The sequence below is a fragment of the Loxodonta africana genome, chromosome 24 (genome assembly GCF_030014295.1).
Source record: "Loxodonta africana isolate mLoxAfr1 chromosome 24, mLoxAfr1.hap2, whole genome shotgun sequence".
Lineage (NCBI taxonomy): Eukaryota > Metazoa > Chordata > Mammalia > Proboscidea > Elephantidae > Loxodonta > Loxodonta africana.
This window is the reverse complement of record NC_087365.1, coordinates 19,641,662-19,713,750: the sequence shown is the minus strand read 5'-3', so window position 1 is coordinate 19,713,750 and position 72,089 is coordinate 19,641,662. Positions and strand designations below refer to the sequence as shown.

Below are 72,089 nucleotides of genomic sequence, written 5' to 3'. Positions count from 1 at the left end.
CACCCAACAACAGCAACCAACAAGGAGGGCCACTCATGAAGTAACCACTGCACTGGGATGACACAGAAGGAACCAACAGACTAAGGAATAATGAAAAGACGGAAGCAGGTGCCATCAAGTTGATTCTGACTCATGGCAACCCCATGCTTCAGAGTGGAAGTGTGCTCCATGGGGTTTTCAATGGCTGTGACCTTTTGGAAATAGATCACCAGGTCTGTCTTCTGAGGCACCTCTGGGTGGATTCCAACAGCCAGCCTTTACTGTTAACCAGGTGCTTAACCATTCGCCCAACTGAGAGCTAAGGAGTAGGACCACCTTAACTCAGCTGCCCTCTGTGACAGTCACAGCTTTACTTAAACTGGCTTTACCATTTGGCTTAGTAGCTCTTTAGAATGTTGATCAGTGCTTCCTAAACTTGTCTGCACCTCGGGATCCCCTGGGATCTTATAAAAACCTCTAAGCCTAGGCCATATCCTAGAAACCCTGGCGGTGTGGTGGTTAAGAGCTATGGCTGCTAACCAAAAGGCTGGCAGTTTGAATCCACCAGATACTCCTTGGGGCAGTTCTACTCTGTCCTATAGGGTTGCCATGAGTCGGAATCGACTCAATGGCAATGGGTTTTTTTTTTTTAGGCCATATCCTAAACCAATCAAATCACAATCTCTGGGGGCATTTTTTTAAAAAAATAAACCTTCTATTTTTGATTAAGTTTAGATTTACAGAAAAGTTGCAAAGATAGTACAGTGAATTCCCATATACGTCTCACCTAATCTCCTCCACTGCTAACACCTTACAGTGCTGTGGCATATTTGTCATAATTAAGTCACCAACCCCTGGTGGCGTAATGGTTAAGCACTCAACTGTTAACTGAAAGGTCGATGGTTCCAACCCACCAGCTGCCGCTAGGGAGAAAAGGCCTGGCAATCTGCCCCCGTAAAGAGTTACAGCCTAGGAAACCCTATGGGGCAGTTCTACTCTGTCCTGGAGGGTGGCTATGTGTCAGGATCGACTGGACAGCACACAACAACAACACAACAAGAAACTGGTATTGCTAAATTGCTGTTAACTAAACTCCAGACTTCACTGGGATTCCACCAGCTTTTTCACTAATGTCCTCTTCCTGTTCCGGGATCCGATGCAGGGCGCCAGGTCTCCCCTGTCTTCTTTGGCCAGTGAGTGTCTCAGTCTGGCTTTGTTTCTCAGAACCTTGACGTCTTGAGGAGCACTGATCAGATGTCCTGTAGAATGCCCCCCAAACTGAGATTGTCTATTGTTTTCCCAGTGGTTAGACTACAGTCGTGGATTTTTGGAAAGAATACAACACAGGTGAAGCACCTTCTCATCACATCATATCAAGGGTGCAGCAAATCTGTATGACGTCACTGGTGATGTGAGCCTTCATCACCTGGTTAAATGATGTTTGCCAGATTTCTCCACCGTAAAGTTGTTAATTTCCCTTTCTTTCCTCTAATATTTGGAAGTGTGTCACTGAGTCCAGCCTACCCTTGTGGTGGCAGCGGGGAGCTGGGGGATAGGGCTGGGGGGCGCAGGGTGGAATTAAGTTCCACATCCTGGAAAAAGAGTGTCTACACACATTATCTGGAATTCCTCTGTAAGGAAGATTTGTCTCTTCTCCCCATTTATTTATTTATTCAAATGTATATATATAAAACCCTTGGCTGTCCAGTCGGTTCTGACTCACAGTGACCCTATAGGACAGAGTCGAACAGCTCACATCATGTTTCCAAGGCTGTAACATTTTATGGGAGCAGACTGCCACATCTTTCTCCCATGGAGTGGCTGATGGGTTCAAACCACCAACCTTTTAATTAGCAGCCGAACACTTCCAACTACTGCACCACCAGGGCTCCTATATATGTGTATGTGTGTGTATGTGTATGTGTGTGCGTGTGTGTGTATGTGTGTGTGTATGTATGTGTGTATGTGTGTGTATGTGTATGAGTGTGTATGTGTGTGTATGTGTGAGTGTGTATGTGTGTATGTGTATGTGTGTGTTGAGTGTATGTGTATGTGTGTGTATGAGTGCGTGTGTGTGTATGTGTGTGTGTATGTATGTGTGTGTGTGCGTGTGTGTGTATGTGTATGAGTGTGTATGTGTGTGTGTGTGTGTATGTGTATGAGTGTGTATGTGTGTGTGTATGTGTGTGTGTATGTGTGTGTATGAGTGTGTATGTGTATTGTGTGTATGTATGTGTGTGTATGTATGTGTATGTGTGTATGTGTATGTGTGTGTATGTGTGTGTATGTGTGTGTATGTATGTGTATGTGTGTGCATGTGTGTGTGTGTATGTGTGTGTGTGAATGGCAGTTGACCATACAATCCGGTTGCCATCAAGCTGATTCTGACTCCTGGTGACCTTATGTGTGTCAGAGTAGAACTGTGCTCCATAGAGCTGATTTTTCAGAAGTAGATTGTCAGGACTTTCTTTCTAGGCACCTCTGGGTGGATTTGAACCTCCAACCTTCCAATTAGCAGCCAAATGCTTAATTGTTTGCACTACCTAGGTACTATATATGTATTTAGGAGCCCTGGTGGCACAGTGGTTAAAGAACTCAGCTGCTAGCCAAAAGGTCAGCTGTTCAAATCCACCAGCTGCTCCCTGGAAACCGTGTGGGGCAGTTCTGCCCTGTCCTATAGGGTCACTATGAGTAGAAATCAACTCGATGGCAATGGGTTTTTTTACTATATTATTATTTATATCTATAAAGGACTTACGTATTTTTATTTTATACTTTAGGTTGTAATCCAGTATTATATTACTTATTTTGTGGTTCACATTCTTTCAGCTTTAGCCATTGGGAGCTCTCTTGTGTTCCTGTGTCCCTTTGACGTGTCCCTGTCTTTTGTTTTCTGAGCATTTCCTTACTTTCTGGTACTGCAGGATTCTCCAGGCTCATCCTGTAGTCTCCCTGCCTGCTCTAGTCCTAAAATCCTCCATTTCTCCAAGGATCTCTGGTTCCTTCTATTAGAGAATGGCATTAGAAACCAAGATAAAGGCGCTGGATGTGCTTGTCGCTGCTGGGGTATTTGCTAATATAGTGTCGGATTCGTTTTATACATCTTGATTCTATTTCAAGTCTGTAATTTCAGCTCTAATATAAATGTTAAAATTGGTTCCTACATTACACAGTGAGGGATTTTAAAATATGAGAAAAAAAATCTTATACAAGAAGATCAGAATTTCCTACATATAACCCAGAGCTTTGTCTCTGCTGATGGTGCCAAGGACAGTGTGTAAGACAGAGTGATAGCTGTCACTGTAAAGCCAAGGCATTAGCTGCAGTAACACTGCTGAGTGACCACCATAAAGTTAGGAGTTTGGACTGAGTGTTTCCTAACATCCAATGCCCCCTAAATTCTGTGTTTCTGTGACACCATCAAAAGGACCAGCAGTGTCAGGGGCCCACAGACTCTCCAGGTGTTCAATTTAACTAAGCCTGCTGGGTTCAGGTTAACTAGGGCTCCCGTTCAAGAGACAGTATTCAAACAGCCCATCTTAAACTTTAATATCCATTAAGAAACCCCTGCTTAGAGTCAGAGCCCTTCCCCATGCACATATGACCCAGCGATTCCACTCCTAGGTATATACCCAAAAGAATTGAAAGCAAGAGTACAAACAGATAATGTATTCCAGTGTTCAATGTAGCGCTGTTCACAATAGCCGAAAGATGGGAACAGCCTACATGTCCATCAGCAGACGAGCAGGCAAACAAAATGTGGTACATACATACAATGGACATTATTCAGCCGTAAAGAGAAACGAAGTCCTGATCCATGCTACCACATGGAGGACTCTTGAAAGCGTTTTGCTGAGTGAAGTCAGTCAGTCACAAAAGGGCAAATATGACATGATCCACTTACCTGAAATATCTAGAATAGGCAAATGTATAGAGACCAAAGTCTATTAGTGGTTACTGGGGGCAGGAGGGAGGGGGAAAGAGGGTGTCATTGAGAAGGGTGATGGAAATTTTTGGAAATGGATAGTGATGGCTCTGCAACGTGATGAACGTAATTATTGTCACCGAATTGTGCATGTCAAAATATTGCAGTGACAAAGATTTTCTCACCACAATTTAAAAACAATCCCCTGAAGAACTGGTTAAAGGCCAGATTGCCGGCCCCACCTTTACAGGTACTGATTCAGTAGATCTGGGCTGGGGATGCGGAATTTGCATTTCTAACAAGCTCCCACGTAATGCCGATGCTGCTGGTTCGAGGACCACGCTTAGAGTAGCAAAGTATAAAAATATTAATAGTTGTCCATGTTAGTCTAGATTCCCTAAAAAGCAGAGGGAAAAATGGGATTAATTGTTTCAGAAAAGTATTAGGAGAGACGCCTATGAGAGAAATGAGGAGGAGTAGGAAGAGGCTGGGAAGCCAGCAGACAGCAGTGCAGCTCTGACCCTGAGAGAAGGAGAGAAGTGAGGAAGGAACAACAGGACCTTTGACTGCCACGTAGGTCTAAGGAGGTTTCAGCAAGCGCACTGGGGAGTCCTTGAACCCAAAGTGCCCACCAGAGGGCCCCAAGTCTCCCAGGAATGGGCCACCTTAGGACACCTGCCATGCTTAGCATTTAGCTGGGAACCACCCATGAGAAGAGTGGCCTCCAGTGGATTTCAGAGTGTAGCAGCTGGACCCAAGGGTGAATTAACTAGAAAGCAAGGTATGTACAAGCTTAATTGTGTTTACTTACTAATCTGTAGTGATCAGTTTCACCCACCACAGTGAAATTGTTCACTACAGATTAGCGAGTAAGTACAAATAAGCCCGTGTGTACCCTGGTGGCAAAGTGGTTAAGAGCTTAGCTGCTAACCAGAAAGTCAGCAGTTCTAATCCACCAGCTGCTCCTGTGTCCTGTAGGGTTGCCTAGAGTTAGAATCCATCCAATGGCGGGGGTTTGGTTTTGGTTTTTTTGGTACCTTGCTTACTGGGTAATCTGTCCCCGGCTGGGACCTTCAGCCAGTTTGCTCCCTGTAGTCAGAGTTCTGAGAGGTGCATTACCATGCTACACTGTCCCCATCTCTGTGCTTTAGTTGTCAATCTGTATCGTGTAAACTTTCTCAACTGATCTGGCTTGACATACTCTTCAGATTCTCTGAGACTGAACCAACTCTTCCTAGCTGTGTTACCTTGGGCATGTTATGTGACTGCTTCTGAGCATCAGTTTTCTTATCTGAGAAATGGGTATCCATAGAGTATTTCCAAGAGTTATCACAAAGACTAAATAGGATAATGCCTAGAAAGCTCTTATCACAGTGCCAAGTACAGAGCAAACATTCAATAAATGTTAGCTACCAGCAGTATTGATAATGATGCCTTCCTTACTCTGACCTTGTGTATCAGATATCTGTTGCCCAATGATGCACCTCAATGACACTAAACAAGTCAACTGTTCCATTGAGGGCTGGGAGGTAATCATCTGCTGATCTTGGCTGGGCTTGCCCACATGCCTAGGAGTTGGCTGGCTGTTGTGATCTTGGATGGCCTTGGCTGGGTGATTGAGGTGAGTTGGTTCTGCTCCCCCTGTCTCTTATCCTCTAGCAGGGTAGCCCAGGCATGTGCTAATAGAGATGGCAGAAGTCCAAGAGTGAGCAAGCCCAGTTGCATAAACACTTTATGCTTGTAATTGCTTAGGTCATGTTTACTGACATCCCATTGCTCAAAGCAAGCCACACAGCCAAGCCTACAGTCAGAATGGGTAGGCATTACAGCATTACATGGCAAAGGGAGTCACTAGAGGGAGGAAGTAAGAATGAGGGCCATTAAAAAAAAATTTTTTTTTTTTTTTTTTACTCCTGCTGGCCTGTTCTGCTGGATCCAGACTCCATAGCAAGGCATCCACTGACTTCTCAGCCCTACTGTCATTAGATCCACATCTACACAACCATCCGTCTTCACCCCAAGCCTTCTAGCCCAACCTCTCACCCAGTATGATAGGCCAAGGTCCTCATATCCAACCCCCCACTTTGTGGCTAAATTAGTGGAGCCCAAAGAAGTGATGTAACTTGCCCAGAGTCCTGGGTTTGGGGGCAGAATCAGGCTTAATACCTAACTCCTAAATAAGAGTCTTCATCCGACTCTGCCCTCTGATACATTTGACCTTGGGGCTGAAAGTTATTCATGATTAAATAGGATTTCATTTCTGTACCATCATGGTATCCATTTTTCATTTTCTGGAACTTGATTAATTCAGCCATCAGGTATTTATTAAGGGCCTACTAGTGGCAAAGACACCTGGTGGCACGGTGGCTAAGCATTCAGCTGCTAGCTCCTTTGAAGCCCTACGGGGCAGTCCTACTCTGCCCTACAGGGTCGCTGTGAGTTGGAATCAACTCAACAACAACTGGTTTGTTTTTTTTGTTTTAGTGCTAAGGACTGTGCATGTTACAACACTGAATAAGGGACCCGGTCCCTGCATGTGGATCTTCAGAGTGAGAGACAGAGTGAAAGAGAGACAGAGAGACAGATTACAGAAAATGTTCATTATTCCGCAATGTTTATTTATTAAACAAACACTTATTTGGCACTTATTAAGCGTCTTCTATGTTCTAAACATTTTTATAAATATTAACTCATTTAGTCTTCATAAAAATCCTATGGCGGGGGAGAGGGGCAGGATGGATAGGTGGATCACAGGGCATCTTTAGGGCAGTGAAATTATCTTGTATGATTCTGTCAGAACCCATAGAACTGTACAACACAAAGAGGGAACCCAAATGTAATCTATGGTCTTTAGTTAATAATACATGATCAAAATTGGTTCATCAACTGTAATCAATGTATCACACTAATGAGGAAGGTTAATTAACAGTAGGAGAAACTGCACAGGGGGGTCGGGGGCATGGGAACTCTACTTTCTGTGTAATTTTTCTGTAAATCTAAAACTGCTCTAAAAAATAAAGTGTATTACAAAAAGGAAAACAGCCTGTGAGGTAGGAACTGTTGTTATCCCTATTTTATCAATAAAGAAATTAAGGCACACTGAGATCAAGCAGCTAGCCCAATGTCATACAGTCAGTGGGTGGCGGGGCCAGGATTTGAACTGAGGAAGTCCAACTTCAGAGTCTATGCTTGTAACCGCTACACTACGCAGAATGCTGCACACAAGGATAGTGTTGTGAGACTGTCCAAAAGGGAGGCTTGCCCTGGTCAAGGGAGGGGAGCCCAGTCAGGGGAAACACCTGGGAGGATATGGCTTTGAATTGAAGTCTTAGGTGGGCATATTCCAGGCAAGTGTGGTGATGGAGGTGTTTGGAAAGAGCATTAAGGAACCTCCTGGTGAAGTGTGGTATCCTCTCAAGGGCCAACTGATATTGGGAAGTCTCTTTCTCCCTGTTTCACGCTGAATGTCATTAATTTTAGTGATTTAGGAGAGGGTAGGACTCCTTCTTTCAGTAATTGGAACTGATGGCCGGCATAAAAGAACCCGGGCCGTTCAAAACACAACCTTGCATTTCATCCCCTACATTTAGAAAATCAACACCCTCCTTACCTTTATGTCAGGAGTTGGGTAATGCAGAGAAAGTTTCTGATCGTGAGAATTTAGATTAGCTGTCATTTTATGTCTTAGGTGAATGAATGTTCATTTGAATCTGAGAGTGCAAAAAAAGCACTGTTTCCAGGACAGTGTGAATGTCCAAGTTTTGATTGCATTTAGGTCCTCACCCTGGATTTTTTCCCAGTCCATATCCTTGCTCCTGAACTCAACTACAGACTTCTTGGTGATAGGGAGGTTGCTATCTTATTCATCTTTCTCTTTCCTTCTCTCCCTCCCTCTCTCTCTCACACACACACAGACACTGACAATTGCTACACAACATGTGCTCAGTAAGTGTTTTTTAGTGAGCTTAAATTTAAATAGACTGATAAGGTGCTATAACATGCTGCATTCATATTTGAAAAACCACAAGAACACATATAAATGACAAGCTATGTCCTTTCTTTTGCCCCTTCATCCCCATGTTAAATCATCTTTCTGCTTCCAAAATCAAAAAGGAATAAAAGTATGTTAATTCACATCATGACTGAAATTTTAAATACACCTTTACCGAAGCCTGAGACTTCAAAGCTGTGTGCCCTTCAGCCCAGCTAATCAGTGTCCTCCAGAGTTGGCATTATTTAGTGGAGCTCATTGGAATTCATATTATGCTTGAATATGTTGACTCCATTTCTGTCTGAAGCCTGATGGGACAACTCAGAATTCCAGTGCTTTCTCTGGGACATATTGTATCTGAGCTATTAGGTTTCAATTACAGAACTTCACAGCGAATTTTCCTTGTTTGGAGCAAAAGAGAGGATGGTGGGAGTATGTTTTATGAACTCCTGGATGTAGATGTGGGATGTGGGTGGTGTTATGGATTGAGTTATGTCTCCCAAAAATACGTGTGGTAAATTCTAACCTCTATGCCAGTGGTTATAATCCTATTTTAGGAATGGGTTGTCTTTATTATGTTAATAAGGCGGAGTTAGTGTAGGGTGTATCTTGAGTCAATCTCTTTTGAGATATGGAAGAGATTTTAAAAACAAGCAGAGCAGAGATGGGGTAAGAGAGACACCATACCACCTGATGATCACTAAGAAGCCAAGGAATAGAAGCTGAAGAGACAAGGACCTTCCCCCAGAGTCTACAGAGAGATACATGAGTCAGAACCAACTCGATGGCAACTGGTTTGGGTTTTGTTTTTTGTTATGGTGTTTCTAGACACTCGAGGCAGTCTAATTCATCTAATTAAAACCTATATGATCCAAAAGAAAGGAATAGGAAATATATCAGTGGCTAAGGCAGGGATCTCTCCTTATCCCCTAAAGGATTGACGAAGCTGCAGAGAGCACTGTAGATCTGCCCAGAATGCTGCATCTGAGCTCTCACTAATGAGGCCACCAACATAGAGATGCCACAACTATCCACTTGTGCAGATCGCTAGTGACATCTGGGTCCATCCCTACAGAGATGTTTTTCAGGCTCCTGAAATGAAATGAGATGACAAATCTTTATTTTACCAATGACATTCTTCCTGTCCTGGTCCACAATCTCAGCCTTCCCTTTTTAGACCAAGAGAGGCATTCAAGTGAAAATAAATTTCAACATCAGTAACGAAAAGGCTAAGAATAGAATCGCTGGTTGTTCCTGAGATGTCATATGAAAAATTTAGATTAAGTCATGCTTCTTTTTTTCCTCTTGGCCTATTTTCTTTCATTAAAGGATGTGAAGACAGCACCTTCCATTACTTACGTGCCTTCCAAGCACACTTTATTTCTGCTCTACTTGCTGCCTGCTGCTTACTCACACTGATAGTCCAACTGCCTGTAAGTCTCCTTACATAAAAGAATGAAAAGAAATTTGACTGTTAGGTATGAGGTAGAATAGGGAGAGAGGATGTTGACACTAGCAAACTCTTGTGGCATATCTAGTATATCAGTTAGCTTTTGCTGCATAACAAATGACCCCAAAACTTAGTGGCTTCAAACAGCAACCATTTATTTAGCTCATGAGTCTGCTAGCTAGTAAGTTGGGCTGAGTTCAGGTGGGTAGTTTTTCCAGTCTTTGTTGGGATCACTCTGCAATCAGTGGCTGGGTTAACTGAGTTCTGGTTGGTCTAGAATGGCCTCAGTTAAGACTGACTTTACCTCTGTTCCACATGGTCTACCTCATCATCCATCAGACTAGCCTGGGGTTGGTTACCCAGTAGTAGTGTGGATACAAGAAGGGATGAAGAACACTGCCTTTTCTGCAATCTTCCACATCTTAATCCAGCCAATCATCTTGAGTCCATGCTCATGGGCTAATGAGGCCTAGAAGGTTGTTCTTCCTGACTGAATTACATGGGGATGATCAAACTGACATATGGATGCACAGAAAACAGTAACATATGTGCTTGGCTTTAAGGATAAGGGCACAGGGTTCAGGGACACCCATGTTGTTGTTGTTAGTTGCTGTCAAGTCAGCTCCAAACTGTGGCCACCTTACGTGTAACAAAATGGAATGTTGCCTGGTTCTGTGCCAATTCTATGATCTTTGATATATCAGAGCCCACTGTTGCAGCTTTTGGAGCCCTGGTGGCACAGTGGATAAGAGCTCAGCTGCTAACCAAAAGGTCAGTAATTTGAATCTACCAACTGGTCCTTGGAAACCCTATGGGGCAGTTCTACCCTGACCCATGAAGACTCCAAAATCTTCTACATCCAACCCCAACACCTCATCTGATTCAATTGTAAACACTTTCCCTCCTTCAACACAAATAATTTTTATAGTATTTCTTCTTTATAAAAGCAGTTCATATTAATTGCAGAGAAATGTGTAGGCAAAAAGAAGTATAAAAAAGAAAATAATCCATTAGACTGGACTATAAGGCATAAAATAATACTCGTGAAGGGTGTGCTTCTTAGTTCAAGTAGATATATGAGACTAAATGGGCAGCTCTTGTCCGGAGGTGGGATGAGAAGGCAGGAAGGGACAGGAGCTGGTTGAACAGACACAGGAGATCTGGGGTGGAAAGGAAGAGTGTGCAGTCACATTACAGAGAGAGCAACTAGGATCACATAACAATGTGTGTATAAATTTTTGTATGAGAAGCTACCTTGAGCTGTGAACTTTCACTGAAAGCACAATTTAAAAAGAAAATAATCAACCACGATCTCATGGTCCAGAGGCAATAATTGTATGTAATTATTTTATTATACATATGGCATAACACTGCCCTTGTTTCTATCTACGTTTAAATACCTAATAATACTATTTTGTTATGCACTATGTGACAGGCCTTCTGCTAAATGCATTACATGTATTAACTTTACCCTCACAACAACCCCATGTTTGAGATGGAGAAAATGAGGCAGAGAGAGGCTAAGTACCTTGCCTGAGATCACACAGGTAAGGAGTAAAGCCAAAATTTGAAGCAGACCATTCTTGACCATTGTAATCTACTGCACTGTCTTCACACCCAGCACTACTCGAACGTTGTTGTTGGTTGCTGTCGAGTCAGTTCTGAGTCATGGCAACCCCATGTGTGCAGAGTAGAACTGCTCCTTAGGATTTTCAAGGCTGTGACTTTTCTGAAGCAGATCACTAGGCCTGTCTTCGAAGGCACCACTGGGTGGGTTCCACCTGCCCATCTTGCCCATCTTTCAGCTAGTAGTGGAGCATTTAACCATTTGCACCACCCAGGGATCCTACTCAAACGTTAATGTGCATAAAAATCACCTGACAGGCTTGTTAAGGCAACTGCTGAGCCCCACCTCCAAATATCATGGTTCAGTTGGTCTAAGAAGAGGCCCAAGAATTTAAGTTTTAACAGACTCCCAGGTGATACTGATGTTGCTGGTCCATGAACCCACACTCGAAGTAGCTCTGTCCATAACATCATTAAGGTACAAGTGATGAATTCTACTTCATAGATAAAAAACAGAAGTTCAGAGAGGCCCAATAACTTTTCCATGGACATACAACTGGTCAACTTATATCACTTTTACAAGTTTACTCCCATGGAAAACAATGAACACAGGCAACTTTCACATCATTTTGTGATCAACACCTTTCTCCTGGTGAGGACATAGTGCTAAAGGAGAGAATTTAGACCTTAGGTGGAGCCTGTCTGAGAGCCAGACGTGAATGGAAGTTGTGTAGTTTGTTCATTCATTCATTCATCTACTTACTCATTCTTTTCCTTCGTGAGAATTTCAACCTGTAAAATCCTGTGATGCCCTCAGCATCCTCCACGTACTGATCTGTAAGTGACATGTCTCTGAAGGAGGGACAGTTCTCATCAAAAGAGATCTGAACACAAAAAAAATGCACAAAGACGTTGCCTTTTGGAGCTGCAGAAAGAACGTACTCCAAAGGCCATGCTCTTTTAAAATAGTAAAGAGCCTGGAAATATTTTGTCAGGTTTCTTACAAAGAAAAAAAAAATGCCCTCTGTGATCTCCAAGCCTTCATGATGTTCCAGCAAATGAAATGTAGCTTTTGTAGCCACGTAGGACTAGCTCTTAGCTTTCTGGTTGTCTCTCCTTGCTACTCCAAGTGTGGTTCGTGGACCAGCAGCATCAAGGGCATCATGGGAAACTTGATAGAAATACAAATTCATAGGCCCCACCTAAAACATAGGGAACTCCAATCTCCGGGGCCCAGGAATCCATGTTTTAACAAGTGCTCCCGGTGATTTTTATGCAACTACATTTTTAGAAGCCCTGGTCTACAAAGAGGAGCCCTGGTGGCGCAGTGGTTAAGAGCTCAGCTGCTAACCAAAAGGTTGGCAGTTCAAATCCACCAGCTGCTCCATGAAAACCCTATGGGGCAGTTCTACTCTCTCCTATAGGGTCGCTATAAGTCAGAATCGACAGCAGTGGGTTTGGTTTTTTGGGTTGGGTCTACCAAGAACCCTCAGAACTCCTTATTTTGCTTCCCCTAAGGAGGACAGCTGACCCTCTGGAGAGTTTTTTGGCCTGCACTTCTCAAATTTAAGTCAATATCAGGACCACCTGGAGGGTTTCTTAAAGCATTAATTCCAGGGCCATGCCCTCAGAGAGATTCCCATTCAGTAGAGTCTGGGATGGGGCTCATATATTTGCACTTCTAACAAACTCTATCGGATGCTGATGTTGCCCATCCTGGAGGACACTTTGACTAGGAGCCCGCTAGGTAATCGTCCTTAAAGGAAAAGAAGAAAATTACTTGACTCTTCAAGACCTTTTCAAGATCTCTGATTCTATAATTCCTTTTAAAATATATATATTTTTTTCTTTAATTAGAGAATTCACTTTCTTTAGAAAAAAAATTTATTTTTTTAAATGTATTTTTCAGCCAACGTCCATAAACTGGTTTGAACTAGAGCAGGTTCTGGCTGTCCAGGGCATTTCTGAAAGAGCTAGTTGAGTCTAAATTAACTGGGAGAGTACATGGGATGGCATCATGATTTATGTTTAGGGAGATTGGGATCACTGTCCACCAGCTTCAAACCACAAACAAACAAAAGCAAACTTGTTGCCATGGAATCCATGCCTTCTGATTCACGGCAGCCCCACATGTGTCAGATTAGAACTGCACTCCTAGGGTTTTCAGTGGCTGTAATCTTGGCACCACTGGGTGGATTGAAACTGCCAACCTTTCAATTAGTAGCTGAATGCAAACTACTTGTGCCACTTGGGGACCTGAGCCCCCTGATAAACACTGCCTCAGGCCACATTTTCTGAGAGCATTAGGTAGGCCCAGCAAAAGTGACACCCAGTTGGTCAACAGTGGCCTCCAGGGCCTCTGGAGAGGAAACCTTAAACTTTTACCTCAACACTCATCTCTACTCTTAAGCTTCAGTACTTCCGCCTTCTGTGATGCTGAGGCCAGTGCCTAAGGGTATGTGTGTAATTTCTTAAATTACTAATTTATTGCATATTATAAATAATAATTCAGTGAACATCTTTGATCATAAATCTTTGTCAAACCAAGCCAAGCCCACTGCCATCAAGTTGATTCCGACTAACGGCAACCCCGTAGGACAGAGTAGAACTGCGCCATAGAGTTTCCAAGGCTGTAATCTTTATGGGAGCAGACTGCCACATCTATCTCTCACTAAACCTTTGTGCATATGTTATATTACTCAATTTATTCCTTATATTCCAATCTTAGAAGTCTAACTTCTGGGTCAAAATTTATGGGCCTTTTTAAAGATTTTAATCTATATTTCTAAGTGGTTCAACAGGAATATTGTACCAATATAAATTTTCATAAATAATTGTTAAATGTGTTTCTCTCCCCTAACTGCCTCGAACTTATTACTAATTCATTAATCTTAACACAATAATGATTTGTAAATATCATATTAATTTCTATTTTTAAACGAGTGGTGCTGCAATTATTTTTTGTATGCTTAATAGGCATTTGCACTGTTCCTTTTATGACTTATTAGAATTATTAGTATTATTCCATTGGCCAGCCCTCTCTGTGTTTATTTTTAAATTTATACAGCAAAACGTTAACATTCATGAAAAATCCAAACCCTATAAAACATTGAGAATAAAATGTTATATTTTCTTTAAAACAAAATTATTGACTTATTGGACTCTCCAATAAATAATTGAGAATGTATTGCCTTAAATGGTCAAAGAAAGATTGGAGCCAAGAAGTTGCAAGAAACAATTCCAGCTATAGGACAGAGTAGAGCTTCCCCAGGGTTCTCAAGGCTGTAATCTTTACAGAAGCAGACTGCCACATCTTTCTTCCATGGAGCAGGTGGTGGATTTGAACCACAGACCTTTCAGTTAGCAGCCCAGCGCTTAACCACCACACCACCAGGGCTCTTAAAGAAACATACATGTAAGTGCCTACTCAAATTTGAGAGCCCAACATCATGTCAAACAAAGAACGTTATAAAGTGTGAGTGATCCTTGTTCTCAAAAATGTTTACTCAATGCTTTCTCCGTGCTAGGCCCTGGGATTAAAAGGTGCCCTTTGAGGTCCTATCCTAGGGGAGTGGGTACAGGCCAACATAACTTATGGTGGTAAATACTAGGATAGGACCACACAGGAGTCCTGAGAGGGCCTAGGCCCAGGCCACCAGCCTCCTCCAGGTGCTACCACTCTCTCTGAGCTTTGAAGGCTGGGTGGAAGCTGGCCAGGTAAAGAAGGCAGGGCAGAGTTGAGGAGTGATGTTATGGCAAATTAAATAACAGAGACTTGAAGGTTTACAGTAAAAATAAGTAGGTAAGCATTCTTCATCAGGTTTGCTCCAAGGGAGCAGTGATTAATAAGCCTGAGATCTGATCCCTTGGAAAATGTTAAACAACCCTCCTGCTACCTCCAAAAAAGAGCACATAAATCTATTTGAAGGGAGCCATGTTTGCATTGGTGATTAAAGCAGACTAACCTTTCCTGGGTGACTTTTCTCTTTCCATTTTGTTATTCATGAAACCTTTCATTTTCATCGTATCCCCTGGAGATTCTAGCTAAATGAAGTGCAGGCTCAGAAAGGCATGTTTGCTTGAAATGTATCCCTCCTGGGAAATGAATTTATGGAAATTTTAGATATTTGTGCAGCTACAGGAAAGAAAATTCCAAATCTGGGGGGATGAAAAGAATAGGAACCTGGAGAAACTCAGGGTGTAAATCCTCTGCACATTTGTGTTTGCCCTGTCGCTCTTCCAGTAAATGCCAAATAAGAATGCACGATAATCCCAGGCTTGCTTTGTTGCATGGCTGCCATAACCTTCTGGAACCATCCAGAGCTCTGCCATCCTTAACCTGTTGCCATCAAATCTGTTCCAACACATGATGACCCTATAGGACAGAGTAGATAGAACTGCCTATAGGATATCCAAGGAGCAGCTAATGGATTCAAACTATGGACCCTTTGGTTAACAGCCAAGCTCTTAACCACTGTACCACCAGGGCTCCTACCACCTTAGGTGGGCAGAACAATTTGTGCCCTGATTTGCTCTCTGGAAAGCCCTGGGGACATTTTAATATTGACATATACTGAGACACACAACGAACTCATTAGTGGCAAAGTATAATTTCCAAAGAGTTAAAACATGACTCTCATATGACCATACTAAAAAAAAACCAAACCAAACCCGCTGCCGTTGAGTCGATTTTGACTCATAGGATCCTATAGGACAGAGTAGAACTTCCCCACAGGGTTTCCAAGGAGAGGCTGCTGAATTCGAACTGCCTTTCTTTTGGTTTTAAACGCTTAACCACTGTGCCATAAGGGCCCCATTTGACCATATAGTGAGTCTATATCAAAGATTTCATTGGTGAGGGAACCAGCAGCCTGGTAAAGCTCATTCTCAGAACACGGAGGAGCAAAGATTTATATAAAGGAATGTAAAAATAACTTTGTTAAGCTAGGTAGAGAACTGTTTAATGTCCTATAGGGCAATTAAACTATAACCTTTAAAATTATCTTTTCTACCAGACAGAAATATTAGCATTTCTACTGGACAAAAGTCATTTGCTTAATCTTCTTTAAAGTAACGTGTAACTTGATAGCCTGGTCTGTAATCAAGAGTAAATAGTAAAAGCATTCGGGGATGATGAACATGTTTATGACCTTGGTTGTGGTGATAGTTTCATGGGTATAGACATACAGCAGAATTTATCAGATTGTACACTTTAAATAAGTGCAGTTTATTGTATGTCAATTATACCTCAATAAAGCTGTTAAAAGAGAGGAAAAAAAAGGTAAGATAAACACAGATACATTCCCCTAGAAAATTAGATAATACTTGGGCAAGCCTATTAGACGATGCTCCAGAATGATATTAATGACATGCTAACATCCTTTTGGAGCCCTGGTGGCATTTAGTGGTTAAGAGCTCGGCTGCTAAACAAAAAGGTCAGCAGTTCGAATCCACCAGCAGCTCCTTGGAAACGCTATGGGGCACTTCTACTCTGTCCTGTAGGGTTGGTATAAGTCGGAATCGACTCAACAGCAGTGGGTTTGGTTTTGGTTCTGCCATCCTTTGCTTTATTCTCAAGTTTTGTATAATTTTCCTTGCCACTAATTGAGGCAATTGACTCTAGAGTCAGAAGGATTTAGGTTTCGGCCACATTGGCCAGTGAAGCCATGGGCAAAATACTTAAACTTCTCTAAGCCTTAGATTCTCCATGTGAAAAAATGAAGATAATAATATAAAATACACATGTAGAATGCTTAGCACAGCACCTGGTACGTATTAAAGATCTGGTAAATGTTGACTATTCGCAATTATTATTTCTAAGGAAGAAGATAGCTGTAGGGTCTGAATGAGATAATTTGACCAGGTGGAAAGACCTTAGGCCAAGAATGAAGCTCTAAGGATACCAAGAACTGCATGATCTTGACCGAGTCACTTCCCTTCACCTTATCTCTGATTCCTCAACAATAAGCTCTGAGAAGAGCAGGCGACGGCCAAAGCAGCTTCTAACTTTTAAGGTAGGATTCACTCACCAGGCTTTGAACCAAATCCTAATGGAATTCTAGCTTCTTCACGTCCAGAATCTATTCATAAGCACTTACAGCTCTATGTCCACAGTACTGTGGAGTTTAATATGTAGTTCAGTGGTTAGTGGCAAGGACTCTGGGTTCAAGCTCTCTGAGTTCAAATTCCAGTTGAGTCACTAACTTTCAAACCTCTCTGTGCCTTGGTTTCCTGTCTGTAAAATGGGAATAATAAAAGCATTCACCTCTTATAGAATCGTTGGGAGTATATCAATGAGTTATGGTATACGAGGATCTAACCAGTACTTGGCAGACATTAAGTGCTCAGTAACCATCCCCTGTAATCAATTAGTAGGGCCTTTGAATGATTTGTTGAGCAGCCAAGGGTCCTGGAGATTCAGCAAGGCTGAGGAGGGTTTTGGACTTTTCAGAGTGATGAGGGTTTAAAATGAAATTTTTATATATAAGACAATTCCCCTTTGGGGTGTCATTTAGCAATAATCCCAAAGGCCTATTTTGCATACTAATGCAAGTTTTCTGACAGCTGCGTATGCAATTTAATGACACAAAAGCACTTTGTGAGCTACTCGTCATTCCCTGGGACTGGAGAAAACGTGTTGATACCTACAAAGGACTGGCCAGGCAGCTTGTAGGGGGTGAGCTGGCCAGGCCTCCATCCTGCAGACTGGCAGGGCCCCAAGCAGGACGTGTCTTCACACTCCCATGGAGCCCACAGATGGCTGACCACCTGCTTCAGGGAAGACGACTCCTCCCTAGTTCTGGGTACTGCTTGGCCCAGAGCTGCAAGAGCACTTATCCACCAAGGGTTCCTCTAGTGAGCACTGTGGGTGCCCCACTCAGAGCCCCTTGGGTCCCTGTGACCAGCCCATTGCTCATTGTTACTAAAGGCAACCTGGGGCTTGACCCATACAGAGGGTTGCCTGACTTATCCAAAGGGCCATAATGACGGGAGTGCTGTGCCCGACCCTGACCAGTGGGTTTAACCTGTGACGGACTAGTGCAGAAGCAGAGACACCCAGCTCCTTGGCCTTGAGGTGGACATACCCTGAAGTGCAGTTAACACTCCAGAGCTCCCTGTAGGATGACACTGAGGCTGGGACTTCCTCTTTGCTTGGCTTCTTCCCCTTTTTTGACCGTCTTCCTCTACTGTCTTTTTTGGTCTCCCCTGAGAGCCTTCCCTCATAAATCCCTTGCACACATATTCTTGGCTCACTGTTGGCATCTTGAGAAGCCAGCCTAGGACTGTTTCCTTTTCCCCTCAGTCCCAGGGCTTGTGAAGCCCCAAAGGAGAATTGCCCTGCTCTGAAGTTTCTAGAAAGCTATAGCTTTGTTTGAAAAATTTGCCCTTTTTTTTTTTTTTTTTTTTTTTTTACCCTGAGGTACTTGCCATGTAAATACTCTGGGGGCAGGAGGAGAAGCAGGACTGGGAGCCTTAGGCCTCATAGTGGATAGAGAAGGCAGCGATTCAGAATCCTCCAGAAATAAATGACACTCCCAAGGCCAGGTGCAGCAGAGTCAGGTCTCCCTCGGGTCTGGAGGCTGTTCTTAATGCACTGGGCACTCCCAGGGCCTCAGGAACTTCTCCCAAAACAGAGACACAGTCTGCCCTTAGCCACAGTGACCTCAGGGAGAGTCTCTCTACCTTCCTTCTTCAGCTCAGCCATTATTAGAGCCCTGGTGGTACAGTGGCTAAGAGCTCGGCTGCAAATCAAAAGGTCAGCAGTTCAAATCCATCGGCTGCCCCTTGGAAACCTTATGGGGCAGTTCTACTCTGCCTATAGGGTTGCTATGAGTCAGAATCAACTCAAAGCCAACAGTTTGTTGTTTTTTGTTTTTTCTTTTTTACGCAAGGATTATCCCATTCTCTAGGGAAGTCTACCTTTGTTTGACTTACTATTTACTGCTGATTAGGCTCCAGGCTCATGGAGTTACTTATTAACTTGGATATTTTTGCGTGATAAAAATTCAAATAATTTCTGTCTGAAAGAAAAGATAACTACAAAGGTTACCGTTTTGTTTTCCTATAAGATATTAACAAAGGCTGCCCTGTAAGATATTAACCACTTTGTATCTAATTTAGCAATCTTATTCCAACTTTATATATATATATATTTACCCAAATCTCCACTTGCTTAAGCAACTAGTGTGACTATAACTCTTCCAGTGTTTAAGATTCTTCAGTTACTCAATTTGGCATTTGCCATTATTAACATGGAGCAGATTTAAAGACCTCTTTGGACTAGACCTTGTGGTCAGAGGGCCTGGGGATTTTCGCAAGCCAAATATATATATATATACACCAGATTATATTTCAACCAGGTCTACCATCTTGTTGGTTCCCACATGAATGAGTTAAATAAATCTTTGACATATGTTCATTCTATATTGGAAGGAATCGTAGTTTTAACTTTTTGAAATTGTAACCTTGAAACTATAAAACTCAGTGACAGAACTGAACTTAGTAGACTCACACCGAGTAGAGATTTATCCAACATAAACACCTCTGAGTTTAGCCACAGAAAGCTTCCTTCCCTCTGATGTTCATCGTACATGCTCTCTGTGTGCTTTGCAAAAATCCCCAGGCCCTCTGACCACACGGTCTAGTCCAAAGTGCTTTTTAAATCAACTCCACATTAATAATGGCAAACGCCAAACTGAGTAAGTGAAGAAGCCAATCTTATACACTGGGAGAGTTATAGTCACACTACTTGCTTAAGCAACCGGAGATTTGGGTAAATCTAATTTCACAAATCACTCTTCTGTTCCCATTGGCTCACACAATCACTTCAGAGGCACTTTATCATCATTCGGAGTTCTTCTGCCATCAGCTGGGACTCCTGACCCTTTGGCTGGACTTTTTTATTCTCATTCTCTGGGTCAAGTACTTAATGATCTGTAAAATGCTAGAACACAAGTCAGGAGCTTTACTATTTCAGGAAAACCTGCAGCAAATTCCTTTCTAGAGCTGATAATTTTCTGGTGAGTCTCTTAGCTTAACCGCCTAGTAGGTTGCTGTTTAATAGGTTTGTTTGAAGTGGGATTGTGTCTGTGGTCCTGCTTGCTTTAAGGAGAGACATTGCAGAACTGTTACCTGAGGCAAATAATAGTAATAATAATTATCTCCATCAAAGGTGAAAATTATGAAATCTAGATGTAATGCCTGTGTTGTCTGGTGCGTAGTTGTCAGATTCATCTGTGAAATGATAATTAGATTAGCATTTTTGGTTCTCTGACTTCCATGGAAGCAGACTCTGCAAGTGAGTAGACTCTTTTCCTGGGAGTTTTCCCAGTGGGAAATGTGTTCCTCATTTCCAACCACAATGGATCCCTTAACACTGAGGAACAGATGGTGTTGCTTCAGGCATCACAGACCTTTCCCAAAAAGAATGAGAAGGTAGAATTAGGGCTATCACAATTCTAATCTCTATGACTGCCCTGTGGAAGAAGTGGAACCGTGTTAAAGGATTTGCCTCGGAGAGTCCCACTGCTACAAAGAACCCACTCTTAAACACCACAAATGCACCGTGACTTCCTTCGCAGAGGCAGGGACTCCAGGGTTGGAAGGGGATGTGCACATTTCCTGATCCAATATCCCATCTCATAAGTGAATCTTATCCACCAGGAGCCACCAGATAGTCAGCCAGCTTTTCCTTGAATACTGCCAGGAATGCAGAACTCACTTCTTCCAAGGTCTCCAACCCAGACTTTGGACAGATCTCTTAGAATGTCCTTTATTGGGCCAAACTCTGCTCTCCTATAACTTCTCCCCAGGGATGGTGGTTGTAAAGTTTGTTGCAAATTGTCCTCTGCCAACTCAATAATTCCAAGTGATTATTTGAGTAGATGTCTCCAACTTATAATAGTAGGTGAAGTTTGTAGGTCTCCTCCTCCATGACCTCGACACTAAGTATTATGTTATAAGGAAAGCAATCCTCACGTTGAATGCTTCCCTCCCTTCAAATGTTTATTAGAAAAAAAGGCACAGTAATACTGGTTGGACAGTCTGTTCTATGAACACAATGAAGTCCCAACTTTCTATTCTTTTGGGCATTCCAACAAGCACTTTGCATAAAAGGCTTCTGGAGGAAGATACAACCATATTCTGGTGGTAGAACTCAAGGAACCTTGGGGTGAGATCAGGTAAGAGCAGTGGTTCTTGGTCCGTGAGCCAGCAGCATCAGCATCGCCTGAGAATTTCTTACAAGTGAATATATGTTATTGGGCCCCACCCCAGAGTCGCTTACTGCATCAGCAGTATGGGTTTGAACAAGCCCCCAGATGAGAATGGGTAGCCAACAGAATCCCCTAATATGACTCAGTACTCTTTGCAGTTGAGTAAATTCCAACTCATAGCAACCTTGTAGGAGAGACTTTGTAGGACAGAGTAGAACTGCCCCATAGGCTTTCCAAGGAGTGGTTGGTGGATTTGAACTGCCGACCCTTTGGTTAGCAGCCGAGCTCTTAACCACTGCACCACCAGGGCTCCATGGCTCAATAAAGGACCAGATTTAAGCCTTTGGTAGAACAGAGAGAACCGTGGTCCATGTGGTCTTCAATGGCTGATTTTTTGGAAGTCAGATCCCTCCCGATTCGCTCTATGTGTGTACATCCTGTTTATACCGGGGTGTTAGTACAATATTTCTAGCCAATTCACATGTTTTTAACACTCATTCCGCCAGTGAAAAAGCGTCCCTAACATCATTATGCTAATTAGCAAACTCTCCAGTAGATCATAGAGTGGAAGCTGCCTCAGGAATATGGGCTTTTCATTAGAACCATTCAAATGTTAACTCTTCCACCCAAAAGTATATACTCCTGATTTAAAAAAAACGCCAACTGCCGTCAGGATTCCAATTCCTGGCAACACCACGCGTGTCAGAATAGAACTGTGCTCCACGCAGTTTTCAGTGGTTGGTTTTTCAGAACTAGGCCTTGCTTCTGAGGCATCTCTGGGTGGGTTTGAACCGCCAGCCTTTTGGCTAGTAGTCTACCCAGAACGCTTGCTCACTGTGTAAAAAAAAAAAAAAAAAAAAAATGTGAATTGGCTAGAGATATTGTACTAACACCCCGGTATAAACAGGATGTACGCACATATAGCGAATCGGGAGGGATTTGACTTCCCAAAAATCAGCCATTGAAGACCACACGGACCACGGTTCTCTCTGTTCTACCAAAGGCTTAAATCTGGTCCTTTATTGAGCCATGGAGCCCTGGTGGTGCAGTGGTTAAGAGCTTGGCTGCTAACCAAAGGGTCGGCAGTTCAAATCCACCAGCTGCTCCTTGGAAAGCCTATGGGGCAGTTCTACTCTGTCCTACAAAGTCTGTCCTACAAGGTTGCTATGAGTTGGAATTGACTCAACTGCAAAGAGTACTGAGTCATATTAGGGGATTCTGTTGGCTACCGATTCTCATCTGGGGGCTTGTTAAAACCCAGATTGCTGATGCAGTAAGTGACTCTGGGGTGGGGCCTCAAACAAATCACTTCACCTCTCTGTAATTCCCTTTCACCTCAGAGGATTGTGCTAGGATGACCCCAAGTTCTAGCCATTGTGTAATAATTTGGAAGCAGAGCCTTCAAATCCAAGTAAGTTCGGCCAGGACTTCCCAAGTTCTTAGGCCATCACATGGCTGGGAGGACAGAGAATTTTTGCTCTATCTTTTTTCCCTTTTCCTGATGCAGAGATTTGTTGTTTCCTTTAAGTATCTGGTTTATAGTCACACGTAAAGGATAGAATGTAGCTCAATAATAAATGGACATTGTCTTAGGTGGAGTTCCTCAGAAGCAGACCCTGAAACAAAGATTTGTATGCAAGTGATTTATTAGGGATGTGCTCCCAGGAATAACTGGAGAGGGCCTGGGGGAAACAGGACAAGAAAGGGGGGATAGCCGAGCAAGGGGGCAATTTCAGGTGATATCACAGCTTTCGCCCGATCCTGAGAGTTGCTTTCGAGTATGCGTTACACCTCAGGGTTGGCTTCACCTTAAGGTAGAAGGGCTGGGCTTTTTTTATTTCTATTCCACTAGCTATGTTCCTGGGTGGTGCCAACTGTTAATCACTCAACTAGTAACCAAAAAGTTGAGGGTTCAAACCTACCCAGAGACATCTCGAAAAAAAGTCCTGGAGATCTGCTTCTGAAAGTTTACAGTTTTGAAAGCCCTATAGAGTGCAGTTCTACTCTGAACAGGTGGGGTTCCATGAGTCGGAATCAACTCAATGACAACTGGTTGGGTTTTGGTTTTTCCAGTAACTGGACCTACCCTGGGGCAAACATAAACCCCCAGGCTCTTAAACCTTTCAGTGAACTAGGCAATAGCCCAAAGGTGCTCTTACAAAGAAGATGGCAGGTGTGAGTCAGGAGTGGAGTGCAAAAACCAGGTGGTGACCCCACAGAACAGTGAGAAAGACCCCACGGGGCTATGCCGAGCACAGACAACATCCATTACTGAAGGCACCACTATCTGTGAACCTAAACACACAGTGTCTTCCCTCCAACTGCTGGTCTGGTCATGTGAGCATGGAAATAATTTGGGTTTGATAAGAATGGGAGTCTTTCTGCTTGGCCACAGGATTCTGTCTGTTTGTACAGTCCCGAGCAAAACCATTTTACTTAGGAGGTAATGAGACTGGTTTTTCAGTGTGGCCAAATGTCAGTCCAACAAGTTTATCTCTGAGGAACCAAGCCATATTCCTTGGAATACAACATTTTCATCAGTTTTTCTCCTAGGCAAGATGGAGGAGGAGACCCAAAAGCAAAAGGCTTCCTGCTAGAGTTCTAAGAAGCATGGAATCACCCCTCAGAGGCAGCCATTCCACCCCAGCCGCCTCCTGGATGCTTCTGCACCAGCAGCGGCACTCAGTAAACGCTGGTAAAATGGATGAACAAGTTACATGACTTGTTCTGACTTCCACTGGGTAAATGAGATGAGGTTGGATTCTGCCATTCCCTCTCAGTGAGCTCGCCGAGCTTCAGCTCCGCAGTAAACAATCAGGAACTGTTGCATAATACAAACCACACTGCTAAATACCCATTTGGCCTCGTTTGCAAAACAGTCAAAAGAACATTGGCATTTTTGAAAAGGGGAGATTTAGACATAATCAGTGTTGGTGGTGGCTGGCTGCCCTTAAAAAACAAACCCAAGCTGAAGCTGCCTATCAGCAAGACTGTTGATAATCCTGGAATAGCTCAGGAAACGGGTTTGTCAGGAAAAGGGGCTCGTTAGGAAAGCCAGACTTCCTGCCTCTGAAGAAAGCAGATCAGGATTTCACCTGTTTATATACAGGTGTACAGACATAGGATGTTGTTAGCTGCCCTCAAGTCAGCCCTCAATGCATGATGACTCCATGGACAGTAGAACAAAATGCCATCTAGTTCTGCACCATCCCCATGATTGGTTGCAGATTGGACCTTTGTGAACCATAGGGTTTTCACTGGCTGATTTTCGGCGGTACATTGCCAGGCCTTTCTTCCTAGTCCATCTTAGTCTGGAAGCTCCGCTGAAACCTGTTCAGCATCACAGCAATACCCAAGCCTCCGCTAACAGATGGAATGGGGTGGAAGTCTGGAAAACAAATAGGTTTCTAATGGTGCTCAAGACATTTCCCATAGATATTGAGGAAAAGGGTAAAACTCCTGAGAGATGATTGAAATATATTACTGAGAAGGTTTTTAAATCAAATTTACCTGTAAGAAATGCATTCATAGTGTTTTATCCAGCACATTCTATGTCAGCAAATATTGGAAAGAACATGGTAGGGAGAGATAGAGCTCACCATCTCAGATGAAGATGGCCTCCTGTATCATTTAGAGTTCTCCAGAGAAACAGAATATATATGCCAAGAGAGAAGGAGAAAGAGATTTTAAGAAATTGGCTCAAGTAATTGTTTTGGCTGGCAAGTCTGAAATCAGTAGACTGGAAACTCAAGAAGGAATTGAGGTTACAGTCTTGAGTCTGAAATTTGTAGGGCAGGCTGTTAGGCTGGCTCAGGCACCATTTCTATGTTACAGTCTTCAGGCAGAATTTCTTCTTCTCTGGAAACCTCAGTTTTTGTTCCTAAGGCCTTATAACTGATTGGATAAGGCCCACCCACATTATCAAGAGTAATCTCCTTAAAGTTGACTGATTGTACCTGTTAATTACATTTATAAAATACCTTCACAGCAATATCTAGACTAATGTTTGAGCAAACATCTGGGTACCATCGCTTAGCCAAGTTGACGTGTAAAATTAACCATAAAATAACCATAACACCTCCTAAATGCTGGGGGCCCATTGTCTTTCTAAATTTAATCATAGGTCACCAGAGTTTTCCATTAGATACTTCCCAAGCCATTCAGCCCTAAGAGATGTTACACATGGACCCTCTACTTCTGGGGAGCATAAGAAGAATCTAAGGTTTTTGAAAATGCAAATTCCAATCCCACCTCAATAGCTCTCTTCCCCTAGGTGATGTGATATGGAATCTACATTTTGACAAGCAACTAAAGAGGTTTAATGCAGCAGTCAACATGCTTAACTATTCTCTTAAAATTGGCACTTTGGATCTTAACACCAAGGAAAAATTTCATCCAGTGAAAATAATAGCACTAGGCCCATCCTTAATCACATTCTCATGCCGTTACAATTGGGAAAAGAGATAACGAATCCAAGTATTGGCTCCTTTTAGAAGCTGAGGAGGCAAACACAGAGAAAACAAATGACTGCTCCACTGTTAGAGCCTGAGTCATGAGTCAAATGAGAGTTACCCACAACTTAATAAGGGTTTGCTGTTGGTGGTGGTTTGGTTTGTTTATGAAGATGAAAGGCATAGGGCAAAGATATATACTCTGGACACTTGAGTTTGACCAAAGTTGTGCACCATAAATAACATAGTGAAAAGGTGTGTATGTATAGCAATGCTCATCTTTACTATTGATAAAAGATACAATCCACGACAAAGAAGTACCAGGCATGGATCTATATACATATGACAACACAGCTGTAAAAAGTAAAAAGCAAAAATGGACTAAAATATAAGAAGAAACTAGTAAACCTGCAGTCACTGTGGGACACTTAAACATACCATTTTCAGAAATCTATAGATCAAGTTGGCTGAGGATTTCAGGGAGTTTGAATGACATAAGCATTCCTTTTCTACCGGACTTGAGGTAGGTAGGTCTGTAGATAAGAATCAAGGACAGAATAGACTTTCTTTTAAACAGCAAATTAAACATTCTTCAGAATTTAGCCACCTGTTAGGGTACAAAGGAAATCTCAACAAATTCCAAAAAGCCAACATCATCTAGGCCACCTTCACTGACCATAACAAAACTGAAATTAGAAATAAAAAAAAAAAAAATTATATTTAAATTTTAAAATCACACTTTCAAATAACTTGAGTTAGAGGAGAAATTAAAACTGATATTTAAAACTAGAAATGAATAACCAAGGACATACTCTTTCAAAACCTGAAGGAAATGGCCATAGTCGCAGATAAAGAGCAATATAGCAATAAGTACACTGAACCAAATACAAGAAAAATGGAAAATAGATGAGTCTTCTGTCAATTCAAGAAAATAGGAAAAGAACAAGAAAATAACACCTTAGGAAGATAAGAGAAATAGAATAAGAATAAATGCAGGGAATGAAAAGAACTGGAAAAAAGAAGAACAAAGTGGGAAGCCTCACACTACCTGATTTTAGAACCTATTATACCGCCACGGTAGTCAAAAGAACCCAGTACTGGTACAACAGATACATAGGCCAATGGAACAGAATTGGGAATCCAGATGTAAATTCATCCACCTATGAGCAGCTGATATTTGACAAAGGCCCAAAGTCTATTAATCGGGGGAAAGACAGTCTCTTTAACAAAATGAAACAAGACCTATACCTCACACCATGTATAAAAACTAACTCAAAATGGATCAAAGACCTAAATATAAAATCTAAAATGATAAAGATCATGGAAGAAAAAATAGGGACAATGCTAGGAGCCCTAATACATGGCATAAACAGTATACAAAACGTTACTAACAATGCACAAACACCAGAAGAAAAACCAGATAACCGGGGGCTCCTAAAAATCAAAAGAACTGAAAATTAAAAGCATAGGTAGAAATAAGTAATATTAAAAGTAGGATGTACTGAGATGTATATGTCAAACTCCATGATAAGGGGGTTCTATGGGCAAATAGGAAACCCTGGTGGTGTAGTGGTTAAGTGCTACGGCTGCTAACCAAAAGGTCGGCAGTTCAAATCCGCCAGGCGCTCCATGGAAACTCTATGGGGCAGTTCTACTGTGTCCTATGGGGTCACTGTGAGTCGGAATCAACCTGACGGCAGTGGGTTGGGTTTGGTTTTTTTTGATGGGCAAATACAGATGGAAACATCACTCCACACTGTGTCTGCCTATTGGACACGTACAATGCCCTGTGGATATGAAAGGCTCTGAGGAGGACCATTGTAAGGATTTCTGTTTAACTTTATTTAGTGAAGGGGGCAGCAAACTTTTTCTGTGAAAGGCCAGGGAGTAAAACATTTTGTCTTTACAGGCCACACCATCTCCCTTGCAACAACTCAACTCTGTGATTGTAGCATGAAAGAAGCTGTAGAAAATATGTAAACAAATGGGCTTGGGCATGTTTCCATAAATCTTTATTTTGGGACCTTGAAATCTAAATTTGGTATAATTTTCACATGTCACAAAATATTCTTTTTTTTTATTGCAAATACTTTTTTTATTTATTGTGCTTTAAGTCAGCCTCTCACACACACAAAAAAAATTGTATACACCTTGTTAGGTACTCCTAGCTGCCCTCCCTCTAATGAGACAGCACACTCCTGCTCTCCACTCTGTATGCCCTGTGACCATTCAACCAGCTCCTGTCCCTCTCTGCCTTCTCATCTAACCTCCAAACGGGAGCTGCCCACATAATCGCACATCTGCTTGAGCCAAGAAGCTCACTCCTCACCAGTATCATTTTCTGTTTTATAGTCCAGTCCAATCCCTGTTTGAAGAGTTGGTCTTGGGAATGGTTCCAGTCTTGGGCTAACAGAGAGTTCAGGGACCATGACCTCCAGGGTCCTTCTAGTCTCAGTCAGACCACTAAGTCTGGTCTTTTTATGAGAATTTGAGGTCTGTACCACACTGTTCTGCTCCATCAGGGATTCTCTGTTGTATTCCCTGTCAGAACACTTTTCGGTGGTAGCCAGGCACCATCTAGTTATTCTGGTCTCTCTCTCTTTTTTTTTTTTTTTAATTCTTTTTAACCATTTAAAAAGTCTCAGTTCATGGGCAGTGTAAAAGCTGGCAGTGAGCTGGATTTGGCCCACAAGCCATAATTCCCAACTGCTGGTTTAGCCCACAATATGTGTATAAATTTTTGTATGAGAAATTAACCTGAGCTATAAACTTTCACCTAAGGCACAATTAAAAAAAAAAAAAAAGAACAGATAAGGAAATTTCCAGCCAGAGATGCTAGGAAAGGGAGTGACAAGGGTGGAATCTCAGTCTGTGGGTCAAGCTGGCAGAGAAATTTTTGCTCAGAGGATGAGGCTTCAGGTGCGGACCAGGCAGTGTTTCGTTCCATTGTATATAGGGTCACTATGAGTCAGAACTGCCTCAACAGCACCTAAAAACAACATATGACACACCAACAATCATGACTATGGTGCAGGACCAGGCAACATTTCATTCTGTTATACATAAGGTCACTATGAGTTAGAGCTAACTCACCAGCAACTAACGACAACATATGACACTTATTAATATCCCAGGAGAAAGTGTTCTGTAGATCAGAGCTCTTCAGCGTATGGTCTGCAGACCAGCAGCATCTGCATCACCCACAGGCTTGATAGACTGCGGAATCTGGGGCCTGACGTTACACCAACTGAATCAGAACTTTCGGGGCTAGGGCCCAGCAATCTGTTTAAATAAGCACGCCCCATGATTCTCATGTGCATTAAAGTTTGAGAAGCATTGCCCTAGACCACACCTTGGTTTGGCACATTCATGCTATCTGGTGTACTTTAATAGTTATTCAGTCATTCAACAAGTCACTAAGTATAAATTGAGCACTTACTAGGGACCCTTTGCTAGCCACTGGCTGAAAGACCCCCGTTGCCCAGTCGGCTCAATGGGCCTGGAGATTGCCTTACGTTAGAGACCCAGGGAATAATTTTGAGCAGCTCTGCTTCCTAATTTCCACACTTCCCAAGAACACTACCAGCTCAGGCAACACGTAGAATGGCAGTATATGAGTGAATATGTGCTAATATGAGTGAAGTGTTACATACCACCTAGGTAATAAACTCCGTTTCACCATTAACATCTTCTTAGCTACTGAAATGACTGTTAATGAACATCATTTTGCCTCCTTGGTTTCTGTCTCTTAAAATGCTAATATACATAGATTTGAGGTGGTGGTTGTTGTATGCCTTAGAGTCAATTCCAACTCATAGCAACGCTATACCTGTTGCTGTTGAGTCGATTCCAATTCATAGCGACCCTATAAGACAGAGTAGAACTGCCCTATAGGGTTTCCAAGGAGCAGCTGGTGGATTCGAACTGCTGACCTTTTCGTTAGCAGCCAAGCACTTAACTACTACGCCACCAGGGCTCCAAGCAACCCTATAGGACAGAGTAAAATTGCCCCCAGAGGTTTTTCTAGGCTGTAATTATGGGAGCAGATCGCCAGGATCTGCTAGTGGTTTTGAACCGCCAACCTTTAGGTTAGAAGCTGAGCACTTAACCATTGCACCACCTGAGGTTTGGGGCTGGTGGGGCGGGTGATTTTTCAACCACAAGCAATAAACATATCAACAGAGAATCTGGCGGGGCATCAGTGCCCAGGTTCCCCCTAGTCTTATTATGAAAGTGGGCATGGCTTTTTCAGTTTTCAAAAGCTATGCATTTAGGAGCTGTTGATTCATCATCCATCCTCCCAAATCAGAGATGCACCCTACATTTTAGAGCAGCACAAAGGCTGCCTGAAGGTGCAGAGCTCCCAGGGAGATGGTGAAGGTGATTAAAACAAGGGTATCTATCCCACAGCTTCTCTGCCATTGCGCCAGCTGCCCATCAGCCAATCCTGATAGGTTGCCATCGGCATGAAGCCAGGGGGGCCTACAGCTGTGCTTCAGATGCTAAGAATAGCAACTTTGAGAAGAGATTGCCAAGGAAACATATGGGGCCTGGGTGTCTGCGTGTGTGAGAGTCCAAATATCTATCAGCAAATAGACCTAGAAGCGTGGGAAGCAGCAACATTCCTGCAGATCTGAAAGCAGACACCCCTGCTTCTTACTAAACTGGACTATTAAGAGGAAAGGTCAGTTGTCTACTTAGCCCGGAGAAAGAAATTACCCCCAAGGAAACCAAGCAGCAAAATCTAGAGACCAGGATGAGAAGGCGCTCCTGTTTGTCTCCTGTGGTAATCCTATGAGAGGTGCAGCTAAGAGACTGGAGGCTCAGGCACTGGCTGGTTTCCCTGGTTTCAGCTACCATGGGTGCTCAGCACCATGGTAACATGCCTCAGGCCCACCCCGATTAAAGGAAAGCTAATTAACAAATATTGCATTTGTTCCACTCTTAGCAGAGGGGGACAGGACTATCCTGAATGAGTAAGGCTTTCTGGATATTGAACCTCCACATCTTTACAATCTTGGTCAGAACTTTCTATCATTTGAATAAATTATGTTCCCTTCAACAAGTAATGAGATTGGTATTATGTGGCCCATTGAGAAAACGGAGTCTCAGAGGTGATGATGAACTTGCTCAGAGTCACCTAGCTACTGAGTCTCAGAGCCAAGAGTCCAACGAGGCCGTTCTAACATCAAAGCCTTTATTTCATCCATTCCATTAAGCCACAGCCACAAGGTACTAACCTTTCCATGGGTCACCATTTTATTCTGGAGAGTAGATCTCCAGTTGCTCAGGGAAAGATTGGAATTTTGTTTCTCTTCTTCTCCAGATTCAGGAGTGGCTTGGGAAATTCTTCCATTCTCTGTTACCTAGATTCCTAATTTCTAAAATGGAGACACTAATCTTAACTATGGAAGCCTGTGCTCAACTACTAACCTAAAGGTTTGGTAGTTTGAACCCACCCAGAGGCTCCATGGAGGAAAGGCCTGGTGATCTGCTTCCATAAAAATTTACAGCCAAGAAAACCTTATGGAGCAGTTCTACTCTGTAACACATGGGGTTGACAGCAATGGGTTTTGTTGTTGTTGTTGTTATGGTTTTTGTTTTAGTGTTAACTATTACCCCATATAGATATAGGCATGTATTTAAGTAAAACACAAAGAGTTTAAAGCTCTACATCATCTCATGAACACATACTTTGATGGCCAGAATAGGCATCCAAAAATTAGCAAGCTCATAGTCTGATGCCCTGTCAATTTCTTAATGACTGCACATAAAGCTAACCTAACATAAACTCACTACCTTTTCTAATTCTTCTCTTTCTTTTTTTACTACAATTTGATGCTTCGCCCAAGAATCGCTGGGTAGAAAAGAAACTGTAGAATCTATTATCTCCAAAGAAGTTTTGCTTTAGGATTCCTCCTTCCTAAGAACCCTAAGTAAAAAAAAAAAAAGTAGCAGGAGTTATTTCATAAGAATGATAAATGTGGAAGATCCTTATAATACATACTAAATGAAAATCATAGCTATGATTGTTGAGAAAGCAGTAGAATGATGGGTCTTGGAGTTGAGGTCAAAAAGCTCCCTTCCCTAAACTCAAACAGATGGTCTGTCTCTATGATGTTTGGTTCTCTTGCCACTGAGAATGTTCCTAAACTTTTTTGATTCTCAAACAAAAAATGAAATATGATATTGCCACGCGGTCCTAACCTGAATTTCCCCTCCCAGCTTCAGTTTTCAATGGAAAGAAAAACACAAATGTTTCTCTGTTAGGAAATCATGCTCATATGTGATGTTTCTATTCTGTTACAAATTTCTTCAGGCTTTTATTAGTTAGTGTAACAGCAGCTGCTATAACAAAGAAACCTTGCATTATCAGTAAGGTAACCAAAAGAAGTGTATTTTTTTCTCATATAACTGTTCAGTGTGGGTTTTTCTGGCCAGCGGTCAATTTCCTCCATGAAGAAATTTGGGACCCCAAGTTTCTGCTGCTTGATGATTCGTTATCCTTGAGGGCCCTGTTTTTGCTGACAGAAGGGGAAAAGAGGGTGTAAAAGGGGTGCCTGCTTCTAAACTGCCTTGGTCTGCAGGGGACACACCTCATTTCCACAACAATTCATGAACATCTCTAGCCACTCGATGTCACCTCCTTGCAATGATGCTGGGAAATGTTATTACCTGACTGGGCAGCCATTTCCCAGGGATGGTGTTCAACCACGGAAGAAGGACGCATTCTGGCACACAGTTGGCCATATTAGCCACAAAACGAGAGCCCATGCCTTCTAAGTTGTGCTACTTATGGAGAAGTTTTTATCACATCAAATACTTAGCTCTAACCCTTCCTTGGGACCTTTATCCCCTTCCTCCAATGACCATTCCTTGAGATGTGACTTCCTCAAGGAATCCTGCTCTGGCCCCATGGGCAAGAGGCACCAGGCATGTACCCTAGGGTATTTCCTATCACAGTGAATAATATCCTTATGTCACACCCATCTTCCCAATTAAGAAGGTAGTTCTGGGAGAGCAGAAACTCCTCCTATCTTATTTGTAACTCTATTCCTAGTGTCTAACACTGTCCTGGTGTATTACAAGTGTTCAGTAAAGTGGGAAAGAAGGAAGGGAGAGAGGGAAGAAGGAAGAGAGGAAAGAAGGGAGGAATGGAGGGAGGGAGAGAGAGAAGGAGTGAAGGAGGTAGGTTTTGAAGGGAGCTTAGCCCTGCTATCCATAATTTGCACCATATGGAATTTCAAAAGAGTAGCCAAGAAATGGGCTGGTGAGTTTCAGTCCCCTCCTCTTTGGAGAGATAGATGCTTACTCCTACACAAGCCCCCTTGGCAACCTCTGATGACAATTGAAAAATCAAAGATTTTTCTGCCTTTTGCCACTAAATGCCTCTAAATACAATGGAAAACTACTCAGAAATAAAAAGACATGAACTATTAATACAGGAAACAATATGGATGATACTCAAAATAATTTTGTGAAATGCAAGAAACTGGAGATAAAAATTTGCATACACTGTAAAATTTCATTTAGATAAAATTCTAGAAAATGCAAACTAATTTATAGTGACAGAAAGCAGATCTGTGGTTACCTGGAAACTAGGGTAGGGTCGTCTGGGGTCAGGAGTGGTGGGTAGGTGGAATTACAAAGGACATGAAGAAACTTTTGAGGGCGATGGATATGTTCATTATCTTGATTGAGGTCATGGTTTCATGGGTGTATATATTTGTAAAACTTATCAAATGGTACGCTTCAAATATGTGCAGTTTATTGTATGTCAATTATACCCCCAATAAGCTGTTAAAAAGTAAAATGAAAAATAAATCAATGTGAAGCTAAAGTGTGCTAACCCAGCACCACACCCCTCCATCCCATCATTTCCAGCCCTTGGATGATTTGTCTCTTGAAAGATATCTATCTTAAAAGGTATTTTTCTCCATGGTAAAGTTGGCAAGTGTGTGTTCATGGAACCCTTCAGAGAAACAGCAAAAATTCTGTTGACCCCTGTCTGAGGATGGCTTCCAGCCCAGGAGACAGCTGACCACAGGGATAGAGAGTAGGCCATTTGGACCTTCTTCTCTGTGTGCACACCTACATGCACACTTATAACCTCTCACAATTTCTTTCTGATCTTCTTCTTCCCAGGTTCCGTGGCCAAGCCCTTCACTGACCCCCCAGCCCAGGCCCCGAGCCACCCCCCATCGCTACGATGGCCGAAGACGCAGACATGCGCAATGAGCTGGAGGAGATGCAGAGAAGGGCTGACCAGCTGGCTGATGAGGTGAGGGAGGGAAACACGGGAAGGAAAGCTAAAGGTGGGGAGCTGGGGTTGTTTGTCTTATTCAGGTTCAGGTGGAAAAAGGGCTTCTATGGTCTCAAAAAAAAAGAAAAATTGGTGTGACTCTGACTTACTATACACCTGAGCCCTTAGGATAGGAATTGGTTGATTTCAAAACCTGCATACATATTAATATCTTGGTCCAAACTCCCAGTTTCTAGAAATCTTAGGACATCAAGGGGCACTAAGGAAAGCATTGTTTTTGGGTGTCCACTGGTACAACTCTAGCCCCAACTGTTCAATTTCACAAGCTTTGTGAACCAGTTGTTCGACATCACCACTATTCAAGTTAAATTTTGTAAACTGACAACTAAATAAACTGTATTAAAATCAAGGTAATAAATGCTCAAAACATATTTCATAATTATTTTACTACATTTTACTACTATCTCTGCTCTTGATGTTTTTGACATTTATTTATCTGTAGGGTGGGCATGGCCTGTTATCGTGAATGTCTTCCCAGCTTCACGTTCATCGACACCATGTTGGTAGTTAAGAATAAGACGTGGTAAGAGTACTTATACCACGGAAATCCACAAACACTACATAGCGGGTTTCGACTTCTTGTTTTCTTGATTGTCAAAACTGAGAACATGGTGGAGAAAATGTGAATGAGGCAGATTAAACTTAAAAGTCTCTACAGCCATTCCATTTTGAATTGCACAAAACAATTGAGAAATATTCTTCTAGTATTTGAAAGCCACTGACTATTTGAAATATTACCCTATTTAGCAAAGAAGTCATCTACATCATCACTGAATAAGTGAAGCTGTGACAAAAGCCTTCATTGTTGCCCTTTCACCTTACTGCTTAATGTAAATGAAAATATCATCCAACATTCATGTTAAAACTATATTCATCAGACAGTTGGCTGCAGACACAAGCATTTGGCAAAAATCACCACAAGCATCCTATGAGAATCAACTGGCTAAGTGGAGTTTATAATAAACAGTATTGTGTGTTTTATTATTATTTGTAGATTGTGCAATAATCATCCCTTCCATGATGAAAATAAGATACTTAAACACACGCATTCATGTATTTTTTCTAGAGAGCCGGTTGTTAAACATTTGCTAGCACACCACTGCTTCCAACCGTTCTATTTCAAACAGCAGCTGCTAACAGGTCTTCCAGGAAAGGCAGCATTCTTCAGGTTCTTGCAGAATCTTGTCGAAAATAAGTTTGTCACTTAAAAGCACTGCTTTTAGAAATCACAACCATTTCTTGGATTCTAGTAGTTTCAAAGTAACTGAGAAAAAAGTGGCAACATGGTACCCAAGGGAACATCATTGAGTTCAGGCTTTCAATCTCATCTAAGGATGGAGATAATTATTATAGCTGTCTCCTATAGGCTAGTTATGACGAACATGCTTGATTTTTGTCAGCCTAGAGTGACAGTTTAATTTTTATTGATAAGAACTTTCTATTGTGTTTCCAGGGGTTTTATAAGAAAGCTGATGTTATAAAACCAGTGCTGTCAAGTCGATTCCGACTCATGGCGACCCTATAGGGCAGAGTAGAACTGCCCCATAGAGTTTCCAAGGAGCGCCTGGCTGATGTTATATTCATCCCAATTCATAAAAAAATTATATTTATGTGTTCAAAAGTCAATGTTTCCACCAAATTAGTCCTCTGGGCTACATGAAATAATTTTTCATGCATCCTACACATGCAAAATTATCTTTTCATGATTACTTTGTCTTTGCTGTCAAGATCAGCTTCATGTAATTTGGATCTTTATGAAGATAAGCTGTAATCTAATTGCTTTAGGAAGTCTTATCATGTAGAAGAAAGCCTGATGGGAAAGAGATGTAAAATGGAAGGACTTCCTGTATTTTAGTTGTGAACTTAAAAGAACATGTGATAGTGACCCTTTGTGTTTCTCAAGGGAAGAAAGTATTTCTATGACTTTCTGAGCCTCTGGACCCTACACTTAAAATATTTATGTTTTTTCTTTTAGTCGCTGGAAAGCACCCGTCGTATGCTGCAACTGGTTGAAGAGGTAAGGAGTGAGCATATTTAAAGATCAAACTAACCCCTTGTGCTAGCATATTATTTCCCTAGACCCTACTGCCCCTCCCTGGGCCATGTCACCATTGATTCTAGTGTTAATTTGCCTGCCAGAAAGCCACATAAAGAGAGAGATGCTGTATTTAAATTACCATGTAGCTATCAAATTGTATTTACTCTCTCTCCCTGTTCCAGGCCACCTTTAGAGCTGGGATGCAGAGATAGATAATATTTCCAAGGAAATGCTCCTAAGAAATCACTAAGACTGAATCACTAAGGACATCAGAATGATTTCTAATATACAAAATCATTTACACGAAACATATTTGTAATGATTTTGATACCTGTAAGTCACATCTAATTTTGACATCCTGTTCTGACTTTAACCACGTATATGACTCTTAAAAATCCATGTAGGAATATCATATTTTCAGAAGTTGTTATATTGAGAGTCAGGCACTTAAATTTATGAAATAATAGGAAAATTCTTGAAGAAAGGGCAATAGCAAGTGCAACAACGTCAATACAGGCCCCCTTTTATATTCTCAAATTTGGATTGAACAGCCGTTTGCGAGGCATGGTTAGTGAATCCCAAACTATGTTTAAATGAGTAAAACAGAACAGATAGCAATAATGGGATCAAAAGGGCATTTGCAATAATCCGCACTCAGTCCAGTTTGGCAGAGCAGCAGCCAACCAGGAAGAATAAATGGATTAATTGAACTTGCCCATTGGGAGAGATGAAGTGGAAAAAAAATGGAATGGACTACATTTAGTTTAACCTAATAAAACAAGCCTCATGGTTTTTTATTGTGTGAGACGCTGCTTTCCCTATGCTTTGAAACTGGTTGACAATGTGTAAGTTCATGTGTGGTTAGAGACTGATTACCATAACCAAGGTACACACAGGCTTACTTGTGCTTACTTAACTAATCTGTAGTGCACAACTTCACCTCATGTGAAATTGGGTGCTAGACCGTGAGTACCTTGCTTACTGGTTAATCTGCCCATGCCGGTTATCGTTTTTAGAGATCTTAGGTGTTCTCTAGCAGAATGATTAAATGGACCTACCTATTCCACGCTACTGTAAATTGCTGGTGCAATGCCATGAAAAGGAAAAAAAATAAATTTTACAAAGTCTAAGAGGAAAGGGGACTGCTTCTCACACTATGGGAGCCAACATCTTCCTTTATTTCTACAGCTTCAGCTTCTCACCTGGGAATAAACTATGACTCAGTGTGAATGGCCACAGGAGGAGAAGGGGAGAATGAGGCCACCTCGAAGGGGGCTGGTAGACTTCACTAAATCTGTTTTCACAAACAATGACAATTGGTGCAACTTAGCACAAATTGGCCCCGACAGAAAGGCAGGCCCAGGGTGGGGTAGCACTAGAAAGCAGCCTTCAGTCTCTAGATAAAATGTTTTCTTCGCTCTGTCCTGGGGACACTGCTCATATACAGAAATATTTGACGACAAAGAAGGAGGCAGATATTCTAAATCAAGGGGTGCCAGTAAAGGTTTCAGAGTAGACTTATTCTCCCCCAACTTGCCATGAGGATAAACCAAAGGAACATACCTTGGTAATGTCCCTACCTGAGCTCTCACGTTAACCCAGAGCCCAGAAGTCAACTGACCTAATTACCTTGGCAAGTCTTTATGCCCTTCAACCATAGCCTCCAACCTTAATTTTCGTTTTCTTCTATGCGTATGCACATATGAAGTAAATTTCTAAAGCTCCAGAACTGTCACCAGTGTGCAATGTTGGAACGCTGCCTAGGATGTGGAAAGGGGTGGAACAAGTGTACCAGAACACACCACCTTGGAGGGACCCCTCACCCATCTGAATTCTGGGCCTCAAACGCTTCCTTTTTTGTGTCTTCTTAAACTGTTGGCAGTGTCAGCCAGTCTTGAAAGATGAGCATATGCTCTAATTTATTCTGAGAAAAATCTCAAAAGTGCTATTGATTGAAGTAGGATTCTCGAATCCTACATTCATTTCCTCTAAAGTGTTTCTTGATCAAGCATGAAGTCACATCTTAGAACAAAGAATAAAACAGATGGAAGCTATCTCCCACCTCTAGTAAACGAGAGGAGGCTATTAGACTTCCCATCCGTAGGAAATCATGAGCAAGGCATTATTAGAGTAGATTGATTTGCTCTTACTTTCTCCTGGATTATTTTATATTTATGGTCAAACACCCCTTATGTCTAGGCCATTGGCTATTTAGATGATGTCCTGCTTTTCAATCAAAAAGGAAATTCTCTTTAAAAGAGAATCAGCATTAAATATTAATCAAGGGTAGAAATCGTTTTGAAAATCTGAGCATTGAAATAGCAGGACCTTGCCCATGATCCCAAAGTACATCAGTGCTATCTATTTCGAATTGGGCTGACTTCTTACAGAAATTTAGTCTCAAAGACAGGAAAGGTTACTCAACTTAATGAAGTGTCTCTAAGGCAAAACATTTCACCTTCATTGGAATATATGACTTCTGAGATTATCACTCTATTCGTAATATACTCCAGAGTGTAACAGGGGGCAGGGAAGGTTGGGGGGGGGCGTCGCTTTTAACTGATGTCATCATCGCCGTTTCAAGGGCCATGGAAACTACACAGAGGTCAATGGGGAAAATTCAAAAAAGCTGAATACCACAGACAGGTAACAAGGTTAGAAATCATATAGCAGAATTTGCTCCCCCGGCCCCCATAATTGGGACCTATCTCTTTTAATAGATGCATCTCAACAAATATTTATGCAATGCCTAGCTCTGAGGGTAGGAGGGAAGATATAAATTGATATGTAGACACAGACATGTAAATAGTTTTCCAAATTCAAGGCCATAAGCTACCTTAGGCCCATAGAGGAGGGAACAATGGATTCTGATAGGAGAATCATGAAGGTATCCTCAAGGAGGGAGCATTTGACTTCAGGAAAGACAGGTAGACCTTGCTAATGCTAAATGCAGCAAATGAAGGCTGTACATTAATACCTTGGGCTGTGAAAAGGAGGCTGAGGAAAAGCCACACTGCTTTAACACTGCTTTAGAGCAGAATAATTCCAGTGAGCCACACACAGCTTTTACAAAGTGGTTACTGAGGGCTCCCTAACATTTTACGGATGATTTAGCATTTTTCCTTTAATACCAACTTCTGTTTCAAGATACTTTGGCCACGAGAATAGAATAAGCATTCTAAAGCTGTGTCTGTGCTATGTCTGCCAGACTTTCAGCTAAAAATGGAAAATTCAGGCAGAGCAGTTCTTTTCAGATATGCAGATTTGGGGTCTTTGGGAACTCCAGCAGTTAAGAGGGGGCCTGGAGAGTTCTGTTTTAGCTCAGATGCATTGGGCTTTGGGGAAAGCATCTCAGACTGGGAAAAGGAAGATAAAACATGTTCTGTAAACACCGTCTTAGTTCATCTGCAAAAAATAAAAATAGAGAAAGATATGAAAAAAGAAGAAGATCACTTAAATCTCCAACTCCTCTGTTTTTAAGTAGACAGCTTTACCAGAAATGTCAAACAGAAACCACAAATTGAGCTGAGATAAAAATAGAGCCACCTCCTCTCACGCCTAGCTTTTAAAACACATACTCTTTAAGGAATAGGAGAAGTATCCTGCCTCCCCTGAAATATCATCCCCATCCCTGCCCTTCTCCCTGGAGCTTCTGATCCCCCCAAGGAACAATCCAGTTATTATGATAGAAACTGTCAACAAAACAGTGGAGCCAAATGTAAGCTCCAACTTTTGTTGAGAACCTCATATGTGCCGGGTACTGTGCTTGCTAGGGGCAGTTGTCATCATCATCTTCCTCATCATCACCTACCTATCACCTAATTTAATCCATGTAACCACCTTTTACCATTACTTTGATCTCCATTTTACCAAGGAGGAAATTGAGGTACAAAATGGTTAATTAACTTCCTTGTGACACACAGCTAATAAAAGGCAGAGATGAAATTAAAACCCAAATCCACCTGATTCCAGAGAGTGAATTCTTAGTCATAGCACCTAACTTTCCTTCCACTAGCAACTTCTACAACATTTTTTTCTTTGAGAACACCACAAAAAGTGTAAGGATCTAAGAAAACCAACAAAGTGCTCATTCTGAACTGACTGGAATTCCACTCAAATTAAATCCTGCATCTTACTGTGATCCTTTCTGAACCAAGCAGGATCTCCTTAGAGTTTAGCTTTTAGCAGCCTTCACATTCTGGAGCTCATTTTATCCTCATAACCACTCTGGAAAGTAGTGGGAGTGTTACTGCCTCCAGATGACAGATGGGGAAACCGTGGAACATGGCAAGTGACTCAAGAGCTACACGACTGCAACGATAGGTGTAGAATTTAGAATTACTGATTCCCAAATCCTAGGTCTGCCCGACCGACCAAATTACCCTTCACACTGAGAGGCAGAGTTGATAAACCATGTGTTTGTCTACCTCTTATCCTTAGTGTCTGGGGCAGAGTTGAAACTCGATAAATATTTGTTGAATGAATTAATCAATTAATGAATAAAATAATGAATGAACAAGTGAGAGAGGGAGAGTTAGTGAGTGAGTGAATGAGCCAACCTATCAAACCACCCAACCTTGTTTGGCATCTCTCCCCTTATTTTAAATATGGGGAAACATCCTGAAAGATCAGGTGACTTATCCACTGTCTTTTGACTAGTTGGTGGCAGAGCTAAGAACACAGCCCAGCCTTCCTGCCTCCACCATCAGTGCTCTCTGCTTCTGTTCTTTCACATTGGGGCAACCTAAAAAAACTCTTGCTTCTTCAAATTAGCTCTGTAATCATTCCAGTGCCGAAACATTCAGCACCAAATTAGACCAAAGTGAAATTACACTTGTAGGGCTCCATCTCCATAGAAAAGATCAAGAAAGTGTAGATAGATGAGAGTTGGACTGACCAAAAGGAAATCATTCATCTGCTTCCCATCAGCTCTCTCCAATAGAATGGAACAAGGATCATACGCTTGGCCTTGAGTTGGGTCCCCAAGGAAAAACGCTCTCTGAGATGCCTCTGTCCTCACCAGAAGTTGCCTCATCACAGCCATATGTCTAAGTCAACTGCTTTTCTTAATTTCCTGTTCATAAACAATAGCTAAAATATCACAAAAGAGCACAGGGATTGTTAAAATATAGGTTAGTGTAGTTGAAAGTCAATTTATATCCAAAAACATCCTGCTTATGAAAAAAATTTTTTAAAGGCTTTGTGGTCTAGAGTCTTGCTACTCAATGTGGGTTCCTGCACCAGCAGCATCAGTACCATCTGGGAGTTTGTTAGAAATGCAGAACCTCAGGCCTTCCTCATTCCTACTGAACCAGAATCTACATTTTAACAAGATTCCCAGGGGATTCGTATGCACACTGAAGTTTGAGAAGTAGTAGTCTAGAAGCTTTTATAGTAGTTGGTAATGGTGATATTTTTAGTTTGCCTTGATATCCTGCTATCACTGTATTTTCTGGTTCTATTTACTTTATAGACACATAGTGCTTACTATAGGCCAGGAACCACCATTCTAGCACATTACACATATTTATCTATTTAATTCATATATAACAACCCAATGAGGTGTATACTAGCATTATCCCTGTATTACGAATCAGAGGACTGAGTTTCAGAGCAATTACTACACTTGCTCAAGGTCCCACAGCTAGGAAATGAAATTACCAGGATTGCAGCCCAGGCAATCTGGCTCTGGAGTCCATGCTGACTAATGACTACCAAAGTCATCCTCAGCCATCTCTCTACAAACTGCGTCCTGGCTTTGCAAGTAAGGCCTATCAAAACGTGTTCAAAAGCAGATAGGCTTTTGTGTCTGGGGGAGTTAATTTAATTGTATACATTCTCTGAAGATGTTGGTTTATAAAACCTCACAGAAATCATTTCAGTGTTTTCTTTCATTTTTAGAAGCACTAGTAGAATTTAATTTGTAAAATACTGTTTTTTTTTTTATTAAAAACACTCTTGATCTCCACTAACATCTTTCTCTCTTTCTTAGTTCAAAGTCAGTCAGTGGAAAATAAATGGGGCTACAAAAGATGTCTTATTTTAGAATTTATTCTGGGGTCCACCATGAACTTCCTTGAAAAATCAATTAATCCAAACTGTAAGCAATCCTATTTTATACTTACTAACAGGCACCCTGTCAAATGGAAGGTCTTTGCTTAGCTTTAACTTTAATCTTAATCTAGGAATTCTTAGAGTTGATAATTTCTAAGTATGAGCAATGAGGAAATCTCTGCTTCTTCCCCCTACCCACCACCTCCCACTGCTGTCCCCACAATAATTCAGGTGGTGTTTGATTTATTTAGAAATAAGGAGTGACATGGGAAGTGCCTTTTGAAGACCTCTCCTGCCCAAGACAAGTGAAGCACAGCTGTGGAGGAGTTATTTTCTCACAACACCCTACCATGTGCAGAATTTTAAATTTCAGAATAAGGAACCCCTGTTTCTCATCTGCCAGTCCGTTTTCTAAATCTCATAGCCCTCTTCATAGAAAGAAAATGGGACTGTGAGTTTCCTTTTGAGCTGTGTAGCTCAACTTTGGTGTAAGCCATATCCTCTTGATAAATCTAGAAATCTCACCTCCCCCCACGTTTCTTACATGTCTTCCGGTTGGACATCCCTCCCCAACTCAGTGATATTTTCTGAGATATCATGCTGAAGAAGAAGATTTATTCTAGAAAATTTTGAAACATTTGCTTTCTGTGGTTTGTGTTAGGAACACTATAGGCATTTTTATTTTCCCAATATAAATTTACAGTACAATAGCTCTACGCCATGGAGACCGTGCTTCATCCCCCTCCACTTCCACCCACCTGTAAGAGTCATGGATTGAGCAAGTGCACAAGTACCCTTCCTCCAAGCCCCTCCCAGCTCCTAAATGCTCTCGCCATATTTCTTCCCTTTGGTCCTTCTTCATTTTCCATTTCTAGGGCTAATTGTCCTTTTTACTGATGTCTCTCTTTCTCTCTTTTCTCTCTCTAACTCCTTTTCAACTTTGCTACCATTATTGGAATGTAGAGTAAAGATGCTGGTATCAGGACTTTGGTTATGTTGGATGAACAAGGAGGTAAGTTCAGATATCTTCAGTAAGAACAATTCTTTGTCTGAATAAAGTGCATTTTTTAAATTATTTTGCAAATGCAAGTAGTCATTTTGGCATGTGTTACACGTATATGAGTATAAGGGTTCTAGAATTTTTATCTTGCTTTTTTTCCCCCTCTGTAGAAAAGATGGGTAAATATGTGGAAAGGTTGAGGCCTTCTTCATGACTGAATGAAAGGTACTACTATCCCTGTTATATATGCTGGGGTAACAGGATTTTGAAGGCGACAGCCATTTGTTTGCAATTTTTTTTTTTAAACAATAGTGTTTTGAGAGGTGTGAGAATTCTCTTATCCTCCTTGCCCCCAATCTTTTCCATAAATTTGGTTTCCTTCAAATAATTTTTAGATAGAATAGGAGAGTAGTGTGTCATGCTGTTCACTGCTTTTGACCATCTTAATTTAGTATCTGGCAGTTTAGACTTTCAGTTTATTCTGTGCTTCCCTTGAGTAAATAGAAGCCGTTTTAAACAGGATATGACCAGTGGGAGATCCTTTGGAAAATGGGAAATTGAACCAATTGAAATATTTTGCAAAAAAAAATTTATTATTATTATATGCAGTGTTAGAAGAAATGGAAATTAAAGGGCCAGCATTTTAGTATGGCATCTCCATACCCTAAAGTGGAACCCTAGAAGGGTAATACCGTAATTTTTCTTTTGTCTCAACATATCTAGCCATATGGTGATGTTTTACTAATTCTAGCCACAAATTTGTCCCAGATTCTATTTTGAATTCTTGTCATAATAGATTTTTGATAAAATGTTTTTCTTTATGCAGTTTTTGTGAAAGTGTTAGAAAATTCTTCAGAACTCTGAGAGTTTTTTATGTAAAAGATAAACACATAAAACATATTCACAGCCTGGAACAACATAAACAAAGTCTGAACATAGACCTCAAACTGGGGAGAAGAATTGTCATGTAGATAGCAACATAAGGCACTTTTCCCTAAAATTGAGAGTGCCCTTATATAACATCAAAAAGAAGGACAACAGGCCAAGAGCAAAATGGACACAGGATAAAAATGATCAGTTTACAAATGAACATATGAAATTATGCTTCTGCCTCATTCAGAATCTAAGAAAGTTTGAAACAACAATAATGAGATACCACTCTTTAAGTAGCAGACTGACAGAGATTTTAAAAACTGACAATAACCAGTGGTGGTGAGTATGTGAGGAAACAGGGACTGTCATTCTACAGATGGGTATTGTACAAATGTTTTGAAGAACTATTTGATAATATTTCAGTTTTTGAAATGCAAGCATCTTTGACCAAGACATTCCACTTCTAGAATTGTACACTGCAGGTATACGTTTACAATTGCACAAAGAAAATTTTACATGCCTTATCTATAATAGTATAAAACTGGAAATGATCTAAATGTCTGTTAGTGAGGAAACCAACCAAATTAATTATGGTTCGGTCCTAAAAGGAATACAGATAGTCCCCAACTTACAATGGATTTGAGTTACAACAAAGAATGGTGCTTACAACCATCGATTTGTTTTTTTTTTTTTTTACATCTTACAATTAGTAATATGTACTACATACAATGTTGCAGTACAAAATTTGCTGTTATCATTCTCATGCCAACCCCCAAAGACAAATAAAGACTGGATTTATAAAGATACTGATAATAAAAAGCAATAGTAATGAAAACTAAAAAAAAAAAAATGAGGTATTCAACGTACGTCAGAACTGATTTACAGTGGAGTCGTTGGAATGGAAACCTGTCGTAAGTCGGGGATTTCCTGTATTCTGCAACCATTACAATAAGTGAGGTAAATCTTTACTGACTGATGGGGAGTTGGGGCAGGGGCAGAGAGGGACTGAAGGGAGGCGTATCAGTTTGAGTCTTCTGGGAAGCAAACGACAAAAAGAAATTAGACGTGGAAGAAATTTATTGGGGAAAACATCTGTGATGGATCAAGGGGCAAGGGAGCAGTAGGCAGGGAGAGCCTTCAGACTATGATGCAGGTCTGATACCTGTCGAAGGTGAGGGGGAAAAAAAGACGATTGGGTAGGATAAGCCTCAGACTGCAGTGCAGTCTGAAGAAGCCTAAGCCAGGACCATGGAAAGCCCCAGAACAAAGCTGGCCCATTAGAGGAGCTCCACACTGGGCAGGAATGTCCCAGCTCTAGTACTCCATTGTGCCCAGCCATTAGCTAGAAGCATCCTAGGGGAGCATGCATGGCCTAGAAGTAAACAACTCAGAGGACCCCATAGGTGCAGCAGCTGGAGGCTTCAGTAATCCACAATCCTCTTCCTAGCAGGTGAAGTGCAATCTGAGGGGCACAGCTCCATGGTTGTCTTATAAGGACTTTTATTTCTACATTTATTTTTGTACTAAACTTTTTAAATAAATACTCATCAACTGGAGCTCTGCTGGCACAGGAGTTAAGAGCTCGGTGGCTAACCAAAAGGTCAAATCCACCAGTTGCTCCTTGAAAACCCTATGGGGCAGTTCTACTCTGTCCTATAGGGTTGCTATGAGTAGGAATTGACTTGATGGCTACAGTTTTGGATACTCACAAATCAGCAAAAAAAGAAAATCAATAAAAAAATTTTTTTTTAATAATTGTATGGCTATACCACATTCTGTTTATCCACTCATCTGTTAATGGACGTTGTTGATGGACACTTGGGTTGTTTCCATCTTTTGGCTATTGTGAATAACCCGGTAACCAATCGCCATCGGTTCAATTCCAACTCACGGCAACCCCGTGTGTGTCAGAGCAGAACTCTGCTCCCCAGGGTTTTCAGTGGCTGATATTTTAGAGCTAGGTCACCAGGGCTTTCTCCCAAGGCATCTATGAGTGGGCTCGAACCACAAACTTTGCAGTTAGCAGCTGAGCACATTAAACTTTGCACCACTCAGGGACTCCACTACTGTGAATAATGGGATAGAAACCCTGGTGGCATAGTGGTTAAGAGGTATGGCTGCTAACCAAAAGGTTGGCAGTTCGAATCCCCCAGGAGTGCCTTAGAAACCCTGTGGGGCAGTTCTGCTCTGTCCTAGAGGGTCGCGATGAGTTGGAATTGACTCGACGGCAGTGGATTTGGTTTTGGTTTTTTATTCAGGCATAAAGAGAAATGAAGTTCAGATACATGCTACAACACGGATGAACCTTCAAAGCTTTATGCCGAGTGAAATAAATCAGACATAAAAGGACAAATATTGTATGATCCCACTTCTATGAAATATCCAGAATAGGCAAATGTATAGAGATCAAAGTTTATTAGTGGTTCGCAGGGGTGGGTGGAAGGGGGAAATGGTTGGGTATGCCTTCAAGGGCACTAAGTTTCCATTAAGGTGATGAAAAAATTTGGAAATGGATAGTGGTGATGGTTGGACAACAGGGCGAATGTAATTAATGTCGCCGAATGGTACATGTAAAAATGGTCGAAGTGGCAGATGTTGTGTTATATGGATTTCACTACAATAAAAATAAACAAAGAAAAAAATTGGACATTAACACAATTGCCTTCTTCCCATTTTTTTGAAATACAGTTTCCCAAAATGTTTAATTAAAAAAAAAAGAGTCTAGTGGAGTTGTATTTTAAAGGAATTACAATCACTGTGGCAGTCTTCAGAATTCCCAAAGTGAATTTGCTATAACTATGAGACTTGATGGCTTGGTCTGTGTAAAAGTTTTCCATGTTTTGAAACTCAAGATGTATCAAGTCATTGCTTTTTTGCCTTTTTTTTTCTTTTTAATAGCAGGTGCCAATACAGAAGAGTGGTATCTCATATCCAGAGCAAAACTGACATACACTGAATTTTTTTAGTTAATAATTTGCATGTGAAGTGAGTTTGAGAAAGGTTCAGGATCGTGCCCTTTTTTCCTCTAACTATAAATATTGACATAAAGACATGAAAAATAATACATGTAAACCTAGAATCAAAAAGAGAGAAACTGAATAACATGTTTACTTGGGTCGCAAATTTAATTGTACTTTTCTGAAGAAAAGATATAATTTGGCTAAAGCCTCATATGAATACAAAAACGTATTACTCTTGTGCACAAACGATGCTCAGGAGCATCTATTATTCTCTGAAAAACACAATGTCTGTTTGCCAGATATCCCCACTAGATAGTTTATGTTCTCAGCTAAGACGTTTCTGTTGTGGCGATACCACATGAAATGCGAGATTCCTCAGTTAAACATATTTCCTAAGATAGCCTGCGTTTTATCAGATACGTGGTAGATAGATTGATACGGATAAGAAACATGCAGGTGTAAAACCACCAAAGGTGGATGGTTTCCGTCTGGTTTTAGGTGATATTCCTTCCATTTATACTACAGTATGAAATTAGGACCTTTTTAAATGACAGATGAGCATAAGTCAACAACTATCTTGCTATGCCTTTGTAAATGCATTTTAATTCTAATTATGCCATGTTTAGTTGTCTAGATCAGTAACGGCTTCAAAATTTCTTTTCAGCTATATTCTGCTCATATTTTCTATGCCTGAGCACTAAAAGTATTAACTATCTCTACCCAATAGGAGCCTCAAGAAGCAACCATCCTTCTAAAGAACAATTCCAACCACTATTGGGTCAGGCCAGACCACTCCAGGTGGCCTGGCTAAACAGTTGCACACGGAAATTCCTTGTGGGATTCTTGTTTTACACTTAGGTAACAGGAGACACCAGAGCACACTCAGTATGACACATGCCCTGGAAATATACCAAGTCCTGGGACTTTTATTCCCCTAGACAACTTGTCTCCAAGACAACCCCCTATGAAACAATCTTGGCACTAATGTGGGATGATTTAACCTTTCACCTCTGTATCCTTGTTCCTTTCATTGCTCTCTGCTGAGGTATACATTTACTTTGATGCTGAAGCTGTGCCTCTTGGGAAAATCCCCTGGGATCAGCTCCAAACTAAACAGTGAATCTTTGACCCCTGCCTAGCAGAGCAAAGGCAAAGTAAATCCCCATCAAGAAAGCCAGTCAATTGAGACTAGAAGGACCCTGGAGGTCATGGTCCCCAGACCTTCTGTTAGCCCAAGACAGGAACCATTCCCAAAGCCAACTCTTCAGACAGGGATTGGACTGGCCTATGGGATAGAAAATGATAATGGTGAAGAGTGAGCTTCTTGGATGAAGTAGACACATGAAACTATGTGGGCAGCTCCTGTTTGGAGAGGAGATGAGAGGGCAGAGGGGGTCAGAAGCTGGCAGAATGGACACGAAAATAGAGAAGGAAGGAGTGTGCTGTCTCTATTTTGGCTTCAATAGTATTAACTTGCTCTGAGATTCAATAAAACTTCTCTGGAAGGGCAAATACATGAATGTGTATTTCCACATACCACAATCCATGCTTACTTCAGCTGTATTAGTTGAGGGTCTGAGCCCAGACCTTCTTCCAATGCCTCTTAACCCAGCACTCCAGGAAGCCATTAACTATTACACCCTTATACATTGGTGGGTCAGTGGAGGCTTGAACGTTGCTATGATGCTGAACAGGTTTCAGTGGCACTTCCAGACTTAGACAGACTTCTAAAAACTCAGCCAACGAAAACCCTATGGATCACAATGGTCTGATCTGCAACCAGTCTTGGGGATGGTACAGGACCAGCAGCGTTTCATGCCTTTGCACATGGGTTGCCATGACTCAGGGGCCAACAACAATTCCTGCCTGTACTTATAATGGTTCTTCATTTGACGATGTTGAGTTCCTTTTCCCTCCACTCATCCTCTCACTCAAATAGTTAATTTGATCTACAAACTAATTTCTTGCATTCTTTAATAGAAACTAGAGTGAAGCTTTCCAAAAAGTAAAAGCACTTTCCTGAAATGGAAAGAATTATCATCCTTTTTTTTTTTTTTTTAAGCCCTTTTAAGACATCGCTGGACTTGTATTCACTCAGCAGAAGTTTGCTGGCAACACACTGCTATTTCTTCCAGTTGCACAAGGCTGGATAAACGCTCTGAGCATTTTGTTTTCACCGGTCATGTGAAGAGTAGAGCTGAGACAGCAGGTCCCTAACAAGCTAAATTCTATTCTTTAGCCCCACAAAAGAGGACACAATAGGTGGGCCCACCTTAGTGTTTCCAAATGACAGTTTCCACTGTACGATTTAAAGTGAAATTGTTTTAAAGTGAGTACTTTTGCTCTTAGGCTGGAAACCAATTTATCAGTTTTATTCACATCATGTCTTTATTCCCAGAGGCTTAAGCATGCAGGCATGAAAATGTAAATAAAATGAGGAATAGAAATGGAATTAGGTTTTGTAATCAGATGGCCAAGACACCTCATTGCTGCTTTCCTTTAAAGGTCTTAAAAGCTGTTTTAAAAATCCCTTCAATAAGCTTGTAGTTACCTGAATTTGGTGACACAACTTTTGAAAAATTGAGTTAGTGTATGTAACCTTGGCAACCTAGAAGTACAATTCGCTTTTATGACTATCAATCTGTCTCAGATATGCTAAGGTCAGCTTTGCCGACAGCGATGACACAGTACTGTTTTATGTCCCAATCCATCACCCCTCCAAAGAGACCCGTGTGGTCATCCTCCTGCTCTGCACCTGGGATTGGTATCTAGCATGCCACCACTACAAAACCAAACCAAACCAAACCTATTCCCGTCGAGTGGATTCCGACTCATAGCGACCCTATAGCATAGAGTCTGAGAAAGCAAAAAAAAATAAACCAAACCCACTGCTGTCCAGCGATTCTGACTCATAGCGACCCTATAGGACAGGGTAGAACTGCCCCATAGAATTTCCAAGGAGCACCTGGTGGATTTGAACTGCCGACCTTTCGATTACCAGCCATAGCTCTTAACCACTATACCAATAGGGAAAGCAAGGGGCAGAGATGTGACATGCCTTCCAAAGCTCTCATAGCAAGTAAGCCATAGGATGACAAAGGAATTAAAAGGTCCCAGTTATTTATAACATTGCCGTGCTACCATAATACGGTTTTATTTATGGCTTCTATGAATGAAGCATTCTCAAGCAAGAACTGACCATGGGCTACCTTTGGCTTAGAGATCCATTACTAGGGGAAGAAAACAGATCTGATACCCTTCGCTAATGATTGCTGTTGTTGTTGTTGCTTTCTCCAAAGAAGAAAACTGTCTGCCCTTACCTGGTCAAGGATGCTTACAACCAAAAGATTTAGCTATTTAAAGGTGAAACAGATAACTTTCCTCGTGTGGCATGTACTCTAAATGCTGAAGCCTAAACTAACACCCTGTTTTTCTTTCTCTTGAGTTTCACTGGTGTCTGAGTAAGTGAATATGCTGGGCTCTTTTCCTGGACATTCAGAATGGAGCAGGCCTACCTACCCCATCCCATCCTGTTTGAATTACCAGCTATTCTGAGCATCGTTTTTGTTCATTTCCTTCCACCCGTGCCAGCGTAGGGCAGCGGCAGCCGTCTGCGGCAGTGCATCTTCTTGGACCACGCATTGTAATCTCTCTCTTTCTCTTTCTAATTCCATTTCACATAGTCATTTCTCATGTTCTGTTGGAAACCCCCAAAAAATTCATTCCACGCTGTCATCCCTCTGTCCTAACCAGAACAACTCGATCGTGTCGAAGAAGGCATGAACCATATCAACCAAGACATGAAGGAGGCCGAGAAAAATTTAAAAGATTTAGGGAAATGCTGTGGCCTTTTCATATGTCCTTGTAACAAGTAGGTACTGGGTACCAGCTCTAATCTGTGGCGTCCAGTTTTCTTTCTTTCTTTTTTTTTTTCTTTTTTAATGTCAAAGTGAATGTCTGAAGTTTTGTCTTTTTTTTCTTTGTCCTTTTCCATCTGCTTCATTCTGTGGGGATAAAATACTTGTGTTTAATCAGAACAACTGGAACGCATTGAGGAAGGGATGGACCAAATCAATAAGGACATGAAAGAAGCAGAAAAGAATTTGACGGACCTAGGAAAATTCTGCGGGCTTTGTGTGTGTCCCTGTAACAAGTAGGTGCTGCCTGCCTGCCTGCAGCTTTGGTCTCCTCCAAGGCCCATCTACAAGCCTTGACCAGCTCATTCCTGCCGGGCACATAGGCAGGATGAGCGTGTGGCATGCAGAACAGATCAACACCGTCTCCAATGCATTCATTTCATAGCATAGATGATACTAGTGGGAGTTACCTGGTGATGCATTACAAATCAGGCATACTACAGCGAAAGCTTCACTGCCAGCAACTTTTCTTGATGAACGTTTCAACATTTTCCAGAAAGTGTACCTTAGACAGAGCCCAGCCTCAAGACAGAGGCACCAGGGAACTTTTATTATCTCCAATCCCAAGAGCCAAAATTGCAGATTTAGAAAAGGCTGGAGGTACGTTTGGAAGAAGAGAAACACATATACCAAGGTTTGATTTCCCAAGAGTAAAAGAATCAGGTAATTTGGCCTAAGCGAGCACTTCTGTAAGTTAGAGAGTGTGCACAGATCCTCCCTTTCTACTGCCAGTCACTTGCCGTATCCGGTCAGTGATTAGCCTGCAGGTGCCTTAGCTGCACCTGACTCGGGGGCCATGAACCCTTCCGCGAGAAGCGCTCGGATTTGGCCCTAATTGAACCCATTCCTCTCAAATGCTTCCCCTTGGAAGATCTACCTGTACACTGGCTGAAATGTTGAAATGTGTAGATTTTGCATGCACAACATCACAAAACATTCAACTGTTCTCTAGGTTCTGCAACGCTTTTTCTGGAATGTAGCAGACAATGTGACATGTGGTTATAAAGGTTTGCAATAGAAGGAACCTGAAACCGAGGGTTCTGGAAGGTAGCCTCATTTGACTAGCAGTGGGGAAAAAAATGCATGAGCAGACTGCCCAACATGCATTTGAAAAATTACACTCATTACCCCATCTCCCTCACTCCTCTCACTTCCCCCTTTTAAAAGAACCCCTCTTCCTAACCCTTTCCTGATCCCAGCTTTTAGAATAGAACTTGCTTCCATTTCCAGCTGATTATATGACCATTCGCAGCCATTAAACTTTGAGGCTGGTTTAAAATATCCCACTTCCTATTTAGAAGGCGGAGGGGCTCGATTTAAATAATCTTTAAAAAAAAAAAAGATTGATCTACAGTAAACCTTGATCAACTGGAATCTGGCTAACTGGAACCCTCAACTGTATTTATACGTTTGCTCCATTCCACTTTAGCAAAAAGAGACAATTTTTTTTTTTTTTTTTAAATCACATCAGGGATTCAAAATGGTTTTTCTTCCAGGGCTGTCTGTTTAGTAAGTATTCTCTCACTCAGCTTCTACCCTCCTACCAGGGACGGATCACCCAATAAGCAAGTTACGCACGGGCTTACTTGTGCTTACTCACTGGTTCAGGCACTACAAATTAGTAAACACAAGTAAGCCCGCGCGTGCCTTGCTTCCTGGGTATTCTGTCCCTGACTCCTACAATTTCCAACAAGAGCAAACAATAAGAGTTGGTCTTCAAGCACACAAAGATAAACCATAACCTAAAAAAGACTCAATGACGTTCACTACCCTAAAATCCTAAAGCAGGAAAATGGCTCAAAAGCCTAACAAAGATATTCAGCAATCACCCTTGAAACAAAGTTTACCCCATGGCCCATTGTTAAGAAAGTAATTCACCAAAATACCCCATTGCTCAAGCATTCCAGTTAATCAAGATTGACTGTATAGCCTTTCCAGTGGCAGCTTGCCCCCAGGTGAGATTTCTAGCCATTTTGTGATGAATTCCAACATATGTATTTTCTCTGGTTCATTAACTGTGTTTGGAGAAAGGCTGGAGGCAGGGCCCCTTGAGACAGAGACCCGTGTTTTTATGAAATGATGGCGCCTAAGAATTGCACATATTAGTGAGCACTAATTCCTTAGTGCACAAGAGATCCTAACTGAGCTTCAAAGCTTGACTGAAACATTCCCTATCATGTGTAAGTAATGCTTTAAAAACCATGTGTCACAACGCAGTGGCTGATGGGGCCCTAGCCTCTGAGGGGTTTGCCCTGTCTCAGCATGTTTCCAAGGACTATGGTAGATGTCCCGCAGTTATGTGAGTCTGTGTGCAGGCTTGTGGGTGCAGTCATTTGCCTTCTTTTAGAAACGCATACTTTCCTACCCCCTGGAATTTGCCAAAGATGGTATCCGAGACATTTGACATAGCAGAAAACATCACAAAGTCCATATAACTTCTTTTAATCTGAAGAGGGAGGGGATGAGGAGTTGGAAAAGACAAAGCCAGACTCTCACTCTATTAAACAGTTTTTAGATCCTGTCCCACTGAGTGGGCCTGTGGCCCTGTAACACAGTAAATTCTCACTGCTCTAAGGGCTGTGGAATGATACATTAGATCACAGGAGTTGCTGAAATTCCATTTGTACAATATTCCAAATCGTCTCCAGGTTTGCTTGATCCCCAATCTGCAAGTACTAAAGCCAATTTTAAAAGATGGTTGTGGTCCTTTTGTGGGAGGAAGAAAAAAAAAAAAAGTCACACTCTGGTGTCTTCTAATAGAAAATGTAAAATGGGACCAAAGAAAGTTCTGTTGCTTTTGGACTAAAATGCTTGTGGTTTCTACTATGCAAAGAACCTGAAAACATCTTTGTTTGCTTTAAATTACAACACACCCATCAATATATGCTGCACATGTTTCTGTTGGGCACAATAGGTATGCCTGGATTTTAAGTTTCTCTCCAAGGCAGCTCAGTGAAATATGGCCCCTGGAGACCACACCAATTCCAAACCACTCCCCCTGCCACAACCCCAGGATAGCTGAAGTAGGAGGTGGTAAGCACCCCCACCCTGCCCCTCGGCCCAACAAAGAAGCCACTTAACCTGCGTTTCAAATCCTCATGAAGGCTATTACTGCCCTGCTAGTGCCTTTCGAGAATGGTCAACTTCTGGAGTAGTTTGGCTTAAATGAGAATGCTTTACTTTCTACTCATGCCTGTAGCTGGTGCATGAAGAAGATGTAGAGGGGTTTCCCTTTCTGGTGCTAGATGGCTTGTTCTCTCTTCTATTTTCCTGCATTCATTTCACTATGCCTCTTTTACTTTTTGTCTCTGTGGACAAAGGTTTGTACATCAACTCTGGATGTATGGTGACTGTTTGAAAGTACCGATATATTATCTAATTCAAATTCCTCCAGTGCAACTCAAAGACCATTACCCTTGGCCAACCACCAATCCTTTATGTCTTTCATGCAAACGTTAGTTCCATACACTCGTTAGGAAAAAAAAAATATTTAAATAGTCAGTCTTTGCATGATGGTGTGTAACAACTTGGTCGAGTGTGTTTTTCTTGATGACAGTGTGTTGTTGTGGTGTGATGAACACACTCTTCTTGGCAGTCTTGTTTTGTGTGTGTCTGCCAATATGTTTTTCTGTGTGTTTTGTGTCTCAAAGTATAACCGTGTCACTGAAATAGAACTCAACGACCTCCAGCTGCCTTAATCCTTGTCTTAAATCCAACTAAACTAAAACAAGAACGACCTTGTAGGCAAAGGTTGCAGTCTTGACAGTTGAAATTGACTGGATTGGAAATGAAACGCTGAGTAGCTGAGGCATGGTGGTGGCCAACCCGTTGGGTCCGGTTTATGATATATCGGTATTCTCTAAATGCCCCAAGTTAAAACTCATTCGCTTGATTCAGTTCTTCGCTTGAAGAGGTAACAATTATGAGCTTGCTTCTCCACCCCGTGCCTTGTCACTCACCCTCTTTTTTGCATAGGCTTAAATCAAGCGATGCTTACAAAAAAGCCTGGGGCAATAATCAGGATGGAGTGGTGGCCAGCCAGCCTGCTCGTGTGGTGGACGAACGGGAGCAGATGGCCATCAGTGGTGGCTTCATCCGCAGGTGAGCTTCGTACAGCCAGCACGGTAGCAGTTATTGTGGAGGGAGAGCCACCCCAAAACTGAGGGGCTTAAAACAACCATTTTATTGCTCATGAATCTATATGCTGGCTGGGCAGTTCTTGCTCTAACCTCTCCTGGCTCATTCATGGGGCTACATGTAACCGGGGGTGGGATGATTGAAGATGGCCTCACTCAAATGTCTGGTGGTTGGCTGAGGTTGTCAGCCGGGGGCCTCTGTTCTCCATGGGGCCTCTCCAGCAGGATAGCTCAGGTTCCTTACATGGCGGTGGCAGCATTCCAAGTGAGGAGGCCCCAGTGCACAAGTACTTGTCAAACTTCTGCTTGTGTCATATTTGCTGAAGTTTCATTAGACAAAGCAAGTCAATGGCCATGCCCAGGATCAATGAGCCAGGAAGAAGGCATCTCATTCCATGAGTTTGACTGAATAAACCTTATTAAAGAGGCTTTTTACAGAGGTGTGGACAGGTTAATAACAATGTCGAAGTACTCAGGGACTAGCAATAATGGGAAGCTGATACTACATACTCCGGAAAGGACAGGAGAATGAGCTATTATCAGAAACTAGCAATAGTTGTGACCCCAGGCAAGAGCCACAGATAGAGCAATGCAGCTACAGCCAAAACTCACAGGAAGTGAAAACATTAAATAAATACCGCAACAGAGAATAATGAGCATACTTGCCTTCTTACTAAGCATTTTCTTTGAGATCTAGACATAAAAACCAACTTAAATCTCTATAAAAATCTCAAATTATACAGATCAGCCAATTTAGAACTCAGTTCTTAGGAGGCTAGAAAACAGTAATAAATATCCCTGTGGTGGAAAAAAAAGAAAACTCTGTGTATCCCTTTTTACAAGCCACTACACCAGGACTTGGCAGTGGCTAAGGTGGTTGTTTTACAGCTATCTATATCCAGGCCATTGCTGGTGGTGGTGGCAAACAGATAACCCAGATTCAAATGATAGGTAACTGTCACTTAGACCTGAGGTCTAGCTATCTACCTAGAGCTTCATGGATGACAACTGTGTCCCTGCTTCTATCTGTTCCCAGGGAAACTAGACCAAGGGTTCGCAACATTGGCTGCTCATGAAATTCACCTGGGGAGATTTTTTTTTTTTTTTTTGAATACCAGTGCCTGAAATCAGTCTACACCAATTGAATTGGAATCTGTAGAAGTGGTGGCTATGTTTTTTTAAAGCATCTCAGGGGATTCTATCAGCGTGCCTTAGCTCCTACGATTATTTAAATAAGCTTCTCTATATGAGAAAGCTGGGAAGCTCCCTTTAATTTTCAAATTTTCTCTGGCCTGGGCTGCTTTAACAACCTTAGCGGGCCAGTCTGCATTGGGTGTTAACATGGGGGGGAGGGATTTTAACCCCTCTGAATATGTTTTAGCCCTTCACCATCTGTGGGAAAGTATTAATTAGCCAGAACATTCTGGAAAAAGTACTTACTGTTTTCAATAACGCCTTTTTCTTAACTTTCAAGCTGGACTATGAAAGATGGCAAGATGGTAGGACACTCAGATCCAACTCCTTCCTCACCACTCATCGTCACTTAAGCTGGAATAACAATCTTTTATCACAGTTTTCTCCTCCGAAATCACCCATTCACAAGCCATTAAAAACTCTGTGGCATTAAAATATTAGCAGATGAAAATCATCTTGAACAAGTAGCTCCCTTTGGAGTTCTTGGGAGCAGGCAGGATTAAGGGGTAGAGTGTAATTATCGTTACACTTTTCGTTGATGTGGGTCCCAAGTGGGAAAGGGGATGAGCAAAGAGATTCTCTGACTCTCTGCAATTAATTTTTTCTTTCATCCTGAATTCGATTCTTGGAGCCTTTGGTTGACATTTTGGAAAGAAAAATAAACTTTCTATCTAATTCTAGCTTCATTCTCTGCCCTTGAGCCCTCCCAAATAAAATGATTTTACCCCTTAAAATATAAAAATTCAGGTAAAAATATGAAGGAGGAAACAGCAGTGGGAGTGAGGGAAGTTGATAAATTCATCTGTTTAATATACCTTCTTTAAAAATTGAAATGCAAGAGTTCAGGAATTAAATTTTTATTATTATTTTAGCATATAAACGTTAAAATGTGTTCTTGTATTGAATCGACATTAAAGATGAAAACACTGAAGGTGCCTAGAGGTCTCCAGATTTTTCCTAAGTTCTGAGTCCTTGGTATTTGGGTGTTTTCATACCCTCTATCTTCTAAAAATTGCTCTTTGGCTCCCAGGGTAACAAATGATGCCCGAGAAAATGAAATGGATGAAAACCTGGAGCAGGTGAGCGGCATCATTGGAAACCTCCGTCACATGGCCCTGGATATGGGCAATGAGATCGATACACAGAATCGCCAGATTGACAGGATCATGGAAAAGGTGAGCGCCTGGCAGCCCGCAGCAAGTTGCTGCTACTTGTCACTCCTTCACACAAGACCCTGAAACCAGGACGATGGATTCAAATGCACTGGTAGCTGGAAATCTTTACCTTAATTTTCAAAGACAGAAACACAGAATTCAGCAACAGAACCAAAGTGAAGAAAAGATGGTAGAATTTAATCTAGCAGATATTACTCAGGGGCCTCCCTGTGCCAGGCACTGTGGGACATATCAAGGTGAGAAAGATACCATCCCTCCAGCCAAGAAACTCACAGCCTAAAAGAGGCACCGAGCCACCAGATGAAGTTACTACCAAACAAAACATGATTCCCCAAGAGAACCACAGATAAAATGCTATATAGGTTAGAGAAGGGAAGACTTGAAGGGGCAGGAGTGGGAAAATCTAATAAAAGATCAAATTACATTGGATCTTGAAGGACAGTTAGGAGTTTGTCAAGTGGAGATGGTGTGATGAATCAGAAAATGAGTGAAAGAATAGTTTAGCCAGAAAAAGATTATCTTAGTCAGGGTTCTTTAGAGAAACCCGTTTAAAAAAAAAAAAAGTCATTGCCATCAAGTTGATTCTGACTCATAGTGACCCTGCAGGACAGAGTAGAACTGCCCCATAGAGTTTCCAAGGAGCACCTGGTGGATTTGAACTGCTGACCTTTTTGTTAGCAGTCATAGCACTTAACCGCTACGCCATCAGGGTTTCCTCTAGAGAAACAGCCAGATATATATATGTTTTTATAGGTTTGTCTGTTTATATCTTTATCTGTTTAGATAGACAGAGGTTTATTTTAAGGAGCTGGCTCACATAATTGCAAGGTCTGGCAAGCCCAAAATCTGTAGATCAGAGGACAGGCTGTAGGTTCCTACAGTCTTAGGTTCCAAAATCCATAGGTCAGGTAACGGGAAAACTGAAGAGTGGAGGAATTCTGGCAAGATGTCTATAGACTGGAGGCAGAGTTCGCCCTAGGGAAAACTCCATTTTTGCTCTTAAGGCTTTCAACTGATTGGATGAGGCCCACCCACCTTATGGAGGGTAGTCTGCTTTAATTAAGGCCAGCTGATCTAATCACATGTAACTTCTTCATGTGCTTGGCTACTAACCGAAAGACTGGCAGTTCAAATGCACCCAGAGGTGTCTCAGAAGAAAACCCTGGCAATCTACTTCTGAAAGATCATAAAAGAAAGATCATAGCCATTGAAAATCCCATGGAGCACAGTTCTACTCTGAAACACATGAGGTCACCATGAGTCGGAATGGATTTTTTTTGGTTTAACTACTTCATAACAGCAACTAGACTAGTGTTTGACCAAACAACTGGGCAGCAGAGCCTAGCCAAGGTAACATATAAAATTAACCATGACAGTGAGTTTTGCTTTTTATAAATACTGTACAAAGCTTTAATGATAGTGCAAAAAGACCCAGTTCCATTTCTAACTTAACAGCGCATATCCCCAGATCTCAAAGTAGGGAACTCATATCTGATGAAGTTGAAATCACAAAGGACACCAGACCTGGCTCTTAGGCTGAGACCCCCAGTGCCAACGAAGGGCATAAGGAAGACTGAAGTGAATAGAATGGAAAGGGTTAGGTTTCGGGGGCTCAAGATTAGAAGGAAGAGAAAGAATCACTGGAGAGTTTCTATAAAGAGATTTGAGGCACCAAAATCTGGTATTTCACACCATACAAACCCAATGTAGTTTCTGTGTCCTTGCATTCCATCTCCTCCTCAATCAGGATGATCTCGAATTTTGCTTATTATCTCTTAAAATGTTCAAATGCCAAAAGGGAGAAATAAACACATTATAGGGTTAATGGTAATTGTACCTCAATAATCTATTCTATTTGGTTAATCTTACATTGTGTGAGGTTATTCCCTGGGAGATAGTAAAGTTCTGAGCCTGAGACCCTGGTTTTCTTTGTAATAATCCATTCCATTTTGGTGAGCAAAGTAGAATGCTTCTGAGATTTTTTGAATCATAAAGCTAAATAGTGTCTTGGTACTCAAGCAGGTTCTGCTGACTTGAAAAAGGAATCACTAGACATAAAAGGAACACTTTGCCCTTTTGTGTTCTGTGTGTTCCATATTACAAGTATCTGATGGCATAGTATTTTGCCTGATCAGTACTGGGTTACACAAATGTCAGTGTTGGCTGGCAAAAAGCTTGTGCTTTGCATATTTTTTCAGGTCATGACATGCGTATCACTGTTAAGAGGCCTTTGATATGCTAAAGCTTTTAAAGCCCTGCAAGTCAGTGGATTTTAGAACAATATGGAGAGTTTCAAAAAGCACTGGAGCCAACACAATCTGACCTATCCAATTATGGCACAGAAAAATGCACTAAGAATTGTTGAACTGCCTTCCAATGGGAAAATGACTTTTAAAAAAACACAGGAAGTATTCATTTTCTATCAATGGCCCCAGTGTCCTCAAAGACGCAGGTAGATGATGCGTCAAAGCCAATTCGTTTTAGAAGGAGAGGTTTTACTAACGGAGAGGTCAAACCTTTATTGAGACAGTTGGACATTAAGCATGAAAAAGTGTTCCTGAAAAGGCAAGTGGCAACTTAATTGTCATTGTGCATCTCTGTTTCTCATCTTCAGGGAAAACCTTTCATTCGGGGCCCAACTTACTGCCAGGGCAGAGCCCTACGCAACTTTATAAGGGTTAATCAAAAACCAGGCGAGTGGAAGGGAAGTCAAATGACCATTCCTGGTTGCGTCATTCCTTGAGTGCTGAATTGTTTAAGAAATGGGGAAGGGGCTAGTTGACTTTGAACAATGAATTCATTCTAGCCAACACTTTAAATAGCCTTTATTTCAAAAATCATCATCTGGCCATGATTTAGAGCTCATTTCAACCCAGCGTTGCTCCAAAGGACACATATTACATGAGTTGCACAATTATTAATAGATTTCCTCCTCCTCGTGTAGTTTCTCACCTCTGATGCCAGGAAACAGAGTGTAAAAATCTCTTACAAGTCTATGACTTAATTAGCATCGCGCCATAGGAGTAAGGAGAGTCTTGTGCTGTTTCTCCTGTATTCTCTCATGACCCCACCGCAACCTTCACCCAATTCCATGATCTTTTCCCATCACTTGGGTTAATAAATATTGAAGTTTTGAGAGTCTAGAACGATGAAATCTATAATACATTCCTAGGGACTGTCAAGAAATTACTTGGGTCCGTTTAATAACCTTGCTTTCTGCTTAAACGTATTACAGATAGAAAATCTTCTAAGATTAAAAAGATATAATTATTTCAGAAAATGGCTAAATCAGAGGCAAGCTTATGTCATATGTTTTCTGGGAGCTGTTGCTAGGGAAATAAGTTACTGAGAGTCAAGCCTCGATTTAAAGTTGTCAGCAGTAGATGTCATGTATGGGGTGAAATACAGTGAGGCAAAAGCTTCAGCACTCCTCTAATTCTTCTATCAGTGAGGAAGCACAGTGTTTGAAAACTGAGACCTTGGGTTCTAGAAGTTTCCACTCACCAGCTCTGTCACCTGGTTGTCTCATCCAAAAAATGGGGATAATAAGAGAACAGTTCAAACCTGGAATCTAAATGAGCTGCCATGTAGGGTACGAAAAAAAAAAAAACAAACTTGTTGCCTTTGAGTCAATTCTGACTCATAGTGACCCTATAGGACAGATTAGAACGGCCACATAGGGTTTCCAGGGAGCAGCTGCTGGCTTTAAACTGCCAACCTTTTGGTTAGCAGCCAAGCTGTTAACCACTGTGCCACCAGGGCTCTGCCATGTGTGGTAGTGGGCATCAATTCTGGAAGCCTGAGCTGGGGCCTACTTTGAGCTGCTACTCTCTGAAGTTGAGGAGATTTCTGGAATGTTCAGAAGGGTGAACTGAACCAAAAACTCACTGCTGTCAAGTCTATTCCAACTCATATCAACCCCACAGGGTTTCCAAGGCCGTAAATCTCTATGGAAGCAGACTGCCATGTCTTTCTCCTGCAGAGCGGCTGGTGGTTTCAAACCACCAGCCTTTCAGTTAGCAGCTGAGCACTACCACTGCCAGATAATTTAAACTTACAAATAATCTAAAAATATTTTTTTATTTTAACTTTGCCAATTTCTGTTTGAAAATGGATAACTTTAGTGTTCTAGAAATTCATACTTCAAACCAAATAAAGAAGACTCAACTCAGTACAGATTGGAAAGCACAAAGAATTAATGGTGAGAATAAAGTCAGTTTGACTTGTTGACTGATAAACACTTCATTTTCCCTACACTGCCTCTCAGTTTCCTCTTCCTCTTCTAGGCTGAAGAAGGATAGTGTTGCCAATGACAATAGGCCAAAACAGCACCCTAAATAGAATCTTCGTCTTCCTCTCTACTTGCTAACTCGTGTCTTTCTCATGATGATGGAATAGTTAATTTTCTAGGGTTCAAAGGTCTAACCTGGTAGCAGCCCTGAGTTTCATGCTTCATGTACAACAAAAAGTAACTCAAATAATGAGAGGATCAACCAAGAGGCCAAGTGAGCAAGACAAAGAATTATGGTGAATGTGCCCATGTAAAGAAAGACAAGTCAGTCATCAAAACCATACAACTGAGTCTTCAAACACGTTTCAGAAACACAAACATCCTGAAAGCAAGCCAGGTTGTCTCCCAATAACTATAATTTCAAGATAACAGCACGTAATTTTTGCAAAACATTACTCTAAGCACATTATGTGTACAAACTCATTTAATCCTCCCAGTAACCCTAAGTAGTATGGGGATTAACACAGTGTTAACAGGCTGCTTGCATTCTGACCCCAGCTGCACTCCAGGATGCTGTGTTCTGACCCTGGCTTCCCCTCTTATTAGTGCTATGCCTTTAGGCAAATTGCATAAACCATCTCTGCCTGGTCTGCTCAACTTGGAAAAAGGAGCTAACAAAAGTACACCCCTGATAGTTCCTGTTGTCCATCTTGATGTCATCAAAATTGTATGAGTAGAACGTTAGGTGCTCGTACTCTTTAACATTATTCTTTATTGTCTCCAGCTTATAGATGAGAAACCCTCGAGATGTTAATTTGCCCAAAGCGACACTGCTAAAAAAGTTAGCCATGATTTGAACTCAACCGCACAAGTGGTGGTAATTCAAGTCAATCCAGCAAGTTGGAATGCCTACCACGGAAGTCACTGGGTATTATTCCAGGGACAGAAACATAAATGATATAACCCTGCCCTCAACAGGCTGCTATCTGGTGGGGAAAATAGTTATGAGAACTAATCAGGCTTCTATGGTCACATCCAGTTTAGCACTAAGGAATGGATCTGGAAACACAAAGGAAGGGATGGTCCATTCTGACTGGGGGATTTCCAATTGGTCAAGAGATGGCATTTGAGGTGAACCAAGAAGGATGAAAGGAATTTTAAAGGGTAACCTGAGTTCTGTTCTCTTTCCCCTTTTTCCAGGCTGATTCCAACAAAACCAGAATTGATGAGGCCAACCAGCGTGCAACAAAGATGCTGGGGAGTGGTTAAATGTGCCCACCTGAGTTCTCTTCCAAATGCTGTCAAGCAAGATAGCAACTTCATGCTTTTCTCATGGTATTACATAGTAGGTCTGCACACACACATCAGCCCATCCTCATGGGGAATGTTGTCCTGTGTTGTCTGTCATCTCCCAACAATACTATGTGTCTTCTGTTCTTTCTGGGTCTCTCTCTTTCCAAAGGTTGTATATAGTGGTCAGTTGGTGGCTCTAATTCCCTACGTAAGATGTCTTTGGTTTTATTTTTCCTTTTCTCCCCTCAGTGGCGTTGGCTGAATGACAACAATTTAGGAATGCTCAGCGTGCTGTTGATTCTTTCAAAACACAGTATCATTCTTGTAAAACTGTGACATTCCACAGAGCTACTGCCACGGTCCTTTTTCTGAGTGTCAGGCTCTGAAACTCTAAATTTGTTGTCCTTGGTTCCTCATGGCTGTCATTTGTCTTTATGATTTCATGATTAGACAACGTGGAATTACATAACAGGCACTGCACTAAAAGTGATGTGATTTATGCATTTATGCATGAGAACTAAATAGATTTTTAGATTCCTACTTAAACAAAAAACGTTCCATGACAGCTTACTGATGAGACAACACAATCACACGACAATAGAAACAACAGCAAACAACAACAAAGCATGCTCAGTATTGAGACACTGTCAAGATTAAGTTATACCAGCAAAACTGCAGCAATGTCACTTTCTGTTAATATATAGACTTATTAACCATAATCATCCTTTTTTTAAAAAAAAAATGAATTTTTTAAAAAAGATGGATTCGACACACCATTAAATCATTTCCAGCAAAATATACCTTTGGCTGAAACAATGTCAAATAGATGTAACATAGGGTTTGTCTGTTGCTTTTGAAGGCTATGTTTTGGACAAGGCAATCTTGCTGTGAAACAGTGTGGAGATGTAAATTTTATAAGGCTGACTCTTATTAATTGCCATTTCTCCTGTGGTTTGTTATCAGTACAATTCTCTGTTGCTTTATCTAGAGCTATGCACACCAAATTGCTGAGATGTTTAGTAGCTGATAAAGAAACCTTTAAAAAATAATATAAATGAATGAAATATAGATAAACTGTGAGATAAATATCATTACAGCATGTAATATTAAATTCCTCCTGTCTCTACTGTCGGTTTGTGAAGTGATTGACATTTTGTAGCTAGTTTAAAATTATTAAAAATTATAAACCCCGGATGTCTGCTTTAATTTCTTCATAAACCCTGTCTGATTTTGCACTCCCTCAAGAAGAGGAAGCCACGTGTCTTACTTATCCAGTGCTGCTATAACAGAAATACCACAAGTGGGTGGTTTTAACAAACAGAAATTTATTTTCTCACAGTTTAGAAGGCTAGAAGTCTGAATTCAGGGTACTGGCTCCAAGGTAAGGCTTTCTCTCTCCGTAGGCTCTGGAGGAAGGTCCTCTTCTCTTTTAGCTTCTGGTCGTGGGCAGTCTTCATGTGGCTTGGCATCTCTCTGCTTGCTTGTTTAATCTCTTTTATATCTCAAAAGAGATTGACTCAAGACACACCCTGCACTAATCCTGCTCACTAACATAACAAAGACAACTGATTCCCGAATAGGATTATAACCACAGGCACAGAGGTTAGGATTTATAACACATATTTTTCGGGGACACAACTCAATCCATAACATTCCATGCTTTGGCCCCCAAAAATTCATGTCCTTGCCACATGCAAAACACCTTCACCCCATCACATCATTGCAAATGTCTTAAATCAACTCCAAATCCAAAATCTCATCTTCTGAAGGGTCTAGTCAAATATGGGCGAGACTTTTGACATTTTCCATCCTCTTCACCTGTGAAACTGTGAAATCTAGAATACAAGTTATCTTCTTACAAAGAACAATGGTAGAACAGGCACAAGGTAGACATTTCCATTACAAATGGAAGAAATTGAAGGGAAAGAAGGGATAACAGGCACCAAGAAAGTCCAGAACCCCTCAGAACAAATTACATTAGCTCTCAAGACTTGAAAATAATCCTCCGTTCTCTGAGACCATCTAGGCAATGGCCCTGCCCTCCAGACTCTAGGTGTTGACCATGCTTTCTGGATTCTGGGTGGAGGCCCCTCAGCCCTGGACTTCAGCTCTGCCTTCTAAGCCCATTGGAATGACAACTCTGCTCCCTTGGCTTTGGGCAGCCTCATTCTCCTAGTCCATCTGAGTGGCAGCCTACCCCCTCGGCCCCAGCAGACCCCATTCTTCTGCCCCTTGAGCATGGCAGCCCCACCCCTTCATCTTTGGGCAGCAGCCCCATCCTCTTGGCCAAACTGAATGGCAGCCCCACACTCCGGAATCGAATTGAAGATCTGACTTTTAGAAACCTAGGAGGCCATGACTGTATCCTTTGAGACCCAAGATGCTGTGGCCCCACTCTTTGACTCCCCAGAGGCCGTGGTCCCATCCTTTGGCACCCCAAAGCCCATGGCTCCAACCTCTGAGACTGAGGCAGCTCAGCTTCCCATGCTTTTGCTATCAGTTTTGCTGATCACCAAGTTGCTGCATGTACAGTCCTTTGTTTGGAGAATAACACATGTAGCTCCCATGGCCTGTTTCCTGCCTGTAGAATTCTAAAAGGCAGACAGCATTCTTTCTTTTTGTTCTTTCTCCATCCCCTTCAGTCTAAGCTGATAGGTTTTCTGCCGTGGTAGTTTGTTAGATCCATCAGTCACAGGCTTAATCTCTTTAACAAAAGATTGTGTAGCCACCCACGTCCTTGGTGAAAATTCTACAGCATGTGTCCTTAGTTTGTACAAGAGAATCTTCCAAATCTTTAAGCTTTGTTTTCATTTTGCACAGTTCATTTTTAAGTCCATCTCTTTCCTCTTGCAATTTACATAAGCGGCAAGGAGAAACCATGCAGCCCCTTTAAAATCTTGCTTAGAAATCTCATCAGCCAGATACCCAAGTTCAGCACTTACAAGTTCTACCTTTTACCAAACATTTGAACATAATTCAGACAAGTTCTTTGCCACTGCATAAAAAGCATCGTCCTTCCTCCACTGTCCAATCACATGTCTGTCATTTTCTTTTAAAGCTTCACCAGAGGCACATTTAATGTCTACATCTCTAGCAACATCCTGTTTGTGGTTCCATGTGTATTTTGAAGATGATACTTTCTCTATAGCACTCCTCACTCCCTTCTGAGCCCTCACCACAATTGCCTTTGACGTCCATAATTCTACCAACAGTCTCTTCAAGGCAATTTAGGCTTTTACTGTTAGGCACCTTAAAACTCTTCCAGCCTCTACGCATTACCCAACTTCAAAACTGGTTCCACAATTTAGGTATCTGTTAGAGCAGCACCCCACTTTTCTGGCACCAAATTCTGTCTTAGTTATCCAGTGCTGCTATACCAGAAGTACCACAAGTGAGTGGCTTTAACAAACAGAAATTTATTTTCTCACAGTTTAGAAAGCTAGAAGTCTGAACTCAGGATGCCGGCTCCAGGGGAAGGCTTTTTCTCTTTGTTGGCTCTGGAGGAAGGCCCTAATCTCTCTAGCTTCTGCTCCTGGGCAGTCTTCATGTGGCTTGGCATCTCTCTTCCCCCATATCTGCTCTGATTGCTTGTTTAATATCTTTTATATCTCAAAGAGATTGACTCAAGGCACAACCTACACTAATCCTGTCTCATTTACATAACAAAGACAAGCCATTCCCAAATAGAATTATAACCACAGGCATAGAGGTTAGGATTTACAGCGTATATTTTGGGGGGAAATAATTCAATCCGTAATACCAGGCAACTCCATCTTTTTGCTCTTTATAAGCCAGTTTTTTGTACTGGGAACGCCGTGTGGAAAAACCAAACGTGTCCCTTTTAGATACATTTCCAATAGTAGTTGAGAGCTGGGCTTGATTGCCATAATCTGTTTTTGAAATATTTGATTGCGACTATAATGTTGCCTCTGGGATGGAAAGTGGCTTTCTAGCAGTCATAGAAAAAAATCTCAAATCTGGTTGAACTCTGTGTATTCGGACTTGGCCCTAGTAGACTCAGGTATATCAGGTATCTAGTCAACTTTTAAGGAGCCCTGGTGGCACAGGGAAACCCTGGTGGCATAGTAGTAAGCACTGGGCTGCCAACCAAAACGTTGACAGTTTGAATCCACCAGGCACTCCTTGTAAACCCTATGGGGCAGTTCTACTCTGCCTTATAGGGTCACTATAAGTCGGAATTGACTTGACAGCAATGGGTTTGGGTTTTTTTTGTTGTTGTTGTTGTTTTGATGACACAGTGGTGAAGAACTCACTTCTAACTCGAAAGGTTAGTAGTTCTAACCCACCTGCCACTTTGCGGGAGGAAAGACCTGGTGATCTGCTCCCTTAAAGATTACAGCCTAGGAAACTCTATGGGGCAGTTCTACTCTGTGCTGTAGGGTCACTATGAGTCAGGATCGACTCCATGGCACGCAACAATAATCAGCTTTTATCTTCCGTCCTTTTCTCAATATCTCCACCACCAAAATTGAGCCTTGCTTTAGTACCACCATGCCACCCCTACTTTTTTTAAATAGCTTTATTGATATACCTTCAAATTCATTCAAAGTGTCCAATTTAATAGTTTTTAATATATTCCCATAACAGAATATACCGAGTATAGTATAAGGACATTTTTATCACTCAAAAAAGAAACACTGTAGTCGTTAGCAGTGATTTCCCCCCACCCTCCCAGCTCTAGGCAACCACTAATTTGTTTCCCGTCTGTATACATTTGCCTATTCTGGACATTTCTATGATCGCCACCACCACCACTGACTCCATGACAGTCGCCTCCATCACCACCACCACTGCCTCCACCACATCTTCACGACCACCACCATCACCACCACCATCACCACCACCGCCACCATCACCACCACCATCACCACCACCGCCACCATCACCACCACCATCACCACCACCGCCACCATCACCACCACCATCACCACCACCGCCACCATCACCACCACCACCATTATCACCTAGATTTGCCAATTGTTAACATTGTGCCATATTCGTTTCTATCTCTCTTTGAAACTTTTGAAAATAAGTTTCAGAAATCATAACATTCACCCCTAAATACTTCAGCATGAATTTTCTGAGACCAATTTTTCTACATAATGATAATTATATCCAAGAATTTCAACATGAATATAATTTAACTTAAGATGTAGTCCATATCCAAATTTCTCCGGTTATCCTAATAATGTCCTTTTTATATATTTTTTAAATTTCATATAAATAGGATCACACAAAATGTCAAATTTTTGACCGACTTCTTTCACTTAGTGTAATGGTTTGCACGGTTCTTCCATGTTTTAGCATGTATCCAAACTTCATTCCCTCTGATGGCTGAATGATATTCCATGGTACAGATACACAATGTCCTTCATTAATTTAAGAGTATTTGAGTTGTTTCCACATTTTGGCTGTTGTAAATAATGCTTCTGTGAACATTCATCTACAAGTTTTTGTTTGAACATATGTTTTCAATTCTCTTCCCACCATTGCTTTACCACTATCATTGCTTCCCAGTACCAACACCTCCACCACCATCACCTCCACCATCATCTGTACCACTACCACCTGCACCATCACCACCACTAACCTGAATACCACTGCCTTCATTTTCCATTGCCTCTCTCATCTTTCCACCATCTTCACTGGCTCCACCTTATTACCACCACCACAGTCCACATAACCACCATCATCTCCATCATTCCCTGTTCCACCACCACCACCACTACCACCACCATCACCCGTACCACCATTGCCTCCACCAGCATCTCCCCACCACTTCTACTATCACCACCATCACCTCCATCAACTCTACCACCTCCTCCACATTTTTTTAATACCCCATAATAGCAATGCAGATAAATTTATCCTGGTTGCCTTGGTTGGCTGCCAGATAATTTCGTCCATGAAAGCAGCTCATGGATGATGAACGCAGTTAAGAAGCAAGAACAGTGGTGACAAATTCATCATTCTAAACAAAAGTTTGCAGTTCTTTAACTGCTCTTACTAAGTCTTCCTTCAGAACAGATCTTATATTTACCCAGATGCTCAGGGAAGTTACCGTAAGGAAAAAATGACAATAACAACATATTTCTTCCTTAAAATTAAGGTAGTAGAGAAGATGCTAGAAGACAGAGAAAGTGAATAAATACAGTGCATGTGTCAAAACTGCGAAGGGTCAACCTATGGGCTATGTTAGAGAATTCTGTTCCAAACTCTCTCTGTTCTTGTCTAGGTAAGGGAATGTGTTTCCACATTGTTTGAGTGATTAAGATCCAAGGCTGGATACATAAAAAGTAAGATGATTTCGCCTTAAGAACCGTCACATAATTCGTTCTGAGACACATTTCCTTTGATAATTAAGTTTGCCCAGGCTGGGTTCTTATGTAGTCAGCTCCTTTTAGCTAAAGGAGGACACATTTTCCAGGGATGAATTTGCTGTGAGTCATGGGCCAATCTAAGAGTTACAACATTAGAAAAGTAATGATTGGGGCAAGGCAGAAGATTGTAAAGACTAAATCTTTCATCTCCCTGATATGTGGCACTGACAAAAGGACTTTTTCACCAAGGACCAGAAGCAAAGGGTGGTCCCAAGTCTTAGTAACAGTGTTTCTTCCTCTTGTCTGCCTCTCCTTCTCTAGTTTTCATTATCCTCCTTCCACATCTTCCCCCGGAATCTGCTTTGACCAACTTTCCCTAATCTTGGTGTCACTGCTTTGTCAACAAATTAATGTTTGCCCTGGAAATTAAAAGGGAAGAAAATTCTTATTTCTAATCATCTAGCACATGAGGTCATCATGAGCCAAAATTGACTCAATGGCAAATAACAACAACAGAACATGCACTGTTAAGTGCCTTACATATGTTGACTCATTAAATTCTTAGAAACCCTGCAAAGTTGGCAAAATGGCATTATTAGCTCCCTTTTGCAGATGATGAAATTGAAGCTCAGATCATTTATTTGAACAAGATCTCTCAGATAGTAAGTGGCCTACATGTGATTCAAACCAGATGTGTGCAACTCCAACGCTATTGGGAGACTTGGAAGACACATTTCAGGATCATACGTCTCTCAATTCAGCCAGACAGGAAACTCCAGGAGACATGTGTTTCCACAAAGAACATCAAGGAGAGATGTACTGGTCTTTTTAGCAGAAGGTCTCGGTGAACCCACTTTAGTTCACTCATTCATTCAAGAAATATTTATTGAGCTTCTAGTATGTTCCAGGCACAGTTCTGAGTATTGGGAATAGAACAATGAAAACAAACAAACAAACCAGGAAATAATTTCTGCATTAATTGATCTTAAGCTCAAGCAGAGGGAAGATAGATAAACAAATTAGTCAAATATTAAGTATATCAGATTGTGTCATAGAGAAAAGCAAAACAGTGATCGGGATAGGGAGCATGGGGGCATATTTTAAAATAGAGTAGACCTCGCCATTAAGAAGTTTGAGCAGGGAATTCTTCAGGTGTTCAGGTAACTGAAATATGTCCAGGGTGAACATATTTGGGAAGTAGGGCCTGGAAATGAGGAAGCAAATTTCCAAACTACCTACATCTTTTTGTTTAGTAATACAGGAGTACCTCCAAGGCAACTCAATGCTGGCTTGAAGTATTTCTTGTGTGAATTGTCCAGAAGAAATTTGCAAACCCCTGGGCCCGGCAAGCAAGGAGTGGAATGAACAGCGGGCCAGGAATGAGTGCCAAGTCAAATCTCCTTAGACAAGTGGATGGTGCTAATTCTCTGGTCCAAGGTCTAGAAATTCTCACTCTAAGTGGTCTTTGTACAATCATCACCCTAATAATTTACATTCAAGCAATTTAGTGTGTACCTCAGGTTCTCCATCTAGGTTTTAGAAACTCAAATCTATCTCCTAGAATGTAGAAAGCTTTGGGAAACAGGAAACTAAGGAAAAGCAAACCAGTAACAAGTCATTTAACACTGTTGTTGTTGTGTGCCATAGAATCAATTCCGACTCATAACAACCCTATAGAACAGAGAACTGCTTCACAGGGTTTTCTAGGCTGTAAATCTTTACGAGGGCAGATGACCAGGTCTTTTCTGCCATGGAGTGGCTGGTGGATTCAAACCATGATTTTTCTGGTTAGAAGTCAAGCACTTGACCATTTTGCCACCAAAACCAAAAAACCAAACCCTTTGCCATGGAGTTGATTCCAACAAATGTTGATTCTATAGGACAGGGTAGAACTGCCCCACAGAGTTTCCAAAGCTGTAATCTTTACAGAAGCAGGCTACCACATCTTTCTCCCATAGAGCAGCTGGTGGGTTTGAACCATCAATCTTTAAGTTAGCAGCTGATCTTTTTAACCACTGTGCCACCAGAGCTCCTTCATTTAACCCTAGTATCTGGAATCCCTGGATGGTGAAAACAGTTAACAGTCTTGGCTGCTAACTGAAAGGCTGGAGGTTCAAGTCAACCCAGAGGTGCTTCGAAAGAAAGGCTTGGCAATCTACTTCCAAAAAATCAGCCACTGGAAATCCTATGAAGCAGTTTTACTCTGACACACATGGGGTCACCATGGGTCAGAGTCAACTTGATGGCAACTGATAGTAGTAACCCTCATAAAACCCTTTGCCGTTGAGTGCATTCTGACTCATGATGACCACACATGTTACGGAGTAGAATTGCTCCATAGGGTTTTCTTAGCTGTAGTTTTTACAGACGTGGATCACCAGGCCTTTCTTCTGTGGCACTGTGATTGGGATCAAGCTGCCAAACCTTTAGGTTAGTAGTCAAGTGCAAACTCTTTGCACCACCCAGGGACTTTATTAGCAACTGTAGTACCCACAGCTATTTCTTGGATGAGGTGCCAAAACATCCAGGCATCTAACTGATATACCTGTCCCTTGTAGAGTGCCACCAGCTAATGGCCACCACCCTCCATTAGACACAACCCTTGGCTCCTCTAAATTATTTCCGTACTGTAGCTCCTAGACAATTCAACTTAGGGAGAGATTTGCTGCCTTGAGTTCACAAAGCTCTTTCCACAAGGAATTCAGAAATGTTTAACTCATGACCCTTCTAGCAGAAGCTGCTGGCACGCTGCCCACATCCCCCTCAACACTCACCTCTACTCCCAAAAGGTTGTTTGCATTGAAGAACCCTGTAATTCTCTGCCTTAAGGCAGGGAAAGCCGGAAGTGCTCAAGTGTTAATGCCCCCAGAAGCAGCCTTCAACTAAGAACGGTTGGAGATGGGTGACTGAATATGCCGGCTTCCTTGACCCCAAATCAGGATTCCTCTGAAGTGTGTGTTCCACATTGTCTCCTAGTG

At 41.6% G+C, this 72,089-nt stretch overlaps 1 protein-coding gene across 2 annotated transcripts; it reads left to right on the top strand.

Annotated features, from left to right (window-relative positions):
• Positions 1–33,518: 33,518 nt before the first annotated feature.
• Positions 33,519–63,322, top strand: SNAP25 (synaptosome associated protein 25). 2 transcript variants are annotated; one of them, XM_003411499.4, is made up of 7 exons: positions 33,519–33,857; positions 35,875–35,916; positions 42,955–43,003; positions 50,860–50,977; positions 54,717–54,842; positions 57,102–57,246; positions 62,678–63,322. In XM_003411499.4, exons 1-7 carry the CDS (start codon positions 33,786–33,788, stop codon positions 62,744–62,746), a joined length of 621 nt encoding a protein of 206 aa, XP_003411547.1. In that variant the 5' UTR covers positions 33,519–33,785; the 3' UTR covers positions 62,747–63,322. The 2 variants fall into 2 exon arrangements, with proteins under 2 accessions (XP_003411547.1, XP_003411548.1); XM_003411500.4 differs by lacking the exon at positions 50,860–50,977 and adding an exon at positions 50,578–50,695.
• The last annotated feature ends 8,767 nt before the right edge of the window (positions 63,323–72,089 follow it).

What these genes read in the sequence shown, in the direction of transcription:
- SNAP25 (XM_003411499.4), top strand. Translation starts at nt 33,786, where the DNA reads ATGGCCGAAGACGCAGACATGCGCAATGAGCTGGAGGAGATGCAGAGA. An exon ending in CTGACCAGCTGGCTGATGAG is followed by an intron (nt 33,858 to 35,874) that starts GTGAGGGAGGGA and finishes TTTTTCTTTTAG; the next exon opens with TCGCTGGAAAGCACCCGTCG. An exon ending in TGTGTGTGTCCCTGTAACAA is followed by an intron (nt 50,978 to 54,716) that starts GTAGGTGCTGCC and finishes TTTTTTGCATAG; the next exon opens with GCTTAAATCAAGCGATGCTT.